This window comes from Phascolarctos cinereus, unplaced genomic scaffold, assembly GCF_003287225.1.
Source record: "Phascolarctos cinereus isolate Bilbo 61053 unplaced genomic scaffold, phaCin_HiC Scaffold_726;HRSCAF=1367, whole genome shotgun sequence".
Taxonomy (NCBI): Eukaryota; Metazoa; Chordata; class Mammalia; order Diprotodontia; family Phascolarctidae; genus Phascolarctos; species Phascolarctos cinereus.
In genome coordinates, this window is record NW_027556098.1 from 242,444,665 (window position 1) to 242,516,753 (window position 72,089).

Genomic DNA, 72,089 nt, shown 5'->3' on the forward strand with positions numbered 1-72,089 from the left:
TTAATGATCCAAACATTAGGATAAGGACTGATGTAATTTGTTGGCAGCTGCCTCCTTGATGAGACTTCAGGGAAACTGATGCAAAACACCCATCCCCAAATATCTCTCACTGGTTTGACACTATGCTTAAATTTCTTCCATTTAACTTCTATTCCAAAAAATTTGTTCGGACTCTTAGTTCTAGGGGTCTCTCATTTAAAAAGCAAATAACCCTGGTGGCAGGGAGAGGATGAGCCATGAATCCAAGCTCAATCATCACAGAATCACACAATCTTAGATGACCTCTGATGAGAGAGAATCCACTACTGCCTGAAAAAAACATATCCTAGTTTGGCATAGCTTTAATTATTAGGAAATCTTTCCTTATTTCAGGGCTAAATCTGCCTCTTCACAACTTCCAACTATTCTTATTCTGCCCTTTGAAGTAAAACAGAACAAGACGAATCTCTCCTATACATTCCATGCTTTTGAATACTTGAAAACAGCTATCATGTCCTACCTGAGACTTCCCCACACACCCCCATCCATTTCCTTTAAAGAATCCCCATATGTTCTGATATCAAGCCCCCTCATTATCTTGATTGTCCTCTTCTGGACATTCTCCAGCTTATTAATGACCTTCCTAAAATGTGATGCCCAGAACTGAACACAATACACCAGATTGCTATGTTTTGTTTTTGTTTTTGTGGGAAAATTTGTCAGATTAGATAACTGCCACCTTGGAAGGAAAATAGCAGGGCTCTGAGGGGATGAGACATAGGACAGGTAATTTTAATGATGGATGAAATGGGGGTAGAATAGTTTCAGAGTAGAGCCTAGTCTTGGTGTAAGGATCTGGAAAAGTAGGAACAGTATGAAGGTACTAGATGCCTGAGTAAGAGTGACAAGAAGAGGAAAGCATATAGAAAAGAAAAATTGAAAGGTTCTAGATAGATTTTGCCTATTTTATCATGTTTTCCTAAGGTCATTCCTGGGAAAATCATTATTTTATTCATTCAATCAATAAGCATTTATTAAGCACGTACTATGTGTCAGGCATAGTGTTAAGTACCAGGGTACAAAAAGAGACAAAAAACAGTCCCTTCCCTCAAGAAGCTGGCAATCTAGTGGAAGAACTCACAATCTATAAAAAGAGTCAGAATTACATAGCAAAAAGAATAAAATAGAGGGAGTGAAGAGATGTGGGTTCTAATTCCATTTCTGCCAGCTGTATAATCTTAGACAAGTAACCTTACATATCCGGTCGATTTCTATATCTATAAAATGAGAGGGTTGAATTAGATGTTTTCTAAGGTCTATTTCAACCCCAAGATCCTAAAAAGTTATGCTTCTTCCAAGTCAGAACTTCATTAGCTTACTGTTTTAATTAATATAGGAGGATTGGGGCTTTTCTCCAGGCTCCAAATAATGGCGTGATTATTTGGGTGAGGGTACTGCATTTCCTCATTGCAGTGGTCCTCCCAGCCCATTGGCCTTGACGTTCTCCATCAGCTTATCAATATTGTTTACATACCTGCTCCTTCTCCCCTATGGGACGTTAAACCACAGCTCCTGCTGACCTCAGGGGTCCTCCCAATGTGGGGAAAAATTCAATTCAGGAAGGGCAGGGGACAAGACTTTATCCAATAAGAGAAGTGCTTATATCTTCCATCTTTGAGAGGTGGATGCCTAGGCATCTCATTACTCAGTCAATCGATAAGCATTTATTGTTTATTATGTGCCAGGAAATATGATAAACTCTATGATAACAAAGAAAAAAGCAAACACCAGCCCCTACCCTCAAGGAATTTACAGTCTAATGAGTTAGAGAGTAACTGGAAATTGTATATGTAGCTCAATTAATGCCTACAGCCTATTTCCTAATGTTTGGTTGGGGATTAAATAATTGTCTGACTTTATGACACCCTCTTTTGGAGAGTGGGACAAGCTTATCAATAAATTGTAAATCCTTCCTCTTCAGCCCCCCACCAATACCTCATCTTGTGTAATTGAATTTGCCCTGGCACAAGAATTCTTAGTTATTGTACTGTAGTTTTAGGCCCTAAAATTTGAGATAACATGTCCAAGATTCCCTAAGACAGTTATCCTTCACAAAAGCCAATTTTTTTCCTTCCTGTTTGCTTTTTGCTGACTCCATTCACAAATAATGTTGAGCTAGGTCTGCCTGTTAATTGGTCAGGCAAAGGGGGTGAATAGATTCTAGTGGGACCTATCTGGGAGATGTTTCATGAGATATTTTCAAGTGATATTTTATGAGAAAACTAGTTCCTGATTTGGCCTGTCATGTAGGACTATGGGGGTTCATTAATCCCTATTTTAAAATTAACCTCATACATGCACAGACAACCTAGACATATAGGATTGCTTTTTCTGTTGGTGGTGAGGCTTTCTATGCTGCATTTCCTTGGAAAAGATGCCCTTAAGTCAAGAAAGCAAACGACTTCAAAAGGGAGTTACAAGAGATTTTCAGGAGTCAGAGCTCAATCCAGAATGGGTCTCCTCTAGTAGAGGGTCATTGTGTTTGGAAAATAAAAACATTTGCTTTGGGTAATAAATAAAAGAGACATCAAATCTAACAGTCCATGAATGTTCCCAGTCAGCAGTGAAAGACAGTGAGATCTTTTCTTTTCCTTTCCTAAGGCATAGTTAACTATAATCACCAATCGGGCAGCTCAAATCAAGAAACCATACATGCACCGACACACTCCATTAGCTCAGCAGAACCAAATTGTTTTCAGCTGGAATGAAAATCCAAAATGTGATATAAATAGATGAGTGGAAATTGATCAGTCTAGACACTTTAAAGAGACAGTGACCTTGGGCAAGTCCCTTAAATCTTTCCAGGGCTTAGTTTTCTTATCTGTAAAATGAGAGGGTTGGGTCAGATGATACCCGAGGCAAGCTCTGACATGCTATGATTACATACTACTGAATTGGGAACAAAACTTAAGAATCTCACAGAATTTTCCATTAGCTTCTGTGGGGTAGAAGCAAACCCAATAATCTAACCCCCTCCAATCCTGTCAGTTGGTTGTTGTCCTTCCTTCTCGAGGAGGACCAAAATGACTTCACTGGGTTAGAGTCAATTCACAGGGTGTCTGACTGTGACTGATCAGACTAATACGAGCTCAGAGTGCTCTACCACAGATTGGGCACGAATAGTCTGTGCGAACATTTGAGATGGACTCTTTTGCACACCTCGAGTTTCTTTTGAGCTACTTCAATTCTGCTTTGCTCATACAGCATAGCTCCTTCTTTGATGCAGGCATACCATGTTGGACTGTCCTTTGCCTGCATCTCCCATCATAAAATTGATTCCAAAGTTCTTCAGAGAGACCCTGAGAGTGTCCTTGTATCACTTCTTCTGACCATCATGTGAAAGCTTGCCCTGTGTGAGTTGTCCATAAAATAGTCTTTTAGGAAGGTGTACATTTGTCATTCAAACAATGTGGCCAGCCCATGGGAGTTGTACTCTCTATAGAAGAGTTCGAATGTTTGAAAGTTTAGTTACAGAAAGGATCTCAGTGTCCAGTACCTTATCCTGCCAGGTGATCTTCAGAATCTTCCTAAGACAGTTCAAATGGAAGCAATTCAGTTTCTTGGCATGACACAGGCATAAAACAGGTTGGCCCAACAGCTCTGTAGACCTTCAGTTTGAGAGTCAGTCTAATAGCTCTTCTCTCTGACACTTTCCTTTGGAGCCTTGCAAACACTGAGCTAGCTCTGGCAATGGGTGCATCAATCTCACTAGCAATGTGTACATCCCTGGAAAGTACAACTACCAAGGTAAGTGAACTTATATAACCATAGCATTCAAAACTTCTCCATTTGCTGTAACCAGTGGTTCCATGTACAGATGATGTGGTGCTGGCTAACTGTATTAGTATCAAACTATTAAAGTATTTTCAATTAACCATCCCATTATTTGTACAAATTGATTAGAAGAAAGCCAATGTATAGATTTCAAGTGGGAAGGAGAAAGAAAGCACTTGTATAGCTCTGGAACTATATGCTAGGAACTGTGCTAAGTATTTTACAAATACTATCTCATTTGATCCTCAAAATAACCTTACAAGGTCAGTACTGTTTTTTTATACTCATTTATGTTGAGGAAACTGAGGCAGAGGTTAAATGACTTGCCATTGACATAGCTAATAAGTGTTTGAGGCCAGATTTGAACTCAGGTCTTCCTGACTCTAGGCCCAGATCTCTAACCATTGCATGACTTATGTGACCCTAGATCTCAGGTGGTATTTTATCCATTACCAAGTGGCAGAAATAAAGAACCAAAACAATTACAGCTTATTAGGAATCTTTGGATCAATGAATCATCTAGAAAGGAATATGTCTTCAATAATCTATAGGAAAAATAAATTTTTTAAAGTGTATGTAGATGTTAAATTAAATTCAATAAGCATTTACCAAGTGCCTGGTATTTATAAGGCATTATACTAAATACTGAGGATATAAAGATAAAAATGACATTCCTTGACCTTAAGAAGCTCCTTTTCCCCTGGGGGAGGAATCATACATGTATATGCATAAGTATATTGTAATGTCAGACACCCCACTCTCATACATGGAACACTTAAAAAACCAGCCCATGTTCTAGATATTCCATGGGTCAGCCTCTATTTTAACCTTCAGCTCCTGCGCCTTTAACATCATATTTCCATTTTCCCTCCCATCAGCCAGAAGATATCATTGTTTCAGACAAAGATATTCAGTGAAATAACATAGTAAGAACAGCAATAGAAAGTTTTCTCCAATAAACCTGGGCCACAATCACTCACAAATCCACACACAGCTGGAGGATATGGGTGGAGTAGCACATCCCAGGGAATATGTGTAGCCAGGATATATGTATGGAAGGGCACACAACTAACGAAAGCCAAGGCACATGGGTGGAGGGCAAGGGTGTGCTGGAATGAGCTCAGACCAGAGTTAGTTGTTAAATTTCCAGTGTGCACATTTATTGTTTTGTTGCTTAAGAAAGACTTAAGAAAGTTGTGGGGAAAATGTTAATAATGCAGTTAAACCACAAAGTGTCATGCATGTATGTACATATAGACATATATGTAAGGAGAATATATTAATAGTGCAGTTAAGCTACAAAAATGTTATGCATGTATGTACCTCTACACACATATATGGAGAAAATATTAATAATGCAGTTGTTACAAGAGCGTTACGCATATATGTACCTATATATTTACATGTAAGGAGAAAATGTTAATAATGCAGTTAAGCTGCTAGAGTGTTATACATGCATGTACTTACACACATGTATGTAAGGAGAAAATATTAATAATGCAGTAAGCTACAAGAGTGCTATACATGTATGTACCTAACACATATATATAAGGAGAAAATGTTAATAGTGCAGTTAAGCTATAAGAGCGCTATGCATGTATGCACTTATACATATATATGTAAAGAGAAAATGTTAATAATGCAGTTAAACAAGAATGTTATACATATATGAACCTATACACATGTATGTAACATCCAGTTCTCCTCTCTGTCATATATATGACACCTATAACATATATATATATACATATATAACACCTTAAAGATATCTAGCCCAATTCCATCATTCTATAGATGAGGAAATTGAGGCCCAGGGATATTTAGTAATTTATCCAAAGTCACCTAGGTAGTAAGCATCAGGGATGGATCTTGAACCCAGGTCCTTTGGCTGGTATTCTTTCTAATGTACCACAGTGGCCAAAAAAAAAAAAAAAGGAAGGGTAAGTTTGAAAACAAGGAAATATTTTGCTTTTCTTTACAAAAAAGGTTAAACTAACAACACTGGACTTTTGTCTCCTAACTAGTTTACTTGCTTCCAGTCTCTTCCCTCTCCAGCTAACCCTTCAAGAAGGAATTAAAGTGATCCTTCTAATACACAAGCTTGATCACATCACTCACCTGCTGAAAGATCTTCTTCACTGGCTCCAATTCGTTCCTTAGTCTGACATTTAGGGGTCTCCCCAGTTTTGCAATAATAAACCATTCTAGTATTATTTCACATGACTTTACTTCATACACTCTATGTTTCAGTTCAAATAGACTACTGAGTGCTCCCCCCTCTTCTTTTGGCTTTTTATATACATCTCAGCTCACGTGTGTAGACCAGAGGTCCTTAACCTTTGTTGTGTCATGGATCCCTTTGGCAGTCTGGTAAAATCTATAGACCCCTTCTCAGAAGAATGGTTGCTTGAAAATTGTCATTGAAGGAGATTCTAAATTTTAGTTACAGGTTAGTAAAAATAAAGATGGTTCCATCTAACTTCATGGAACTCTGGAACCTATGTACCCCAAGTGGTCCCAGATTAAGAACCACTGTCATAGCTTAATCCAAATACCTGAAATTGACTCATTTAACAACTCTGATTATTGAACCCTTCTCTGCAGCTTCAAGACCAAATTGGGTTTACCTTTTACAGCTATGCACATCTGTTGTGGTTTAAGGTGAACCATAAACTCCTTAAAGGAGTGAATCTATGAATCTTTTCAGTAAGGACCTTCAGGAACAAGTTGATACCAACTTCTTGAAAACACTTTTATTCAGTGTAGAATCCATAGCAGTGACACTAATGTGCTGAATGTATCATGTCCCAAAACATTATATAGCCTTCATAATCAGATCCTTGATTACTTTAAAAAATGGAAAGGAAAAGAAAGGAGAGGAGAGGAGAGGAAAGGGAAAAGTTCTAACCGTCTATATAGTAAAAACTAAAATGAACAAAAATACTTTGTGTCCAGAAGATGATATGCATTTGGATGATTGAATCCATTGAAATAGCACATTAGCCCCTAGGCTTACATCCTTGGTAGTACCCTCAACTCTTCTCTCTCCCTCTCCTTACATATCTAGTCAGCCAACAAATGTTGCAGTATCTTTCTCTCCAACATTTTTCACAACTCATCCCTTCTCTCTAGTCACACAGTTTCCATCTTATATCAGGCCCTCATCACCTTTGGCTTGGACTATTGTAGTTATTAGCCTCTCTGCCTCAAGTAGCTCCCCATTGTAATCAATGGGCCATACACTTGCCAAAGAAATTTTCCTTAAGTGCCCACCTGACTATGTCTCTGCCCTGTTCAAATTAAGAGTCTTTTTATTCCCTTTGGGTTAATAGATAACTCCACAGTTAGATCTTTAAAATCCTTCCCAAATTGGCCTCAATCTACCTTTACAATCTTGTTATGCATTCCTTATTATCCTATACTCTATAATTTAGTCAAACTGGCATTCTTGCCATCCTTCACACCCCGTACCACATTTCCTGATTCCATGCCTTTGTCCTGGCCATACCCTGGGATGAACTCCTGTCTTCCTTCAGTTTCATGTTATCTCTTACTCCCTTCAAAATTCAATTCAAAAACTACCTCCTATTTGTTTTTTTTTTTTGAGAATCCACCCCCATGTTCTTTTTTTTTTTTAGTTTATTTTTTTATTTTTATTTTTCCATATGCTTTTGAGTTGAAAATTTTTTCTCCCTTTTTCTCCCCCCCCCAAGACGGCGAATAGGCTTTACATTTACATACCCATTAAACATGTTTTCACATTAGTGAATTTGTAAGTAAAAATTAAAACCAATATGAGGAACCATCAGAAAGATGAAACAAAACTCAACTGAAGGTAAAAATAAGTGAGAGCGATTCGACTTCCATAGTTCTTCCTTTGGATGTGGACAGCATTTTCCATCCCAAGGCCTCTGGAGATGTCTTAGATCCTCGTAATGCTGAGAAGGGTTCAGTTTAACATTCTTAGTCACTGCATAACGTGGCTGCTATTGTGTACAAAGTCCTCTTGGTTCTGCTCACTTCACTCAGCATCAGACCATATAAGTCTTTCCAGGTTTTTCTGAAGTCAGCCTGTTCATCATTTCTTATAGAACAATAGTATTCCATTACATTCATATACCACAACTTGCTCAGCCATTCTCCAATTAATGGGCATCCTCTCAATTTCCAATTCTTTGCCACCACAAAAAGAGCTGCTATGAATATTTTTGTACATGTGGGTCCTTTTCCCATTTGTTTGATCTCTTTGGGATATAGCCCTAGAAGTGCTATTGCTGGATCAAAGGGTATGCACATTTTTGTAGCCCTTTGGGCATAGTTCCAAATTGTTCTCCAAAATGGTTGGATCATTTCACAACTCCACCAACAATGTATTAGCGTTCCAATTTTCCCACATCCTCTCCAGCATTTATCATTTTCCTGTTTTCTCATGTTGGCCAATCTGATAGGTGTGATGTGGTACCTCAGAGTTGTTTTGAAACTACCTCCTATTTGAAACTGTCTACCCACCTAATGACCTCCTTTCCTAAATTCTTTAGTATTTCATTTTCCTTTATTCTGTACATATGTGTGTATTTTGGGGGCAGCTAAATGATGTAGTAGAGAGTGTGAAGGGCCTGGAGTCAGGAAGACTCAGCTTCTTGAGTTCAAATCCAGCCACAGACACTTGGTAGCTGTAGGACCCTGAGCAAGTCACTTAACCCTATTTACCTCAGTGTCCTCACCTATAAAATGAACTGGAGATGGAAATGGCAAATCACTCCAGTATTTTTGCCAAAAAACCACAAATGGAGTTACAAGGAGTTGGACATGACCGAAACAATTGAGCTACATGTGTATATTTATATGTTATCTCCCTGGGAGAAAAAAATACAAGCTGCTTAAGAACAAGAGTCTTTTTATTTTTGCCTTTCCATCCTCTGGGCCTACCACAATACTTGTATTAGTGGGTGCTGAATTATGTTTATTGACTGATTGATTTATTCATTCATTGGAATCAGAAGGAAGATGGCAGTCCACATTACATTTTGGAAACCCCACAGTGCTTTCAGTAATCCCAAGCTGTTCTCTGTCACAAAAATCTATCTTTCTAAAAACATATGTTCTCTTGAAGATACTGTGTGTTTGTGAGTCTCAGAACACCATTATCTCAAAGGAACAAGAGTTCCATATAACCTCCATGCCAACGAAAAGGTTGCAGTCTGCCTATAAGTAGGCAGCAATATATTTCCAGTAACTTAAGCTCATGAAATGGTCTAAGGAGCATCATCTTAAAAACCTATGATAAGAAAGGGAGATGGGCCGGTCATCTTTTAAGAATTAAGGACAACCTGCTCTGATATTCACAAAATTTAACAAACAAACCCTAGAGAAAATCTTCCACTAAGTTGGGTAGGTTCTTTGTAGAAGATCTAGTGGGAAATATGAATAAGAATTTCACAGGATAAGAAATAGGTTGATTATGATTTCTAAACAGTCTGTTGTTCTTTCCCCTCTGAAAATATAAGATTCTTAAGTCAAAGAACATTTTGCTTTCATCTTCATATCTAAGTCTACTACAGTGCCTGACACATAGTAGGTACTTAATACAATTGACTTGATTGATTGATTCCACAAGGGGTATCCAATGAGATTACCATGAATATTGAAGCAATTATAAGTTTTATTTATCACACTCTTAAGATCAAAATATATGTGTGTGTGCGTGTGTGTGTATATAAATATATATATATATGTAAAATCTCATTTGATCCTCCTCCTGTGAGGTAGGTATCAACACCAATTTTCAGTTGGGAAAATTAAGTATCAGACCAGGTAAGTGACATTAGGAAATTGTTGGATAATACAATTTCAGGATTGGAAGAAAATGATCTCCAAAGATAAACAACCCCACATATCTTGAGTGCACTTAGTTATTTGCAGGTTGTCTCCATTAGAATGTAAACTATTTGAGTTTTTTTAAAACTTGTGTCAAGAAGAGTCCCCAATACTCAATTATTGCAGAAATCCAAGATATTAGTGTTTACCATAAAATCACCTCCCTCCTGACATCAAACTCTCAGTTACTGACAGTCGATAAACTTTATCAAGCATTTACTGTATACCAGGCTGTACTAAATTCTTGGGATACAAAGAAAGACAAAAACATAGTCCCTACCCTCAAGGAGCTCCAATTGTGATGAGGGAGAGAACTTGCAAACAACTATATACAATATAAGTGGAAGGGAAGAATGGGAGGGAAGAGACTGGATGGAGAAAGGTGTAGGGAAGGCCTCTTCAAGGAGAATGGATTTCAAATGAGCCTTAAAAGAAGCCAGAAAGGTTAGGAGTCAGCTATGAGGAGGAAGAGCATTCCACAGCTCAACATTTTGCTTATCCAGCTTAACCAAATGCTGCCTCTTCTGTAATTGCCCACAATTTCTTTCAAAGAATTACTACTCAGATTTCCACAAGGATTTATTTACTTAGTACTAAGATAACATTTGTTTATACTAGTAAGGACTGCAACAGCGCATTCTTACTTGGGACCTTGGGCTATGAAAATGATCAGAAGGGGAAGTTGTACATCAAATAATGCCTCCTTTAAGTAAAAGAAGACCTTACCTGGCTGCTATGAATACGATAGACTCTACCATGACTAAAATGTGGCTAGTCTGCATATGTGTGGTAACTTCAAGGCTTCAGGAAGCAACACTTAAAATAAATGAAAACATCTTCCATCTGATTCATGGATAGCTTGAAATTTTACCATAAGAGATACATTTTTTTAGACTGAAGAATGTGCTTCCCCATTAAATTATAAATATGCTAGAAAAGAATGACCATAAATAGTAGCAATTTAAGGTTTACAAAATATATACATTTTCTTTTTTGATCCCACTAACAACCCTGTGAGTCAGATAATGTAAATATTGTTCCCATTTTGCAGATAGTAAAACTAAAACACAGAAAAGATAAGTAAATTGTCTAAAGACACACAGCTATTGAATGGCAAAGCCCATATTTTAACATAGGTCTTCTGACTTTAAGTTCATAATTAAGAATATCAAGGTAAAAAATGAAAAAAAAAGTAGGAACAATAGAAATATGTCTCAAAACATACTATGAAGTAGTATAGTAATATTTATATCATCAAAACTATTTGGTACTGATTTTAAAATGTACCTTCTTGATAGATACCTCTTTCTAAAAAGGTATTGAGGCTGACTAAATGGTACTTAACTGAGAATTTGGGGAACATAAAAACAGGGGCTTGAGCCAATGACATGAGAAGATCACCTCACCTCCTTAGAGGTATCCCTACAACTGAGGTGAAGAAAGCTACATTCTGGGCACTTGGCTCATCATGGTAAGGAAGCTATGGAATAAAGATCCTCTGATTTATATACCAGCTTCAAAAAAATTTTTGTAGTTGGACTAGATAATTTCTAAGTTTGATTCTATTTCTAAATAGATGATTCTATGATAGCACAAAGACCAAGGAAAGCATAAGGATGATATTTTGCAGTGGGAGGGAGGGTGGAAGGAATGGGAAGGCATACAGAGGGTGCCCTTAAGAAATGAAAAGGATTTAAAATGAACATGTGTCGGGATGGGGATACTCAAGAGAAATATCAAAATTTTGCATTGGACTGGTCCTGATATCAAAGTAATCATTTCTAATTATTTAAAACAACTTCACAAATATGGACCATATTTACTATGTTGGAATCTATTCAAATGTCCAACAAAGCTGCATATACAGTCCCCATTTAGGCCTAAGTTGTCACTCAAACTTCATCCTTCTGTTGACTTCAGAGTATGAGAAAATATGTAACTTTAAATGATTTTTACCTTTCTGAAATGCCCTGAATAATGCCTGGGGGTACAATATAAAGGAAGCACAGACTTCTATCACTATTCATAGATAAAAGACTAAACAACTGCTCCCTCTACAATCAAAATTATTTGAGAGAATCAACATTTTAAAACTGTCTGCTCACATATTTTCCACCTGGAGATGTCTTTTTAATCAGGCTAACAAGGTGGTAGTCTTGCACCTGACAAAATGCAAATGGAAGTTGAACAATTAGGTCAGCAGAAGTGGAATATTTTCTCTAGTATTGTAATTGGAAAATAAATCTTTGCTCTTATACACAGGATTAAAAAAGAGGTTTTTGGTTCTTCTAACCTACCTGACCTAATATATTGGTGAAAGGGGGGAAAGATTGTCTACTTCCAATAAATACTTGGGAAAATGGCAATCTCATGCATGAAGTCCCCTTATGAATAAGAATAAAATGATTTTACTACCCAAATGCCCAGTAAAGAGAAACTGTATTAAGTCAGGTTTTATGCATTAGGAGTTATTATTATTAAGTGAATCCAATTTCATTAGCCAACCACAACCTTTTCCACTATAAAGTGAGAAGATGAAGGTTTAATCTGAGCTCTCTCTCTCTCTCTCTCTCTCTCTCTCTCTCTCTCTCTGTCTCTCTCTGTCTCTCTCTGTCTCTCTCTGTCTCTCTCTTCTCTCTCTGTCTCTCTCTCTCTCTCTCTCTCTCTCTCTCTCTCTCTCTCTCTCTCTCTCTCTCTCTCTCTCTCTCTCTCTCTCTCTCTCTCTTTCCAATGACTAGGCCACAACACAATCTGACTATTTGGCAATGTAGCAACTTTTGCAAATCACCCCATCATCCATCTGGACACAAACTATAATCCAAATGGTGGTGATGAATCACAGCATATGGACCACTCTCTGATTTGCTCATTTTTCCTTTGCCTGCAGCACCCGTTGCTTCTTAAATGCCTATAGGTTACTTGTTTTTAATGTGAAAAGGATAACTGTATTGTATATGATTTATTAAAATCATACTTTTCTTGCATACTAAGAAAATACTTGATTTAGATGCTTGTGACTTCATAATTTCATGCTAAAATTTAAATGAAAAAATATATCTTTTGAAAGTAATTTGTGTATCCTTCCCCTCCAATCTAAAATAACAGCTTCTTCCAAGATCATTCTCAATATAACTATTATTAGTACAAGAAGCAGATAGGACACACTCAAGATGCTAGATCACTCTGAGATCACTGAATGTATAGGATGATATACAGTCCTTAGGATGATATATAATCTGGAGAACAGGGCCTCAGAACATAGGTTTCTCATGAGTGGGAAGGCAGGTGGTGAGGAGGAAGAGAAAGTTAGAGCTAAGAATTCTATAGGCTTTGTACTTCACCTGGAAGTATCTAAGGAAGATCTGGCAGTTTTTATGTTTTCTCCATTTGCTAAACATCTGTACATCTAGGACCTATCAATCAATAAATTCCACTGGAATATATGTAAATTGTGTATTAGATTTTACTAACACCTGTTAGTAGTAACTATCCATTTAGAGAGCATTTGTACTAAATGTTAAGGAATGAATAGGAGAGCCTGAATTATCTCTTCAAACTTTGGAAATAACTCTTTGGAGCTAGGAAAAGCTTTATAATATATTTATCACATAATATTATATATTATTTTTCTATGTGTTTCTGTCTTTCCCCTCTATTAGACTTCAAGTTAAATGATGCTAGGGACTATATCTTACCTACGCTGTGTATCTTCTCTCATACCTAGCATACTTTGCTGTACACCATAGAAATTCAATAAATGTTGAATTAGAATGTAGAGTGAATTTCACAAAAATTTGGTCATTTAATGCTCTTGACAACCTTGTGAGGTAGATAGGGTCGTTATTATTACCCTTATTTTACATATTAGGAAGTAGTAGGAGGTACATATGAGGAATACGAGGCTGAGAGAGGTTGAACGATTTTTACATGGTTACCTGGCTAGACGGTAACAGATCTAAGTCTCAAAACCTAGGGGGGTTTTGGCTTTTAGTTGTCTCTGCTATGCTATGTTGTCTCCATCCCCTGGATGCTGCAAAATGTTTCTCCTCATGTGAAATTCAGAGTTGTTAATTTTTATCTGAAACATACCATTAACCTGGTTCTCATGTTTGTCATATAGGAAAGAACTTTTACACCAACAGTAAGGGTATTGACTGAACAAATTGTGGTACATGACTATAATGGATTATTTCTATGCAGCATGAATATAGAGCAGCATAGTGAATGCTGAATTGATGCAAAGTGAAGTAAATAGAGCCAGGAAAACAATGTATACAATGCCCACAACGATATAAATGAAAATAACAACCACTACAATTAAATCAAATAACCACAAAACCATCAGAACTGAATGTTGTGGAAATATAAAGACCAATCTTAGCCCCAAAGAAGAGCTTTGAGAAGTCATCTCTCCCTGCTCTGTTGCAAATATCCACACATGTGGTATATTGTATATGATGTCAGATTGCTTCCATGCATTGATCAGTTATCGTAATTTTTTTTAATTCTCTACTTCTTTTTCTTTTTTTTAAAAATTCTTTGGTATAAGGGATGGCTTTCTGAGAAAGAGAGGGGAAGAATATATGGAGAAATCTAAAACATATAAAACCAAAACATATCAATGAAATATATTTTGAAAATAAGCTTGGTGGCAGTTGAGAATGTGAAGTCTCAGACAGGGGAATCAGTGGTGAATAATATATGCAGAAAATAGAAGGTCCAGATGCCTTAAGGGCATGAAGAATATATAAACCAAATAACTCACAGCTGGGGAGGGGAGGATGTTGTGTGGAACGAATGCAACTGTTCCAGAGGAGACGTGAATAACAAATCCATATGCCACTGCAAGTCAGCTCATGCGACATATCTGGGACATATATTACAGCTTATGAATCCCTTCTCTAAAAAGTAGGAGGATTTCTTTTTTGTTTCTAAGGCTCATGATCACAGATAGCAAGACTGAGTGTTTTTCCCAGCATCCTTGTCCTTTAAATTTCCTTCCCCTTGTATGAAAATGATGCTAAATATTTACCAATATTTATTTGATGGAAGGTCCATGTTCTTTTTCCAATATTTAAATGCATGTGGTTAAGATTCTGAGTAGTAGTTAAGATTCTCTACGTTTAGGTTTCATTATTTATGTAGATGCATGAAACTTTGAATAAAAAGCTAAAAGCCTGCTTCTGGATTCCAAGTGCACAGTGAGGTAGTTGAACTCACAGCAGCCTATGAACTTCCACGCTGATTGGTTTAGCCCACTGGAGGAGGTGGCTGATGTGTCATTCTTCTGCTCTAGGGATCCTTAAAATAAATTATACCGAACTGGAGGCACTATTTTGGGAAACGAGATAAGAAGAATATTCATAGATGCACTATACAGACCAGATGATTTTTAGGCAGGGAGGGTGCTGTATGTAAGAGACTATAGAGGTCATCAGGCCAAACTCCCTCATAAGGAAACAGGCCTAGCAAGGGGAAGTGGTTTTTGTTTCTTTTCATAGTGTCTTGACCCGAGGTTATTTGAGTTGTGAGCCATGGTTTTAAAACCAGGTCCTCTTGACTCTGAAGTTAATGTATATTCTCTTATCTCTGGTCTCCCTTAATTGATGAGCTAGAGTCACAGAATAATTTCATAATATATATATGATGGCAGGGATTGTCTTTGGTTTCTTTTTGTATCTAGCACTTAGCACAGTGCCTGACACATAGTAGGTGCTTAAAAATGTTTATTGATAGATTGATGATGACATATCATTTCACCAGGTTGACTCAGAATGGCATAGTAGGGAATGTAGGCTATGTATCTGAGAAAAACTCACTCCTATTTGGCCATGCAGGTGCTTATGTCTCTGCATTCCCCACCCAAATCATATCATTTTTCTCCCTCATGTCCCTTTTTCCTTTTTGAATTCAATACAATTCAATCTAATGAACATTCTCATGCTTTGATCTAGAGTACTCTTTTGTGCACTTTCTGTATTATGAATGCAAATATGCTATCCTATAATTTCTGGGTGAGGGAAAGTTGAAGATGGGCTGGTAAAAGGACAGGGTTTCTTAGTGACAATAGGAGTGAGTCTGAGAACTAGAATTGTAACTTCAAACTCTGTATATGTCTTTCATTTGTGAGGGGGGGTGACTGTTTTATTCTGTGGTTTCATTGGGTTTGTGGTGATTAGGGTCAGCTGTTTCTGGCTTTATAACAACTTCCCTGTTTCTGTTATTAGCCACACTTCCCTTATTCCCCATACTTTCCACTAAAGTAAAGAAAAAGATACAATAGTCAGTTCATGAAATCATAGGCCTTCAGAAATGGAAGTGAATCTTCAAACTCATCTAAACCCTCACACAAGGCTCATGAAAGTTAATTGACTTTACCAAAGTTACAAGGCCAACAAATGGAGGAGTTGGGACCCAATGCAAGTGCATAGTCTTTCCACAGCACCATGAAATGTGTATGAATGAATGTGAGGGCCCTGCTCAGGGCTCTGAGGTGACTGGCTATTCTGTTCAGAGACCAAGCATGATTTCCCACAGGATACAGACAAATTTCCTAGGTGAGAAAGGATAGGATAAGGGTATAGAAAGAGACTTTTCCGTCCCAAAACACTTTATTAAAATGAGCAAAAGCAGAGAATAAGGGAAGGGGGGAGCCAGCTTTTTACCCAGGGCTATTAAGCTTATCACATAGTTTCCTTTTCAAACCTCACCCAAGACACCATGATCTCAAATCATCTATCCCATCTTCCCTCATTTAAAATGATTTCAATTTCTTCAGTCTCCTGGCCTCACTATGAAGAAGAAAGCAACCTGATATGAATTTTATACTAAAGTATGAATACAAGTAACAGCAAGAATTTTTTTTCTTCCTAGGAAAATTTGTCTTAAAAAAAAATTTAAGGGAAAACACAAAAGAATTTATCTGTAGTAGTAGCATTTTAGAGAGAAGAGGGAATCACTGAGAGAATTATTCTTGGCCCTAGAATTTTTCCTGATAGCCTTTAAACTGTACCAAATAGACAAACACAATCCCTGTTGCTAAATTAATGCTTGTTAAATTAAATGAAGTTGAATCATCAACTTGCACCCTGTCTCACTTCCTCTTTCCCTGATCCTGACTCAAAGGCCTTCAGGAGAACTGGACCAGACCTCCAGGACACAGCAGAAGTAGAGTAAGACCCCACTTCCTGTCTCCATTTTGCTGTGGCTGCTTCAGGGTTCTGACACCTTGGGTGCATTTTAGGGAACAACATCCTTGCTTCTGCTCAGCATGATTATAGGAATACCTTTGTATCTGGAATGTTCCTAAATTTTTACATTCCAGTTTGAATCTAGGATAATAACAATTCCTGTGTGTGTGCCTGTTTTGTCATGGTCTCTGGCATTTACTAATCTAACAATCACGGAGTCTCGTGTTTTGTTTGACCAAGAAGAAGATGTACCATTAAAAGCAACATGACGGGCAGTCTTAGCAAAGGTGACAAAACTATCTCCTCAAAAGGCTGAAGTTGAAGATGTAAATATCGTTATCTTCACTACACCTTCCAGCATAATAGCTGACTCGGTTACCATCTTTATCAATATCGGTATCTTCTCATTGAAGAGATATAGAAAACAATATGGGGAAAATCTTGTGAGGAAAAGAACTATCATAATAAAAAGGAAAAAAAAATTCCTACATCAGAAATCAAACTGCTTCAGATAGAACGGAGAAATATCACAATCAGGAATTTGAAAAATTCATATATGCATAGAAAAATGAAGGATCATTTTGAGAAGAGCAGGGATGAAACCTATTTCCTTCCATAGAGAAGCAGTGGTCTACACTTGTAGAATGATTCACCCATGATCACAAATTGTTGATATGTTGGCTTATTTTGCTTAATTGTTTCTAATTGTTACCAGAGGGACTTCTATTGGTATGGAGAATAATGGGAAATGATGGTGATATAAAAAGTCAAATAAAATATTTTTAAGTTTTTTTTTAATTAAAAGGTTTTAACAGCTTGACTTTGAATGATGGAAAATAACATGCAGAATTGGACTAAATCAAGGAAAGCCAAATGAAAATTGAGCTAAAATCCTATCAATCCAAAGGAGAAGCCTACTGTTTTTTTTTTTATGGACTACTCAAATGGTCTGAACACTTTAGTTAATGTTGGAGTTACATATTTAGATGTCATATTATTTTTAAAAATCTCATTATAAGATTAAGTGAAAATTAAATGAAAAATTAAAATACCACTGGGGGTAGGGGGGAAGATTTTGGGAGCTCTAAGAGTAATTGATATTTTAGCCTTCATTCACCTTTTCCTGATTACACATTCCAGGAGTGTGTGCGCAGTTAATGAAGCCATGTTTCTTTTTTTTTTTTTTTGACAGAAAGAGAGACAGGAAGGAGAGAGGAGGGGGCATGATTTTAGAGGTATGGGAGACTTGTTGGTCTCATAAGAATTTAAAAAAAAATACCAGTAATCACAACTACCTTGCTGGAATGAATCTTCCCAATTAAAACACACACACACACACACACACACACACACACACACACACACACACACATGCATACACACACCCCTTATTGGCCTTATAAGCCTATATGGAGATGCCCTGTTTGATGATAACCCAACATATAAAAGTCAAAACTTATATGATAGATTGACTAGGGAGCCAACGGTAACATTATAAGAGTATTCCCTCAAAAGAGACAAGTTTACTAGTGATGTCAGGATTTACAACTTTAGAGAACACGTTTTTGTAAAGTCAGAATTGTTAAGTAGTCTTAAGCAGGTACGAATCAAAGACATTTTTTATCTTTTATTTCTTGATCAGACAAATGTTGATTAGGCTAACAATGAGTTAAAGCGGAAAGAATGCTTCACTTTGGATTCAAGGAATTTGGTTTGAGTTTTGGTTCTGTCACTGCAGGCTATGTGACCATGAGCAAATCACTTAACATCTCTAAGTCTCAGTTTCCTTGTCTGTAAAATGAGGAGGTTAGGGTCATTGATCAGTAGGTTCTCTTTCAACTCCAAAACTCCAATCCAAATATTATTGGCAGTCAATTAGCATTTATTAAGCACCTACCATGTAACTAGTATTGTGCTAAGCACTGGAGATACAAAGACTATCTCATCTGTAGTTATTAAGCCTCTTCCCTATAGAGGAGGGTTGTACCACTATCAGCCAGGTCTTTCATACTCTAATGGAATTCTTTAACTGAGCTGTTTTCAGGCCCACCTGCTAGTCTGCTGGCTACTAACTGAAGATTCTGTGACTAACAAGCCTTTCCATTTCAGCAGAAGACAGCAATTGCTTCAGCCTATGGCCATGAGCCAGTTTTCTTCAGCAGGCTCTACAAAAGAATGCAGATGCCCAATCTATGATTATATCAGCAATTTGAACCACTCTTTCCTCTGCTGGTTCCTTCAATTCAACTCTTACCAGACATTTTCAGAAACCCATTTTAATACTTTGTTTTTATCATATTCCCTCCGGCAGGGCAAGTATCTGCAAAGCTCTATTTCCTCAAACAGCAAAAGAACTAAACAAAACTTTGATAAGGAATTCCTTTCAACCTTCCCACATCGTGATGCTCTCTTCTGTGCATATCATAAGAGTGAGGCTGATTGGACAAAACTGAATAACTTCGTGATTTTGGCCCACTAGGATCTAGTTTAAAAAAAATTACAATCTGTTCTATATCTGGTCTCACCACCTCCGTAAGAGTAAACAAACTATTTTCATCATTAGTGACAATGGAGCTACCACATTTGGACATTTAAAATATCAGTCCTCAATGTGCTATATGAGGAAGTGGATCCTAGCTGGGAAGAATAGGTAGTTCAGACCAAGTATACACAGAGGATATCTATGCTAGAGGCAATACAACTTCAAGGACATTGAGGGATTGATTTTCAAGATATCTTAAAGATTGTTGTTGTTGATCCTTCATTTTCAGAGAGGACCAATGCCATCCAGGGATGTCTTGACTTGCTTGTGAATTGGATTTGAATGAGGCAGAGTTACACAAAGTCATCAGCCTCCCTCTGTCTTCCAGAGTCATCATAGTCCAGTGTCAAGACAAAAGTCAAGATGACTGGTGATAGCCCAGGATGTAGTGAATGACCTTGGAATCTTGGATGTCTGACCAAGCTCTAAGCACTCCACAGTGCCTGCTTCTGCTGTTCTCATGGTCATTGGAACAAACTGTTCTCATTTACGTATTCTACTGGGGAAATCTTCACATGCTTGGGGTAGACACCCCCCTAAATCACCAACAGGTTTGAGGCCTATCAGTTACCCTCAACTTGGTTTAGGGAAGGTATCAAAAAATTGGAGAAAATACATAGCTGGTATTACAAAGAAAAAAGTCATCAGGAAACTGAAAATTATTGACATATGCCTAATTTCTCATAACTCATAACCTTATGAGAATGGTCTATACATAAGCTGAGGATATATATCCTTAAGTAAAATACAAGAAGGTGATAGGCAGGCTTTTGCAGATGACATTCTAAAGCTGACAACATCTTTATCATCATAGATTTGACTGGAAAATGGAAAGAATAAGAAATCCCGTTGTGCTTGTTAATGTTAGCTATTATTAAAAAAAGCATTTGATTCAGGAGAGGTTTTTTTTTTCTTCTCCAATAAGGCATATCTCATGCATATGTTAAGATCATAAGTGATACCTTGAAAGAAGATAAATCATATAAAATGAAGTATAAAAGGAGATATCTTCACCAACAGTGTCTGCCATTGTCATGGAGGATACCATGTGCATATCACAAATGGAAGAGGGAATCTCTATAGATGGTAAGGTCCTTCAGATGCTACTGGTTGTAAATGATATTCTGCTGATTACATCAAAGGCTCCTAAATCAGATTTACAACTGCTCAGAATTCAGCCTAACAATCAACACAGCAAAAACTAAATGAAGATAGAATGCCAATTATCTAGATCATATCAATGCCTACTATCTATATTTTCATATAAATTTGCATGGACACCCTAGAGAGCTGGTCTTTCTGTATATAAATGTTGGAAAAGCACAAGAGCTAGACTAATGAACTTTGGCTATGAATTAAATAGGAGAAAGAAATTGGTTATATTATATTTAGGAAATTGTATAGAACTTTCAATGACTCCAAGCTTGTCTTTGAAGCAAAATTCATCTTTTTAAGACTACTGTTTCTTTTTAATGCTATATGAATCTAAACCATGGAATACAAAAATCTCTGAGGATAGTTCACCCAAAAAGTTATTGAAAGACATACAGGAGGCTTAAATAGGCCATAGTTTATCACCAATGACAACTTGTGAACAAGAAGCAGTGTAAAATATTTCATGAAAAGATATGTAAACGAACAGAAAAAAAAGATGGTGGGCTGGCCATATAGCAAGAATGAGAGAGCCATAGCTGCATATTATATTGGTACTCAAATAATATTAAAAATCATTCTGAGGGAAAGTCCTTGACAAATTGGATGTAACTTTTGTAGGAGACTGGTGAGAGAGCATGAAAAAAGAGTCATTCAGGATAAGAAGGCCCATATGGTTCTCCCTCCTCCACTCCCACTACTGACCTAGCTGTTCTCCTTTAAGATACAACTAAAATTCCACCTGCTATAGGAAGCCTTCCCCAACATCTCTTAGTCCCAGTGCTTTCTCTCTGTTAATTATTTTCTGTGTATACTTTGTATGTATTTGTTTGCATGTTATGGGCTACCTTAATTTGTAAGCTCCTTAAGGGCAGAGACTGTCTTTTTCCTCTTTTGTATCCCAAGAGTTTAGTACTGTGCCTGGCACATAGTAGGCACTTACTCAGTGTTTATGGAATTGAGTTGAATATGGTTATGATCTGCACTGTTCAAAACAGAACCCACATCTTTGAGTTCACAGATCCATTGTAGCAGTGGCATCAAATTCAAATAGAATAAGGCCACTACACCATATATAAGGATACCGTTAGCTGCATATTGCCTTAGAAAACCACATATTGGGCAGCTAGGTGGCACCATGGATATAGAGCACTGGCCCTGGAGTCAAGAGGACCTAAGTTCAAATCCAGCCTCAGACACTTGACACTTACTAGCTGTGTGACCCTGGGCAAGTCACTTAACTCCAATTGCCTCACCCAAAATAAAACAACAACAACAAAACACACATTCACGTCATGTTTTATTTTATTTTTGTTTTGATAAATATTTCCCAATTATATTTTAATCTGGTTTGAGCCTCACTTGGGAGCCATGTGTTTAAACTTCTGCAGTTAAAGGATTGAGATATACTTGAACTATCAAAATGCTTAAAAATAACAAAGACATATCCAGAATATGGAGGACTTTGACTAACAATTCATTTTTTCATAAATCTTTACAGAGAGCATAAAGTACTGTCCTCCTAACAATATTATAAATTAGGTAGCACAAGTATGGGGAAATTGAGGTAAGGTAACTTGGCTGCGGTAACCCCATTCATAAGTACTGGTATTCAAATCCAGGGCTTTTGATGCCAAATCCAGTGCTTCCCCCCCCCCCCCATATCTCTCTATCCTCTATTGTGTGGTTTGAATTTAAGCCAATAAGCAATAGGGAGCCACTGTAGGTCCTGATGCAAAGAGCGATAATAAAACAACAAAGCTCTATGCAACTTCTATTGAAAAAATAATAAGTGGGTATGGAATTGGTTTTTCTGGTGCTTGATGTCCTAGATTTATTATTTTTTGAGCTGTCTAAATGAACTACAAGTGTAAAACATCTTTCTGTATTAGTGTCTTTATCGGCAAAGACGGGATAATATCTTGTCTACTCTCACAAGGTGTGTGAATTAATATGTAGAGTATGCCTTGAGAAACATCATTGAGAAGTTCTGCGTGAGTGTGAAGGATTACGTGTGCTATTTTAGACTCTAAATGCATCTGAATGACTTATTTAATCCTTGATTATAGTAGGCTTTTCATTTGCATCAATTCTTTCATCTGTAGATCTTAAAGCACATGATAAACACTTCTTAAGCCTCCCCACAACCTTTTAACAGAGATGCTATTATCACTACTACTTAGAAATGAGCAAACTTTAATAGTTAAGTGAGTTGAAGGACGTATTATGTTTACTCTTGTAACCAGGGAAATAACTGATGATTGCTTGACCTTAATTTAGTAGGAAATATGCTGTGGAATGAAAATTAAGAAATCATTAGAAGAGTCCCCCTGAATTGGCTGAAATGTATTCAAGTAAACAGTGATTGAGTGCTTACTGTAAGCAAATCACTGTGCTAGGCACTGTGAAACACAGGGACAAGAGCAATATATAATCCCACCCTCAAGAACCATACTTTCAAATGGAAGGGGGAAAAAATTTCCTTTCTACTACTTTTTTTCACTCTCTAGATCTTTCACTCCCCAAAATTATTGCTCTCAAAAATTTTTGCTTCCAAAGTGCTTACAGGTGAAACTAAAAAGGTCAAGCAAAATATCTTTTCAGATAAGAATCAAACAAGACATGTCTTTGGTATTTTCATGAAAACAATGAACTCAAATAATGCTGTAGGCCTTTCCTTATTTTGATTTATCTCCATAAGCAAATAGTTTTTAATCTGATACAAATGAACTCCTTGCCCTTAAATAAAAAGTATAGGTCATTAACAAGCATGCTATAATTTCTTCCTCTGGAAAAATAATTTAGATAAAATCTAAGGGCTCATTCCTCACTCTACAACATCAGGTTCTTCACACTGAATATTCAGTGAATATGAGGAGTAAAATAAACCTGATTTAGAAGCATACAAATAGAATTGCCTAAGCAAACAGCTTTGGGAATTTAAGAAGAGAGCAACTGTCTTTTTTTTTTTCCATTCCATACATCACACTATTCATCCTTTCCATACCACTCTACAGGAAAATGTGTTCACATGGAAAATATGGTTCTCATTAGAGGATTTGGGGAAAAGGGAAAATTTAAGCAGGAATAATAAAAGAGATTGAATTATTTGTCCTTTCTACCTTGAAAAATTTATCTTCGGTTACCCTTATCCTAAAAATATGTAGCATTTCTACACTCTAGAGTACTTATTCCAATTCTCCTATTGGAAAGTTGGATCCCTAGAGGTCAGCTACTTGTGCCCTTCAAGGTCCTTGGGGTCACCCTCGAGGACAATGAAAGTCATCCATTTCATTAAATATACATTTTTCTGCCTGAAGGATTATACTGTTTTGCTAGGTAAATTATTCTTGGTTATAATCCTGGCTCCTTTGCCTTTCAGAATATCATATTCCAAGCCCTCTGATCCTTTAATGAGGGAGCTACTAAATCTTGTGTTATCCTAACTGTGGCTCCTCAGTGTTTTGATTATTTTTTTTTTCTAGCTGCTTATAGTATTTTCTTCTTAAACTAGGAGCTCTGGAATTTGGGTATAATACTTCTGGGAGTTTTCATTTTGAAATCTCTTTCAGGAAATGATTAGTGGTTTCTTTTGATTTCTACTTTGCCCTTGGGTTCTAAGTGAGCAATTTACCTCTAAAATGCCTTGAAATATGATGTCCAGGCCTCTTTTTTTTTTCATGGTTTTCAGGTAGTCTAATAATTCTTAAATTATCTCTCCTCAATCTAGTTTCCAGGTCATTTGTTTTTCCAACAAGATATTTCACATTTTCTTCTACTCTTTTTTCACTCTTTCAACTTTGTATTATTATTTCTTGATGTCTCATGGAGTCATTAGCTTCCACTTAACCAATTCTAATTTTTAAGGAGTTATTTTTTTCTGTATTTTTGTGTCTCTTTTACCAATCTGTTAATTATCTTTTCACAATTTCCTTGCCTTTTCATTTATTTTCCTAATTTTTCTTCTACCATTCATATTTGATTTTTTAAATTTCTTTTCTATTATTTTTTAAATTTATGGAATTAAACAAGTATTTCCATAATGTAGTATAATAAAAAGAGATAATCGCACATGAAACTGCAAATCTATTATGTACAATTGATATTCCTTTTAAATAAATAATAAAGTTATCATGTAATTTTTCCTCTTTTTTTTTCTTCCTTCCTTCCACTCTCCCCTACCCTAGAAATGGCTACCATTAGACACAAATATATGTAAAATTATTCTATAAATACTTCTATTTATCAGTTTTTTCTCTGGATGTAGATAACATCTTTCTTCATATGTCCTTTATAGTTCATTTGGGTATTTATAATAGTCAAAATGACTTAGTTGCTTAAAGTCATTCTTAAAACAAAATGCTATTATTGTAAACAATCTTCTCTTGGTTCTGCTCATTTTGCTTTTCATTATTTCATGCAAGTCTTTCCATGTTTTTTTTAAATCATTGAGCTTATTTTTTTATAGCACAGTAGTATTCCATCACAATCATATACTACAACTTGTTCAGCCACTCCTCAATTTATGGGCGTCCTTTCAATTTCCAGATCTTTGCCACCACAAAGAGAGCTGCCATAAACATTTTAGAACATGTAAGTTCTTTTCCTCTTTCCCTAATCATCTTTGGAAATAGAACTAGTAGTGGTATTGCCAGGTCAATGGGTATAGGGAGTCCAATAACTCTTTGGGCATAATTCCAGATTGCTCTCCAAAATGGCTGAATCAGTTCACAATTCCACCAACAATAAATCAGCATCCCAATTTTTCCAACATTTGTCACTTTCCCCTTCAATCATTTTAGCCAATCTGATAGGTATAGAATTATATCTCAAGATTGTTTTAATTTGCATTTTTCTAATGAATAATGATTTAGAACATTTTTTCACATGAGTATAAATTGTTTTGATTTCTTCAATGAAAAACTGCCTGTTCACATCCTTAGACCTTTATCAATTGGGAAATGACTCATATTCTTATAGATTTGACAAAATTCTTTATATATTGGAGATATGAAACCTTTATCCGAGATACTATTTGATATTTGAATTTTTTTCCTCTTTAAAAAAATCCCTTTCTTTAGCTCTTCTAAGAATTCTTGTTAGGTTTGGGTTCAGCTTGCATTTTTTTTTCTTTGAGGTTTTGCTTGCAGATGTTTTCAAGCCATTGCCTTCTTCTGAGTTTGTATGAACTTCCCCATCTTCTTTTCTTGATTTTAAACTTTATGCTATAATTGGGCTCTGCTCACCTCCAGGGGGATTAATAGCCTGGGCTTCTATAGCTCAATCTGGGGGCCTACTGGTTTTCAGTTCTTTTAAAGTGGGATGATCCAGGGAGAGTTCTGATCATTGTCCTCCTGGTCTGTGCTTTGGTCTTTACCCAGGTAGAGCCCCTGCTTAATCAGGATTACAACTGAGTAATGGGTGAACATGCTGCCAAATGGTGCCTGCCCAGTCCTGTGCTCAGTGCTAGCACAGGAGTTCCCTGTAATCTATTTTTGATCTGGTTTTCAGTCACCTTAGCACCTGTGGGTGCTGTTGCAGCAGCCATTGCTGCCTCTAAGCCCCAGAGCCAATGCTGCTTCCATCATGCCACACTTCTGGCCAGCCTCCATCCCAGTGTCCACATACCTCTCTTTCTGTTTTCCTAAGCTGTCCTGGACGATAAAAATGACTCACTGTAACTTTTTCTTGGTTATCCTCCTCAGAATTCAGTTTGGCATGCTTTTAAAAAGTGGTTTAAAAGGTTGGGTTAGGTAGAGCTCAGAAGAAATGTTCACTTCACTCCTGCATCTTGCCTCAATGCCCTCAGAGACTATGGATGTCTTAATGCTATCATTTTGAACCCACATTTGGGTATGTTCCCTCCAATATCAATAATCTAGTATCGGTTAATGTCAGAGATATCATTAATTAGCACCTTGCTGTCTCTTTCATATCATTGATCATTCATTGAAATCAATCAGCCTTTACAAAGGGATATTTACTGAGAAGATATAGAAAGAACAGAAGTACAGAAATATTCTTTGCCTCCCAATATAATGGCACCTTCTACTTTCTACCACCACAGTCCCTGAGGAGAGTGAAATCAAACTTATAACACATACCCACCACCAAGCTCACTCCCAGGTATAGCATAGCCAATGGACTAGTCCCTTGTTTTGTGACATGGAATCTCAGTTATTCAGCTAATATAACACTGGGCTAGAACACAGGTCTGCACTCCTCATTGGGTTCAGTTGCCATCAAACTTTTATATGGATTCTCATACCTGAACTTTGTATGTTTCACATGGCCTTTTACCAAAGGAAAGAAGACACCAACAGGAGGAAGCCCCATCTCAGACAGAGACTTGCTTAAGAAACCATATCCTCACCAGTAGGCCTGATGTAGGAAAGGGTACCCACCCCTCAGGCCCTCTGGAATTAAAAATATTTCCTTTATACCTTATGGCTAGCAGGAAGGGGGAAAAACCCCTCAATTTTATCTATTGAAATAATTTTTTATGTAGTCTCATTTCCTGCCTAGCATCCAATCTTTACCCTCTTTACAGAATAATATGCTAACACGAAAAAAAAATCACAGATACCTATGCATTCTGAAGTAGAGATTTGGGTCTCTCTACAATCATGCCTGGAAGCCTACTCATTCAGCCTCTACCTTGGGGATTATGTCTGGCAGGGTACCTTACACATGTTCCTAAGGACTGGACTCTCATTGTCCAGTTCCCTGTTATACCTGACTTACAAAACAGTATGTCTATAACTAAATAGGATTTGGTCAAGAGATTTATAAGGTTTTGATTCACTGTTGACTATCTCTATAGTTCATCTGGAAACACTAGCTCTGTTACTCAAAAGACTGCTTTAACAAGTTATGGATTAGACTAGTCAGACCTGTCAGTCACCTTCAGTTGTGTTTCTGTCTTAAATATTACCAAACAAAAATGAAGAACTAAAGCAATTAATCAGAATTATTCTGGTCAAATAAAAAGCCTGCTCTATGGTAGTGAGGGGATTTGGTCTTGAATTCCCTATGGAGTAGTAACAGCAAAGTCCTATTTTTCCCCCAGAGCAGTGAGGCCCCATCCTTTCCCTATATCCTGATTAGGTAACCCTTTCCCCTATATTCTTAGCCCTATATGCTGAGCCGACTATTACTTCCCCATATGCTGAGGAGACAACTACTTCCCCTATATGCTGAATAGGCAACCTCACCACTACCTGGCAGACCCCATCACCAGTGACCTTGTGGTCAAGGGACTTTCCCAATACTGCTAAAGCGAAAAGAGACTTCTCAGTGCCCAGTAGTAACTTGTGTGATGTCAAAGTCTCCATTTACATCTTATGAATATGGTAATGAAGGGACTGTCAAGAGTGAAAGTATGGCTATTTCAAGGCAGACTCCCAGAAGACCCAGCACAGCGCAGGCACAAGTCTTTTTTTGCTTGCATAGCACAAAGATTATGCCAAAGCAAATTTCCATAAGTTACCGCCCCTTCAGCGCTGATATAAGCAAGTCCCCATTTCCCTTCCATCCAACCAACCAGTATCCTGAACTGCTTGGTTCCGTTTGATTTTACAATAAAGCCCCGCTTGGAAGTTCTCTGGGGTTGGTATTCTTACGCACTTCGAACCAGCTCTGCCATTGCACCTACACATTCGCACTACTTCTCCACTTTGCCCCGTTCATGTAGACATAGTCAAAGGAAAGTAGAAAGATTATTACCACAGATAGAAAAGATAATGGGAGGGAAGTAGTCTGGAACAACTAATGATAAATGAGTCTTTGCTTCGTATATCCAGGATTTGTTTTTCCTTAGCCATTCTCAGGCCCTTGGACTTTAAATCTGTAAATACTTCCATTTTTATTAATCATAAATGTAATTATTATTATTACTGTTTTATTGCTATTACCACCTACCTAATCACATATCAAATGCACATCAATTAATCAATCATTAAGATCAGAGGACACCCAATTTAAGCTTGTAATAAATTAAAATAATTAATAGGACACAATATGCTATAAAAATGCTATCAAGATATTCTGGATATCAATTTGTGATTCTCCAGTTCTAAAGCTCTCTCTTTTTTCACCTCTGAATTGTGGTATAAATAAATGCCTCCAAGCCACTGAAGTCTCCTGAGCAGGTGAATAATGTGGTCTGATCTGATTTTTAAGGTTTTGGTGCTATTGATTTAGGAGTTGTGTGGAAGATGTATTGGTGAGAGATGAACCAGGGGAACCAGTTAGAAAGCTGTTGTATTGCAATACCTAGGGAATTAGTGATGAGGGCTTGCACTTGGGTGGTGACTGTGTGATGGGAGAAAATATGGAGTCAAGAAATGCTGTGGAGGTAGCATTAATAGAACTTGGCCATTCATTGGCTGTAACAATTAAAGGAGAGTAAAAGAGGATGACAGGGTTGCAAACCTGAGTGACTTGGCTCAAAATGCACAGAAAAAAAAGTATCCGGGCAAGTTTTGTTGCCAATAAATTTGTCTTTGTAAACATAATGCATTTACAATCATCCATATAGTGCCCAAGACTCAGACTCAGAATAATTTTGAAGTAGAAAAGGTTGCACTATCCAACCCCTTAATTTTGCAAATAAAATGCCTGAGGCTCAGGCAAGTTCAGTGAACTTCCTATGGTCACAGAACTAGTTAGTGACAGAGCCAGGTCTAAAATGTGGCTCTTCCAGACCAGCATACTTTCCATTAGATTGTCTCCCTTAAACAGCTCTCCAGAATAATGGAGCCAGACGGCCTACATTGCCCCATACTTCATACAGTGAGCTTCAGCTCCTTAAAATTTCCAATTCTGACTGGTATTTGTTGCTTTCAAAGAAGTCAGCACATTTAATTCATGTGAGGAAAAATAATAACATAGTCTAAGTCTTTGAAGGGTGTGGACATAGTGTTTTTGCATTTTTTTGTTGATCACAAACACTTGCTGCTGCTCATTAGGAAGCCTCATGTGAGTAACATGAATGAGGAAATGTTGCCTCGGGCCCTATTCGTCTCTGCATCTAAAGTCCAGGCAGAGTGACCAAGCATAAAGCATTGGAAAGCCAGCAAAGAAAAATGGCAGATCAAAACAATGTGATTCTTTTTACCTGCCCTCTGTTTCATATGCAAATCTGCCTTTGCAGTCTATTTGGGATTTCTTTTTGGCTGCAGCCAAATGTTTGAAGGGGAGCTCATATTGGAGCAGAGCCCATTCCTGCGCATTTGTTGTTCCATTCAGTATGCTCTGAAAATCTGCTTTTTTTTTTCCTCTGAGACGTCAATATTCCACGAACCTGGGCTGGAAAATGTTGTCACTGCCAACGAGGGTGAGTGTGTGTGTGTGTGTGTGTGTGTGTGTGTGTGTGACACACTTGCCTGAGCAACAGCAAAATTCTAGATATTGAATTAAAAATCACCTTAATTTGGGGGAGAAAAAGTGTTTCAATTTGGTGCAGGCCAAGGAAGCTTTGATGAGTAATTAATCTGTTCTCTGATCTCGAAGGAATGTTTGACTACTTCAGTTTCTCTGGCAAAGAAACAACCCTTTTTGCCATTCAGGCTCACACCTACCCTTAGGTAAGATGGTTGTATGGTTAGCTGTCCCTTAAAGAAATAGTCTGAAACACATGAGTGTAATGTTTTTGTTAATGTAGTAAAGTCAGGTGATGTCCACAAGAGATTTTCACTTAATATGCTATGCTCCTACAAAACAGAAGAATCTCATTAAAGGCTTACAGTTAGGAGACCTAATAGAAGTGGATAGAGAGTGAAGTCCTTTGGAAAGAAGTGGAGAAATTAAGAAATGAGTCCATAACCATACAGTTCTAATGCTCACATAGAACACAGGCATATAAAGCCCACTACCACCACTAGTAATGAGCAATGTAGTAAAATGGAATAAGGACTGAAACCTAGAGTAAGGCATCTGGGTTCTAGTCTCAGCTCTTCTACTGAGGTACAGTACTTAAGCAAATCATTTAATTCCTTCACTTAACTTCAGTTGTGTTATCTGCAAAATAGGGAAGTTAAACTATGTGTGGTATGATAAGAAAAAACCACCACCACCACTACCTGAATTCTGTCAGAAAATTGGATCCAAATCCTGAAACTGCTACTAACTAGCTCTGAGACCTTGGACAAGTCATTCTGGTCCTCATCCTTTAAATAAAAGGGTTGGTCTAGATGTCCTCCTAGGTTTCTGCCACCTCTAAATCTATGATTTATGAACTAGATGGTGATTTCCAAGTTTGCTTCCAGTTGTAATATTCTATGAGTTTCAGACAGCTAATAATGAGCTATTTTTGACACTTCAGGGTATCTGTGACTTTATCAGTCTTTTTTTTTTTTGACAATTGTACAGACTGCTATCCAGACATATTTTATCATCCTAGATTACTCTTATCTATGTTCTTCCATAAATCTTCCAACCAATGTACTGGGGGAGGCTTCTTCTAGGTCTCTTGACATGGTGTAGATACTAATGCATCACCAGGGCTGTCTAGCCAGCCCTCACTGTCCTTACATCATCTCTTCTAGTCATACATCTCTGATGATGTCCTTTACCCCATTTCTCCTGTCCAGTTTTCTCCTGATAGTTCTAGCAACCTATCCACACCTACCATTTGGTTCTTCAGTTCGTTTTAGGTAACTTGAAATGTTAATTCTTCAGACATAGTGATCTTCTGTAACTTGCGGTCAAAAGAGGAATATACATATACATATATATACATATACATATACATACATACATTCATTATGTGTGTATGTGTGTGTGTGTGTGTGTGTGTGTATATACATAAATAGCCTGTGTTTCAGGGAGTCATTCAGGCAGTTAGTTAATACTATATGTACCTTGTATCAGGTACTGTGCTAAGCACTAGGGCTACAAAGAAAGACAAAAGATAGTCCTTCCTCTCAAGGAACTCATAGCCTATTGGGGGAGATAATATGAAAAAAAAGCTATGTAAAAAACAAGCTGTATACAGCATAAATTGGAAATAATCAAAAGGGAAGGCACTAGAATTAAGAGGGATAGGAAAAGGCTTCCTCTGAACGATGGAATTTTAGCTGGGACTTGGAGGAAGCCAAGGAAGCCAGGAGGCAGAAATGAGAAGGGAGAGCATTCCAGTTATGGGAGATGGCCAGTGAAAAGATCTGAAGTCAGGAGCTGGACTGTCTTAATCACTAAATAGCGGGGCGGCTAATGTCACTGGTCATTGGAGGGAAGGGCTTGAAGGTCAATGGTGGGAGGGGGCAGGTAATGAAGGGCCTTGAACACCAAAGAGGGGATTTTATATTTGATCCTGGAGATGAAAAGATGCCACCAGAGTCTACTGAGTAGGAGTAAGGGAAGTGAAATGGTCATACTTGCACTTCAGGAAGATCACTTTGACAGCTGAGTAGAAGGTGGACTAGAGTGAGGAAAGACTGTGGCAAAGACACCAGTGAGGAGGCTATTTCAGTAGTCCAGGCACTTGGTGATGAGGGCCTGCACCAGGGTGGTGGCAGTGCCAGAGAAGAGAAGAGGGTCTATGTGAGAAAAAATGGGAAGGTAAAATCTATAGGTCTTGGCAACAGCTTGGAGGGGGAGTCTTGAGAGAGAATGAGAAATTGGGGGTGACAACTACATTTTGACGCTAGGTGACTGAGAGAATGGTGGTATGATCAATAGTTATAGGGAGTTGGGGGGGGAGAAAGATAAAGGGTTTAGGTTTCAATATTTTGACTTTAAGATGTCTACAGTACACCCAGTTTGAGATTTCCAATAGCTAGTTGGAAACATGAGGCTGGATGTTAGCAGAGAGATTAGATGAGAAGAATCATTAGAACAGAGAAGAAAATTGAATCTACGGAAGCTGATAAGCTTACCAAGTGAAACAGTGCAGAGGAAGAAGAGGGGTCAGGACAGAGCCCTTAGGGACACCCACATTATGAATATACAGCAAAGGAGACTGAAAAGGAGCACTCTTGTAGGTTACAGGACATCCAGGAGAAAGTAGTGTCATGAAAATGGAGAGAGAAAAGAGTATCAGGGACAGAGGGTGATTAACACTGTCAAAGGCTGCAGAGAAGTCAAGAAGAATAAGGACTGAGGAAAAGACTTTCAGTTTGGCCTTTAAGAAAGGGAGCAGCTTCAAATCGTGAAAAGCACCTTTCGGTTTCCCAAAGACACTCCACTCTACTCTCATCTTCTTATTCAATACAACTTCCAGTTTACCATCTATGAACAATGTCTGCCCAAAATACATGAACCAATGGACCAACTTAACAGATTGTTCATCCGACTGAACAGCACAGTCTAAAAAACAGGAATTCTTCAACCACTTTGAGTCATTACATTTCTCATCTGAGAAGTTCTACAGTGTCCCTGAACTTGAAACAACACAACATGATCCATAAACAACGAACATCTGGAGGACTTCACCTTCCGTGGCAAATCCCTCTTCCATTTGCATTCTGGACTACACCTACTTCCTGAGAGTAGTTTATACTTTGATGAACAGAAGATTCCTTGTTTTATGCCTCTCTTAGCATTAATTATTTGGGGGGGGGTGTCATTGAATAAAGTTGTCTTTGTTGTTACATCTTTCAAGGAATCTCCTTTTTGGAGATAAAGATTTAAGGTGATGTTTTGCTTTATTGAATCAAATGTTTGTTTGCTTTTTATAGTCATCAACGTATAAGCAGAATGGTGTTAATTTTATATTCTCTATGTCTCAGAATAACATTAGCAAAATTCTTCCTATTCCTGTCTTTTTTATTAAAGGTACCTTCTTTGCATGTGGAGATTATTCTCATAAAAATTTTTGGTAGTAATGGGGGAAGTAGGCATATAGATTTATAGCTGTTGATATTTTTTCAATTGGCTTTTTTATTTTGGTAATAAGATCCAAGATTTTTTTCCCAAACATTTAGCATCCTCCACCCTTCTATGTGATATTTTGAAAATCATCTCTCAATACCCATCTTCAATAATTGCTAAATAAATATTTCCTTGTTGCATAATTACAGAGATATTCAGGCCCTTTCCTATTCTCTTTGCCTTTTTTCCAGGTTCTGAGGGAAAAGTGTTTCTTCTTGCCAAGACCATGTTCCCCTTTGTCCTTGATCCTATCCGTATTTGTCTCCTTATAAAGCTTGACACCTTGATCATTCCCTCTCTTTCTCTTATCTTTATTCTCTCCTTACCCATTGACTTTTTTTTTGTTGTCTATAAAAATGCCTAGATCTTCATCTTTAAAAATATTTTCATTTAACTCTGTTATTCCTTTAAGCTATCATCCTGTCTCATCTCCCCCAAACAAACTCCTACAAAGAGTTGTCTACTCTCATTGTTTCAATTTTCGCATCTCTGAACCGTTCAGTTTGTCTCCTGACCTAACCACTCAGCTGAAACTGTTCTTTCCAAGATTACCTGTGTAACATCATCTACAAAATCTAATGTTGACCTCCCTGTGATGTTTGATCACACACTCTTCCTGGATACTTCCTCTTCTCTGGTGACTCTTCTCTCTCCAGATTCTCCTATCTGCCTTGAAACCCTGAAGCTAAGTCTTCTTTACTGTATCATCATCCATATCTAGCCTTTATTTGTGAGTGTAATCCAGGGCTCTGTCCTAGACCCTCTTCTCTTTCTTTTTTTTTTCCATATTTTTTCTTTGATGATCTCCCAAATCTATATATATTTCCTTCATTTCTCTCCAGAGCTTCAGTCCCGAATAACCAACTGTTGGCTAGGCATATACACTTAGATATGCCATAGTCATCTCAAACTATGGCAAAATCAAATTCATTATCTTTCTTACAAACTTCATGCTTTTCCTGAGTTTCACATTTCTGTCAAGCGCTTTCTTATAGTCACCCAGCATCACAACCTCAGACACTTCCTTGCCCCTTTACTCTCGCTCACCCCAAGCCCTATTTCTAACCTGTTGTCAAATCTTGATTCTCTCTCTACAACATCTTATTTATCCTTTCCTTCTCCCCATTTACATAGCGACGACCTTAGTTCAGGCACTTAGTACCTCTCACTTGAACTATTGCAATAGCCACTAAAAATCTTTTTGCTGTTGTTATTGTAAGTTTATTCATCTATGGACACAAATAGTTCAGTATACAAAAAAGAACATGAATGATGCTTGTATAAGAAACTCTGACCTGTTAGGTAGAGTACATATGTGTGTGTAAGTAGATATACATACATACATATGCATATGTGTATGTGTGTATATGTGTATGCACATACATATACTAAGAACATATACATATATAAGTGATACAAGTAACAAAATAGTCCATTTTGTTTGTTCTCTTGTATTTTCTCCTTTGCATTTAAAAATGTTTTATGTATACTCTATCATTCATCAACATCATCACCTCCACTTCAAGTAGTAACCCTCCCTTGTAACAACTATGCATGATCAAGGAAAACCAAGCAAGACATTGACTGTGCCTGAGAATGCCCAATCCCATTCAAGCATCTCTATATTGGTCCATCCTCTCTCTAATCTATCTACACAAAGTTACCAAATTAACATTCCTAAACCTCAGGTCTGAACTTGTCACTTCTCTGTTCAAGAAGCTTCAGGGGCTCCCTATTTTCTGTCGGATAAAATACAAACTCCTTTTTTTGGCATTTAAAGCCCTTCACAATCTTACTTAAACTGGCCTTTTTCAAGCTGATTTCAAATCACTCTGCATTTCGATCTGTCTTATGTTGTTCTGTTCCCTCACAATATCCAATCTACTGCATCCCTGCTTTTTGCCAAACTTTCCTGCCTGCAAAGAACTCTCATTTGAATGGAAGAGGCAGCAGAAGAAGACAAAGAAGGAGGAAGAGGAGAAGAGTATATGTGTATATAATTGTTATAAGGGATGACTCGGGAAGAAGGGGGGAAGGGACATATTAGTAAATGTACATGATGTAAAAAACAAGAAAAAATTATCTAACATATTTTAAATATAGATAGTTGACTGGGTAACCTTATATGTTTCATTTGTTTTTAATTTATGTAGTTTTTCTCCTTCTTTGGTGGGGGGAGGGTAGCATTAGATCAGTATTGCTTAATCAACCAAAGAAAATTGAGAACATTGATACCAGTAATTTGCATCACACCAAGGACCACATTATTGTTGTCATCATTATTGTTATTTTTTTTTTATTATATAGAGTTTCCAACTTTTCCTGATGAGTATCCGATTTTTATTTCCTTGAACTCCTCTAATTGTCAAAAAGGAGAGTTTGAGATACCGAGATTGATTGGCTTGAGAAAGGTAATAGTATATGATGACAAGTATGGTATGGTAAGAGTATACAGAACAACATAGACAGACTTTCTACTAGGTTGCTAATATTTCTTCTTTCATGCCAGATCATATCGATCAGATGGCATGTATAGCAACACCGCACCGGGGCATGAAAAAGAGCCAAAAGCTGTGGAAGTGCACACTCACACATTGACAATATTGCTCAAGTTTGGTTACCTAATTTGAAATATTGTTGCTCAGTTGTTTCAGTTGTGTCCAACTCTTCATGACCCCATTTGGGGTTTTCTTGGCAAAGATATTAGAGTGGTTTGCCATTTCCTTCTCCAGCTCATATTACAGATGAGGAACAGTTAAGTGACTTGCCCGAGGTCACAGAGCTAGTAAGTGTCTGAGGCCGGATTTGAACTCAGGCAGATGAGTACCCCTGACTCCAGGCCCAGCACTCTATGAGTTACACCATCTAGCTGCCCCAAATTTGGAATATAGTGTGATTGAAAGAACTTTCTGAAGACATGGAAGATTATTTATAGTTCCCTGCTGTCCAATAGAGTGGAACTTACATCTTTGGAATCCACTCTGATTAACTGTTGGACAGTAATATGATATCATACATAACAAACAGCAAACACTGACTCTTAGTATGTATCTATACAATATCATATAAGCAATTAATAAAATAAATTCTACACCCCCCAAAATCACTCACACCAGCTCTTTAGAGTCTTGTTAACCTAACAATCAGTTCATCTCATTTGTTTAAGAGAGATTTTGGCAATACATTGATGTAATCTTATTTTGTGATTTAGGGTTAGGAGTAAGGATGGTATCCAAGAAATATTTAATAATATTTGTTACTGGGGAAACAAAATGGCTCTAAGTTTCACTTCAGAAAAGCATTTTCCTCTCTACTACAAGTGTTCTGTCAGAGACCTTCTGAACATCTGTCCCCAGCCTTCCAATCATTCTTTTTTTATGGTGACCGAAGGGAAGTTTCCTCAGAGGGGTGTCTCCTTTATGATGGCCAATTGCTCATTTCTCCCAACTGCCGCTGTTTTCTCCTGTGCCTGCTAGATGTCTTCTAGGTCTCTGATACAATTGGGCTGACTCTACATGGGCAATCTAGGAATAATAACTGAAAGATAGAACAATTTCAACAAGCTACAGAAGATATGCAGAGGGGGAAAGGAATATGCGTTTTAATGCGTAGGAAACACAAAATGATTTAAAGGCATTGTATTTTTTTTAATAAGTAACTATCCCATGACATTTAGAAAATAAGGTATGGGAAAGACACACTCCATCATACCAGAGAACGGGAGATATAGCCCAGGTAAACATGAGTTAAATAAGCCCACAGCAGTGTCATATCATGGAGTGATTTTGCTGGTAAATGCAATTTCTTATCGCCTTCAGTATCCTTCCTTCCCCTTAAATATTCCTAGAAGCTGCTATCTTTCAGTCTAATGCTAGGGGCACTGAGATTAGGAAGAAGATCTGGCTAATACCTGGGTCCTCCCTTCTTTTAAAATTGCCTGGAAGCTGGGTTAAGTTCAGGGAGGGTCAAAGAACTCAATTCTGCCCAAAGGTAGCCCAACGTGGCTCTGGATGATACTATACCAATAAGGACCCTACAGTAATGTGACGCCTTAGATTGGCCCTGGGAGGAACCAAACCTCTTATCTTTTAGAAAGTCATAATTAGCACAACTGCATATGGGGCAAAATCAGTTGTGAAGCATGAAGAAGGAAGGACTGTAATGCAGTGACAGGGAAATGGATCAATTCCTCCTCCAAGAAGATCAGATATTGACCTCTCAGGAGTTCTCTGGAGACAGGGGTGGAGGAAAGAGGGTACTTTTATCCCCATTTGCAGATTGGAAAACCAAGTTACAGAATGGTTGAGTACTTTACCCATAGTCACACAGCAAGTAACTTTCTTAAGCAGTATTTGAACCCAGGGCTTCTTGACTCCATGTCAATCATACTGCCTCGGCCTAAATCACAATAAGGAAAAGGTAGTAAGTGCTAAAGAAAGGCTTTTCTCTCCTCCACACCCCACTGGGTGTGTTTCTAGCATCTTCCTGGAATTACAAGAAAGAATTAGACTCTCCCTATATTTTCCTGTTGGAACAGGAAGAAAAACATGTCCTGCAAATACCAAAATCACGTTATAAAAGTGAGCTAAGCAAAGAATTCATAATCCATAACATGAACAACAGAGGGCATTTAATGGTTAGTAGGATCCTGAAATGTGAAGGCTTATTGGTGGTATATTAGCAAGAAATGATGAGCAAAGGGAATGAAACAATAACAATAACCATAACATCGCACACACAGACAGATGCTTTGTATCCATAGACTTTCCCTGGACTTTTATCACCTGAATCTTCATTATTACCATTTTTGAAATTTGTTGAGCCCCTAATGTGTGCAAGATATACCAGAAGCACACAAGAGGAAAGGCAGTTTGCTTTGGGGGAAGAGGGATGATTAGGATTCTGACTTGGGAGTGGGAAGTCTCTCCTTGGATAAACCTGAGACCTTGGGCAAATCAATGCACTCCTCGCTATGCTTCAATTACTCTGTGGAATAGAGTGTGACTTTGAGTCAGCCCTTGGCAAAATGTTAAAGTGGGCACAGATTTGTTTTCAGAAGAAAAAAGGGCCTGAGCTTCTTTTCAGGACCCTCCAGGCCTTTCATGATCTGTTAGAGTGCTTCAGGCCCTCACACAGTCACCTGCCTGCTCAGTGCTATCCCAGAATGGCTCCTGCTGCCAAGATCTTCCCTAGGCCTATTCTCTCAAGTGGTGTCCCATGATATAAACCCATCCCTCCTCTTCTCCCTGGTTTTCTCCTATCCTCTCCCAATCCCATAGTCTTTGTTGTTGTACTAAGTTGACAATCTGACAACTGCTTTTTTTTTTTCCATGGTTTTAATGGCCGAATGAGTTACCCTTTCCAGACACAAAGATTCTCAGAATCACAAAATGCAGAGATTAAAAAGACTTTTAAAATCATTTAGCACCACACTTTTGTATTAAAGATGAAGAAATAGAGGTTGACATTAAAAAAAAAAGAACCTTACCAACTGTCACAGAACGAATAGGTAGCAGAATCTGACCTAGAACCCAGTTCTTCTGACTCAAGTCCAGTGTTTGTTTTTGTTTTGGGGTTTTTTTTTTTTGCTATATGCTTACATATAGTCATGCCTATGTTTGACCTGAGGAGCATCAGGAAAGGGTGAACCTTCCTTGCGCCACTCTCCCTTCTATTGCCATTCATTCTACTGCTGTGGAGTCTTAATTAAGTTACACTACATACTGCTCCAGCAACGGGGAACTTAAGTCAAAGCTGTGTGCCTGAGTAGTAGAGGGGTGGGGAACCTTCAGCCTCAAGGCCACATGTGGCCTTCTAGGTCCTTGGGTGCAGCCTTTTGACTGAGTTTAAGTTTTACAGAACAAATCCTTTTATTAAGGGGGTTTGTTCTGTGAAGTTAAACTCTAGTGGGTGCTAAGAAGAGGGCACAAAGAAGTCTTCCTTCCCAAGATCTTCTTGGCCACCAGTAAGAAGGTCTCTAATTCTACTCCTGGAAATCTACTGAGCAGTCAAGAAGTCAACAATGGAATCACTACTCATTCATAGTATCATCCCTACTACACCCTAGCTGTGCTTTGGGCTGTTTGGGAAGGGCAATGGATAGACAGAATACTCCCATACCAAACCTCTTTGCCCAGATGTCTGTGGGTGGGGAGATTAAGCTAGTCTCTGTGTCCGACATTGGGTTATCCCCTTCCTTCTACCTCTTACCATTGGTTTATATATATCCATATGTGTCAAAGGAATCCTTTAGAAATTACTTTAGCTAGGAAATGAGTTCAAGGAAATTTCCATGTATATACATGAATATAATATAAGTATTTAGTAACAAGAGATAAGTCATCATATAATTGGTGCACTAATGACACTTTTCAGAGACCAGAACTTAAAGATGGCCTGAATGTGAAATATGAAAGGATGATGACTCCCAGAGATCCAATCTTCTCTGCAGGCCCAATTTTGCCTCTTGTATTGTTTGGAATTATAATGTTTAGGCCCTTCATATTTACCTTGGCACATTTTATGCACAATTGACTCAGTAGACTCAAACACCTTTCCCCACCCATCCACCCCACCCCTGCCCTATTAGGCGATGCCAATTCTGAATATTTCCAGGCGTTTCTGAATGAGAGAACAATTCAATTCCTCAAAGAATTTATTATAGAATTTTCCCATTACCCATCCACTGGCTAAAAATGGAAAGGTAGTACTGTATTTTTCAGAGACATTTCATATCCAGAATTGAAGGATATTTTGCCAAAAATTTTCCCTTATAACAGTTCTAAAAGTCTCTGTATTTGAAGGTAAATGTATCTCACGTGTTTCTGATTCAAGCCCATTTTATTCATTAAAAATGTTTTAGAAGGTATTTTTTTATCACCAATAAACTTTATGAATTGTAAAAGCATTTTTTTCCTAGAAAGAAACCACTTTGACCAATAATACCACTCAATATTGGTTATACATGTATGTATATATATTGTTGTTTAGTTGTTTTTCAACTGTGTCCAACTCTTTATGACTCCTTTGGGGGTTTTCTTTGGCAAAGATACTAGAGTGCTTTGCCATTTCCTTCTCCAGCTCATTTTACAGATCAGGAAACTGAGGCAAATAAGGTTAAGTCACTTGCTCTGGATCACATATCTAGTAAGTATCTAAGGTCACATTTGAACTCAGGCCTTCCTCACTCCAAGCCAGCATTTCATCACCTAGATATCCTCTGTGCACTTGTATATATGTGTATGTCTTGTCTGTCTGTATGTGCATGGATATGTATGTGGGTACACATACACATATACACACACACATATTTATACACATGTGTATAATTATCTTCTTGTATAGTTTAAACATTTTTAGCTTTAAAATTTGAGCATAATATAAATTATTCATATTTTCTGCATAATAAAGAATTAAATATTTTTCTCATAATAAATTGATAAGGGCTGTAGTTTTGCCAGCTACAGGACAGAGTTTAGCTTCATGTTTTACATTCTTTGTTTTCCCAGGATTTTTTGTTGCGGTGGTTTAATATTTTATTTTCCCTCAATTGCATGTAAAAACAAATTTTAATTTTTTTTAGCTTTTTAAAGCTTTGAGTTCCAAATTCTTTCACTTCTTCCTTCCCCACCCTCTTCACTGAGAAGGCAAGCAATTCAATATAGGTTATACGTGTGTAATCATGCAAAATTAGTCATATTTTGAAGGAAAACACAACCCCCCAAAAAAAACCTCAAAAAAATAAAGCAAAAAATTATGCTTCAATCCTTCTTCAGACACCATCAGTTCTTTCTTTGGGGATGGATAATATTATTACTGAGAATAAGTCATTCACATCTGATTATCTTACAATATTGCTGTTACTTTGTAGACAGTACATTTCATTTTGCATAAGCTCATGTAAGTGTTTCCAGGTTTTTCTGAGAGCATCCTGCTCATCATTTCTTACAGCATAATAGTATTCCATCACAATCACATAGCACAATTTGTTCAGCCATTCCCCAAGTGATGGGCATCCCTTCAATTTCCAATTCTTTGCCATCAGAAAAGAATGGCTATAAAAATTTTTGAACATATAGGTCCTTTTAATTTTGGTTTTTTTATATCTTTTTGGATACAGACCTAGTAATGATATTGCTAGGTTAAAGGGTATGTATGGTTTTATAGCCCTTTGGGCATAGTTTCAAATTGCTCTAAAGAATGGTTGAATCAGTTCACAACTCCACCAAGTATGCATTAATGTCTCATTTTTCCCACATCTCCTCCAAAATTTGTTATTTTCCTTTTCTGTCCTATTAGCCAATCTAATAGGCATGAGGTAGTACCTCAGAATTGTTTTAATTTGCATTTCTCCAACCAAAAGTGATTTAGGGTATTTTTGTTCATATGGCTATGGATAGTTTTAGTTACTTCATCTGAAAACTGTTCATATCTTTTGATCATTTATCAATTGGAGAATGGCTCTTATTTTTAAAAATTTGACTCAGTTCCCTATATATTTGAGAAATGAGGCCTTTATCAGAGAAACTTGCTTCAAAATTTTTTTCACAGTTAGGATTGCTTAACGTATTTCCCTCCATTCTATTCCCCTACCCAGTTTATTCTATTCTCTCTCTCCTTTCACCCTGTCCTTCCTCAAAAGTGTTCTGCTTCTGACTACCCCTCCCCCAATCCACCCTCCCTTCTTTCTCACACCCCACTTCTCTTATCCCCTTACCCTCCTACTTTCCTGTAGGGTGACATAGAGTTCCATTTCCAATTAAGTGTTTATGCTATTTCCTCTTTGAACCAATTCTGATGAGAGTAAGTTTCACTCACTACCCCTCACATCTTCCACTTCACTGTAAAAGCCTTTTCTTGCCTCTTTTATGTGAGATAATTTACCCCCATTCTATCCCTCCCTTTCCCTTTCTCCTAGTGCATTCCTCTTTCTCACCCTTTAATTTTATTTTTTTTTACTATCATCTCTTCATATTCAACTCACACCTATCCTTCCAATTGCCCTAATAATAAGAAAGTTTTCATGAGTTAGAAGTATCATAGTCCCGTGTAGGAATATAAACAGTTTAATCTTATTAAGTCCCTTACGCTCTCCCTTCCCTGTTTACCTTTTTATGCTTCTCTTGAGTCCCATATTTGCAAGTCAGATTTTATATTCAGCTCTGGTCTTTCCATCAAGAATGTTTGAAAGTCCTCTATTTCATTGAATGCTCATTTTTCCCCTAAAGGGTTATACTCAGTCTTGCTGGGTAGGTGATTTTTGGCTGTAATCCCAGCTCCACCACCCTGCAGAATATCATGTTTCAAGCCCTCTGATTCTTCAATGAAGGAGCTGCCAAATCTTGTGTTATGCTGGCTGTGGCTCCATGGTATTTGAATTGTTTCTTTCTGGCTGCCTGAAATATTCTCTCCCTAGCCCAGGAGCTCTGGAACCTAGCTACAATATTCATGGGAGTTTTTATTCCAGCATCCCCTCAGGAGGTAATTAGTGGATTCCCTTGATTTCTACTTTACCCTTCATCTCTAGAATATCATGCCAGTTTTCCTTGATACTCTCTTGAAAGATGATGTCTAGGTTCTTTCCCTGATCATGGCTTTCAGGTAGTCCAACAATTTTTGAATCATCTCTCTTGGATCTATTCTCCAGGTCAGTTATTTTTCCAATGAGATATTTCACATTGTCTTCTACCTTTTCATTCTTTTGGTTTTGTTTTTATCACTTCTTGATTTTTCATAAAGTCATTAGCTTTCATCTGCTCAATTCTAATCTTTAAGGAATTATTTTCTTCAGTGAGCTCCTGCACCTCCCCTTCCACCTAGTCAATTCTATTTTTTAAGGATTTTTTTTAAATTTTTTTTTATTCAGAGGCGGAGCCAAGATGGCAGAGTGAAAGTAGTGACTTGCTTGAGCTCTCCTCCAAACCCCTCCAAATACTCATAAAAAATGGCTCTAAACAAATTCTGAAGCAGCAGAACCCACAAAAAGACAGAGTGAAACAAATTTCCAGCCCAAGACAACCTGGATGATTGATCAGAAAGGTGTATCATGCCGGGCTGGGAGCACAGCACAGCGCAGTGTGGGTGCACAGGCCGCAGCATGGGCGCGCAGGCTGCAGCAAACCTGGAGGAGGCCTCAGAGGACTGAATCTCGGGCAGCTGTGGAGGTTTCTAGACTCCTCAATCCACCAATGCCAAAGACAAATTAGAAGGTCAGTGGGAAAAGTCTGTTTCTGTCGGTGCCTTGAGAAAGGAAGACAGGGTTTCAGCTCCACTCCCCAAGAGCTGGCCCTCTGGGGGGGGCGGCTGCTTCCCGAGCTTCCCACCCGCAGACTGAGGGGGAATCCAGTGGCTGATCAGAGAGGGATTGCAGGGATCTCTTTGCCAGTGCTGAGGCAGGAATCTCTTGCTTTGCCCGTGTTTGGATCTGGGCCACAGTTCTGGGCAGCGGTGCTGGGGTGAGGAGGAGCACTGGCTTGGTGGAGCTTGTAGTGGTTGTGGAGAGGAGCCCCTCCTCACAGTTACAGGACAGAAAGGAGTACTTGTAGTCGCAGGCCAGGAAAGGAGTAAACACCTCACCCCTTATCATACCACCTTGGAAGAACTGAAAATTTACAGGTCCCTACAAGTATCTCTGAAAACAGCTGTACAAACCCCGAAGCTTGGGACAGTACATTCTCCACATTGGAAGCAGATTCGTACCTTAACAAAGAGTTTAAAACTCAAGTAATTGGCGGGATCATGAGCAAGCAGCAAAAAGAGTCAGACTATATTATCTTACTTTGGTGAAAAAGAAGACCAAAATATACAACCAGAAGAAGACAACAAAGTCAAAGCCCCTACATCCAAAGCCTCCAAGAAAAATATGAATTGGTCCCAGGCCATGGAAGAGCTCAAAAACGATTTTGAGAAGCAAGTTAGAGAAGTAGAGGAAAAACTGAGAGTGATGCTAAAGGAGACCCAAAAAAATACTGAAGAAAATAACACCTTAAAAAATAGCCTAACCCAAATGGCAAAAGAGGTCCAAAAAGCCAATGAGGAGAAAAATGCCCTAAAAAGCAAAATTGGCCAATGGAAAAGGAAGTCCAAAAGCTTACTGAAGAAAATACTTCCTTAAAAATTAGAATAGAGCAATTGGAAGATAGTGACTTTATGAGAAATCAGACACAGTAGAACAAATCCAAAAGAATGAAAAATTAAAAACAATGTGAAATATCTCATTGGAAAAACAACTGACCTGGAAAATAGATCCAGGAGAGAGAATTTAAAAATTATTGGACTATCTGAAAGCCATGATCAAAAAAGAGCCTAGACATCATCTTTCAAGAAATTATCAAGGAAAACTGCCCTGATATATAGTATAACCAGAGGGCAAAATAGAAATTGAAAGAATCCATGGATCTCCTCCTGAAAGAGATCCCCAAAGGAAAACTCCTAGGAATATTGTAGCCAAATTCCAGAGTTCCCAGGTCAAGGAGAAAATATTACAAGCTGCCAGAAGGAAACAGTTCAAGTACTGTGGAACACAATCAGGATAACACAAGATTTAGCAGCTTCTACATTAAAGGACCACAGGGCATGGAATATAATATTCCGGAGGGCAAAGGAGATAGGATTACAACCAAGAATCACCTACCCAGCAAAACTGAGTATAATCCTTCAGGGGAAAAAATGGTCATTCAGTGAAATAGAGGACTTTCAAGCATTCTTGATGAAAAGATCAGAGCTGAATAGAAAATTTGGCTTTCAAATACAGGACTCAAGTGGAACATGAAGAGGTAAACAGGAAAGAGAAATCATAAGAGACTTATTAAGATTGAACTGTTTACATTCCTGCATGGAAAGATGATATTTATAACTCATGAGACCTTTGTCAGTATCAGGGTAGTTGGAGGAAAAAAATTATATGTATGTATATGTAGATAGATAGATAGAGGGCACAGGGTGAGCTGAAGATTAAGGGGTCATATCTGGAGAATAAAATTAAGGGATGAGAGAGGATTATACTGGAGAAGAAGAAAGGGAGAGGTAGAATGGGGTAAATTATCTCACAAAAAAAAAACAGAAAAGTCTCTTACAGTGGAAGGGGAAACAGGGGAAGGTGAGAGGGAATGAGTGAATCTTATTCTCATAGGATTTGGCTTAAGGAGGGAATAACATACACATTCAATTGGGTATGGAAATCTGTCTTACCCTACAGGAAAATAGGGGGAAAGGGGACAACAGAGCATGGGGATGATAGAAAGGAGGGCAGATTGGGAAAGGGGTTAATCAGAAGTAAATATTTCTGAAGAGAGACAAGGTCAAAAGAAAGAATCCAATAAATGGGAGGGCAGGATAAGATTAAGGGAAATAGAGTTAGCTTTTCACAACATGTCCACTATGGATGTGTTTTGCATAACTGCACATGTACAACTTATATTGAGTTGTTTGCCTTTTCAATGAGGGTGGGTGGGGAGGGAGGAAGAGAGAAAATTTGAAACCTAAAGTTTTAAAAAAATATGTTTAAAAAAATGTTTTCACATGCTACTGGGAAATAAATACAGGAAATGGGGTACAGAAGTCTATCCTGCCCTACTGGAAAATAGAAGGGGAAGGGGATAAGAGAAGGGGAGAGAGGTAGAAGAGAGGACAGAGTAGGGGAAGGGATATTCAGAATGCATGCCATCTTGGGGTGGGGGGGGGGATGAGATGCGTTGAAAATTTGGAACTCAAAAACTTGTGGAAGGGAATGTTGAAAACTAAAAATAAATAAATTTATATTAAACACACACAAAAAAATTTTGTGTCTCCTTTTCCATTTGGCTGATTCTGCTTTTCAAGGTATTCTTCTCTTCATCGGTTTTTTGTACCTCTCTTACCATTTAGGCCATTCTGTTTTTTAAGGTGTTATTTTCTTCAGTATTTTTTGTGTCTCCTTTACCAAATTGTTGACTCTTTTTTCATGTTTTTTTTGCATCTCTGTCATTTCTCTTCCCAATTTTTCCTCTACCTCTCTTACTTGATTTTCAAAATTTTTTTGAACGCTTCCATAGCCTGAGACCAATTTATACTTTTCTTGGAGGCTTTGATTTTGTTATCTTCTTCTAAGTGTGTGTTTTTACCTTTCTTGTCATCATAGTAACTTTTTATGGTCAGAATTTTTTTCTGTTGTTTGCTCATTTTTCAAGCATATTTCTTTACTTTTAACTCTTTGTTAAAGTGGGGCTCTGCGTCCACAGTGGAAGGCACACTGTCCTAAGCTTCAAGGGTTTTGTGCAGCTATTTTCAGAGATACTTCTAGGAATCCAAAGTTTTCAGTTCTTCCAAGGCAGTATGATCCAAGGAGAGGTGTGTTTACTACTCTCCTGACCACAGGAGTGAGTGGCCACAAGCACTCTTTTCTGCCCTGGAACTATGATGAGGGTCCCTGTTCTCCTGTGGCTATAAGCTCTGGTGTATTCGTACTCCTCCTCATCCTGGGATTGCCACCTAGAACTGCAACCCAGATCTGAGTATGGGCAAAGCAACAGAGTCTTGCCCCAGTGCCAGCAAAGAGACCCCTGTAATCTCCTTCTGATCAGTTGTTTGACCCCTTTACCATCCATGGGCAGAGAGCTCCAGCAACAGCTGCTGCTACTGCTGATTCAGTGGCTCCTAAGGTCTGCTCCTGGTTTGCTGGGGCCAGGGCTGGTGTGGCTTGCACTGGATTGTGCTCCACTCTCACCCTGGTGCAATAGACCTTTGCTACTGACCTTCTAAGTTGTCTTTGGCTAGAAAATTATTTCACCCCATCCTTTTGTGAGTTCTGCCATTCCAGGAATTATTTTATGGCATTATTTAAAGGTATTTTGGGGGGCTTGGGGGAGAGCTCAGGTGAATTGCTCACTGACTTTTCTCCACCATCTTAGCTACACTCTTGCTTTCCCAGGATTTTAAACAAAACTATATTGTGCAAGTTATATAATAAAATTATCGTAAACTTTCCTTTGGATTCCATTCATGGATTTTTTTATTCTATCATACCTAACACCTAAATTATTCAAGCTTAAAAGTTCATAAAGGCTTGCCTTCTCTTTTTTTCTGTGTGACTTGGGACAAGTCATTGCCTTCTCTGACCTTCCTCTATAACATGTTGATACAGGGAAAAGAGTGCTGGGCTTGGAAGCAGGAGGATTGGGTCTGAATCCAATGGATAGGTCATTGAACCTCTCTGAGGTTTACTTTCCTCATCTATGCTGTTTATCCTTCATTTTCAAGGAGGACCAATGACATCACAGAGTGATGACTTGTGTGTGAATTGGTTTCAGTGAGGCAGAGTTGTACAAAGTTGTCAGTCTCACTCTCTCTTCTGGTCATCAAAAGCCAGTGCCAAGACACAAGTTAAGATAAATGGCAATGGCCCAGGATGTAGTGGATGACCTTGGTGTTTTTGATGTCTGACTAAGCTCTAAGCACTTCACAGCTCCTGTTTCAGCTCCCTTCATGGCTATTGGAACAAATTGTTCTCATCTGCCCATTCCACTGGAGGAAATCTTCATGTTCTTGGAGTAGACACCCCCTAACTCATTGATAGGCTTCATACCTGTCAGTTATCCTCAACCTGGTTTAGCCTATCTGCAAAAACAGTTTACTGGGGTGTGGCCACTTGTACATGCTACAGCTTCTTGGAGCCACAGGTGAGAGTTAGGTGACAGGTGGACACTAAAAGCAGATGAGCAGTCCTGAAAAGGACTCAGCAAGCCCTCACACTAATAGTGCCAGTCCTTCTTGAATACCCCATACACTCTATAAAACTGAGATCACAATAGCTCCTATTCCAGTTATTGTGAAGATAAAATGATATAATGAATTAATAGTGCTCCCAAAATCTTAATGTACCAGAAACATTTTTGTTTCCCACCAGAAGGAGTAAAAGCAGGGATTGTGGTGATGGTAGTAAGAGTGGTGGTACTTGTGATAAGAGGAGAAGAAGAAAGAGGAGGAGATGGAAGAGGAGGAGGAGGAATAAGATGAAGAGAAGGAAGAGGAGGAAGAGGATAAGAAGTAAAAGGAAGAAAAGGGAAAAAGAAGGAAGAGGAGGAGAAAGAGAAGAAAAGGAGGACAAGAAGGAGGAGAAGAGAAGGAAGAGGAGAAGGAGTGATGGTGGAAGTGACATAAAGAGCCAGAAAATTCTCTGTGATCCTGAACTTCAGTTTCATAATCTGTAAAATGAGAATATTAACACTTCCACTCTCTCATAGGTTTCTTTCAGAGAAAGTTATTTTAAAAATCCTCAACTGTTAAAGATGTCTCAGCTATGAAGTAAACCCACAGAAGGTTGGGATCCTGGCTCCTTTTGCTGAACCATTCACATATACAGTGCCACCTGAACCTCAGCAGATATCTGTCTCTGGAACCCCAGGAAGATCTTCCTCTGAGGAGAGCATGGGTGAGCATTGAATATACCCATCAGTGTACATTGGTCAGACGGCTTCCCTGTCATTCTCTTTACTCTGTTGCTCTTAGAGCACTGTGGGAGAGCTAGCCCCCAATTGCAGGCCCACCATTAAAAGTGGGGGCAAATGGAGGGAAGAAAAAGGAAGGGTTTTCTCCTTTCTGGCCTAGAAAGTCTTCCCAGGCATAGGACCAGAATCAAGTTCACCGAAGACTTCCTGACCAAGCCACAGCAAATTGACTTAAATATGCCTTAAACTTTAGAAGGTGTCCTGCACACAAGACCTGGAGAATAATAAAACTAGAACTGAGTCCAACCCATTTACTTTACAAATGTTAAGACAGAGGTCCAAGGAAGTTAAGTGAGTAACTTAGAGTCACGCAATTAACAAGGGGAAGAACTAAGATTCCAGTTCCCATGGCCCTGATTTCAGCATCTTTTCCACTTTCCCATGATGCCTCATATTAGAGCAATGTGACCTCATTTCAGTTAAGTCTAATGGGATTTATATATGTAAATATGATGAACTGGAGGAAGTGGGAAAGATGCCAGTATATTTACATTTTCCCTTTGCATTGTGTGACTCCCAGGAGTGAGGAAAGTACCTTGGAAGCCCTAAAGCCCTTAGAAGTATCAACATTCATTATTATCATTATAGTTCTTTGATCCAAAGAAAGCATCTCCATAGTGGGATAAAAAAGAAGTTGGTGGAGTTCATGAGTGGCAATCAGCCAGTGTCTGTGGCTTGTTCATACTCTTGTAGCTTTATTTGCATCGCCAAAGGAGAGAATATGAAACTCTCCAGAGTCCTTTAGTGGTCATCTCCTGATCCCAATCAATATTCTAGAGCAGTGAACAGTTTTTTAAAAAAATAGAGAGAGAGCACCAGCCCTGGAGTCAGGAGAACCTGAGTTCAAATCTGGCCTCAGATACTTGCTAGTTGTGTGACCCTGGGCAAGTCACTTAACCCCAATTGCAAAAAAGGAAAAAGAAAAAGAAAGCCTAACCCTTGAGCAAACTTTCTTTTCACCAAGACTTTTGTGGGTTTCTTTTCTAGAGAGCCAAACTTTGAGAAATGGAGGTCCACATTCTATTCAACAGAGTGGTGAAACTATCTTCATAATGACAGTTAAGGTGTGCTGCAACCACCTCTCAAGCTGCTAATGAAATTTTCACTATAAGCATTGAACCCTGGAAATCAGCAAATGCTACAAATCAGGTCTTGAGTTATTGATTGTCTAAACTTAAGAAAGTGATGGAGAAAAATTTAGTAATGCAGATGAAACTTTTAAGTGTATCTTGCTTTTTCTGAGGGCCAGGCATCAAACAGTGGCTAGCACACCACTGCTTACAATATTGTCTGGTTTCCAAACACACAAGGTCACAGATTTATTATCTTTGGGCAGCTCATAGAATTTCAACTTGTTCTCCCTGTAAGTTTTTCTTTTAATGTTGACTCATTCATAACCTATGAACCACTATGGCTAACATGCAGAGGGACGCAGTAGTGACTTATAAATCACCTGATTTCTCAAATGACCAAGGTACCCCAAATCTCTCATCTAGCTCCACTTCTAGAAACCCTGCTATGACTCTGCTGCCAGGAAAGCCTTTGGGAAACAATTTGGAACTTTTGGAAAATATGTAGGTTCAGAAGTGGGGGAAGAAAAGAAGTAATAAAAAGCAGGTATAACTGAGAGGAACCAATCTGGGGCATGATGGATCTGCTATGATGGATCTGCTAAAGGGTTTCCCTCCACTCCCCACACAATACAAGGTATTGTACCTCATATTACCTGGACTTTTTCACTTCAATTTGATACAATACCTGAAAAGTCATGCACTGAATTGTTTTAAATTAAGAGGCACCTTTTTAAACTTGAAACACTTATTAGCTTTACTGAATGTTAGAGTTAGAAGGGTTCTAGATGATCATTTCTTCCAACCCCTTCATTTTACAGCTGAGGAAACTGAGGCCCAGAAAGGTTTTGTGATTTGACCAAGATCCCATAGCAAGTTAGTAGCTTCCTTTATTGTCCTCATGAACTAGGTGCTAGGTTCAGCTGTTCCTCTCATTCTGAAAGACTACAAGTGCTACCAATGCTGCTCTCTCAAGATTCTTTCAGAATCCTAGGGCAAAGCAGCATCTCCCTGCCTTAGTTGGATCCTGCCTAGAGGGGTGGAGGCAGCTTGGCATTGGAGAGAGAGCAGTAGATTCAGAGTCAGGGACACCTGAGGTCACATCCTACTTCAGTTATTCTCTAGTGGTGCCACCTTTTCCAAGTCCTGTAATTTCTACCTTTATTATATCATATATATATTTACATTTAATGTGTATCTTATATCACATATATCATATTTTATCATATACTGTATATTGTACAATATATTTATGTTATATATTATATAACATGTTTAAGTTATCTATAACATATGTTTTATTTACACAGACACATACACACATATGTATAAATATATATCTCACGCCTTTTCTCTGAGAAGTTACAGTCCTGGAGCAGACCCTTGTCTTCACAATCTCATGCTGGATTTTTGCAATAGCCAAGCTTTTTTACCTGCCTCAAGTCCTTCCTCACTCTGCTCCATTCTCAATTCAACTGCCAAAGCTGTTTTCCTAAGTTACGAGTCTGATCATGTCAATAATCACCAGCACCTCCCTGTGTTACTTCCAAGATTCAATATAAAACCCTCTGTTTGGCCTCACATCTTGGCCCCTTCCTACCTTTCCAAAATCCTTATCCTTTACTCCTCTCCATATACTCTGTGATTGAAACAATGCCTTTTCACCAGCCCTCCCCCAGGCCCAAAATGCTCTCCTTACTCATCTCTACCTGGTGGATTCCTTGTCTTCCTTCAAGGCTTAGCTCAGATCCCATATTCTGCAAGAACCTCAGTTTCCCTCTCTCCTTCCTGTAATGTTAGTGTCTTCCCTTTGATATTACCTCCAATTTGCCTCGTATCTTTCTTGTTCAGACATAGCTGTTTGCAAGATTTCTCTCCCATTGGAATGGGAGGTCCTTAAGGATACAGACAGCTTTTGCCTTTTTTAAATCCCCAGTAGATCACAGTGAAGGCTTTTTGACTCAAGCCTCTCACAGTCAGTTTCTTCATTTATAAAATGGGGAAAATAGCAGTGCCTACTTCACAGAGTAATCCTAAGGATCAAATCAGATAACATTAAAATACTTTGCAAACCTTAAAGTGTTACATCAATTTTAGCTATTATTTTTAAATGAATCCTGGAGTTGAATTGCTGGGAGTAGGGAGGCCAAGTCCATAAAAAGGCACCAAGAAGGCATTCACTTGACTGGAATGGATAAATAAAAGGGCAAAGAAAGATAAACTCATACACTCAGTATAAAGAAAAGCAGTCAGATGCAGCACTTCAAGATCCAGAATGAGTAGCCAGTTATGCAGAGTTGGTATTTCATGTCAGAGATTATAGAGAGGACCGTGAAGAGGAAGATGACTTGATCATAGTGCACTCAAGAAGCATGATTTTTCTGGAGTCAGATCTTTATCTGATTTGAGGGCAATAAGCCTGATCAAGATGCATGAATGCATAGATTACCTGTGGGGAGAAAGCTATCAAAACACATCCAAATGTGAATGGGAAACTCCAGGTCTTCTTCCCTTCCCCCTTCCCCTTTGGAAGGAGAAGTGAATGTAAAATGATGAATTATCTGTCTTGGTGACAGCTATAGTTGTACACTGTGCTAGCATAGACCTTCTAAGGCATCTTGTCCCAATCCCCCATTTCCCAACATTGTGCCTATGCATGCAAAGGGAAATGAAGAATGGAGGTCATTATGTAGATGATTCGAGGGGAAAAAAGATACTCTCTTTAAAAAAAATTAGCAGAAAAATTTGTGGGAAGAGAATGAAGAGAGAGGGAAAACAGAAGCAAGGTATTGTCCTCGGTGTTGGGGATACCAGGAAGGATACACAGAGATCTTACTCTCAAAGACTTTATAATTTAATTTAATAAGGGGACAAAGGGCATAAATTACTACAACTCAAAGGGAGAACATACTATGAGGAAAAGGACCAAGGAGAGAGAGAAATTTTGAGGAGAAAGAAATAACCTCATGGAGGATCTAGATCCTGAGCTTAGCCTCGAAGGAAGGAACATATAGTGGTAAAAGGTACTGGGAAAATTCATTCCAGGCATGAGTGATAATCACATGACCAAAGACAAGGACATAGAAGACATCAGGGCAAGCAAGTTATCCATATTAGCTAGAATGTACAATACATAAAGGCCACTAGAATAAGATATGATAGAAAGTAGAGTGGAGTCAGATTATGGGTAGATGTGAGTGCCATTTGGAGATTAGTACTAATAATGATAGCATTTATATAGTGCTCTAAGGTTTACAAAGCATTTTATAAATATCATCTCATTTTATCCTCATAACAATCCAGGAGAAGTTGGTATTATTATTATTATTATTATTATTATTCCCATTTTTGCAGATGAGGAAACTGAGGCAGACAGGGGTCTTCCCCAGGGTCACTCACTAAATGTCTGAGGCCAGATTTGATCTCAAGTCTTCTTGACTTCAACTCTATCTCTTTAGCTACTATACACCTCACTTGCTAGACTAAAGAGCCCACTAGGTTTCTGAGTAAAGGACTAAAGTTCATAGCCAATCATCTTTCTGAAAGACATCTGTGGTTGGGAAAAAAAATTCCTATTGATTATTTCTGGATGCAGAAAACTGTTTCAAAGTGACTTGAGAAAAATGTCATTGTCCATATCCTGCTTCTCAGTAGCACAAACAGACCTGTACAGGCTTTTCTGGTTTAGAAGCACAAAGAATGTTGACAGAACACACCACCCCATGATTCATGTGTCAGAGAAACATTTAAATCATCCTTCAGGAGAAGAATTTCCACGTTTACACCTTCCCACAAGCTATTTACATAAGTTCTACTGCTATCCCCATGGTTACTAAAATGTTTTCTTTAAGCCCCTAATACCTCCAACTTCAACTGCCTTATATTGAGTCATGTATTGAAGAACCTGGATCTCAGCACCCTGGGCCAACAACAAGTTGAATAGTGCATTTTCACCCCACGAGTATGGTTTTGATTACCTAATACTCACCTTCTCCTCATTGGGAACCAATTCAAAGCAATATTTAATTCACCTTCAGCTTATTTCAAGTCATTTACATATTTTACATGTATGTATACTTGGGTGTTATTCAACTCTTGCCTTTAGCAAAATTATTAAACTTCAGATAAGCAGTGGGTTCCCTCCCCCCCCCGAAAAATTGTTGTATATGGAAGAAAGGAAAGATCAAAGGAGGCTATGGCTAGAGATACAGTGCTGGAGACCCAGCTAGATGTTCTTTTCCTCCAGTCCCTACTGCTTAGGCTATGTTTAGTTATGTCAGAAAAAAAACAACACTCAATTGTATGTTAGGCACTTGATTTGTAAGATAAGAGGGATGAGTATTTTTAGTCTACCTGTCCTATCAGTTCAGAAGTACACAGAGGGGGAAAATAAGTCTGGATACTTGGCCTCTTGTTAACCTAAGCTGATACATATCTACTTCAAAGTACAATGTCTTCTTCTCAGGTACACAGTCACAATATCTCTTAATCAGGTACCCAGTGGAACTGGCCAAGATGAGTGGGTTGTGTTTACTGTACAGCTTGCTCAGCTGGGCTCTAGTTACAAAAACCTTAGCATCCTGACAATTGAAGAGGCCCACTGAGTCTGTTGTCACATGTGCCAACAAAGAGAAACATCCTAGAAGTGGGTAACAAAGGAAATATGAGAAAATTCAAAGGAGAAAGGAACTGAAGGGGCAGTGTATGTGGGCTGGAAGACCATCATCTTTCAGTAGGAAGCAGAGTGTGTGGGAATACTGCCCTACTGCAGGGGAAGGCGAATGAACAAGGCAGTATTTTTTCTTCTTCGTATTACAGCTGGTTGATCTGCTAACTCCTCAGCATCTGTCTCTTTCCTCTTAGTAGGATCATGCATAAAAAGGCAGGATAAATCCCACTTTTGGCTAACTAATTAATTAAACCTAAGTAACAGCTGTGTGTGTGTGTGTGTGTTTTCTTAACAAATTTAAGGGGCTCTTGATCTGGTAGAAATAGGTCTCTCCTATTCATTGGTGCTACTATTTTCCCTTTTTTATATCCCCAGTGCTTAACACTGTGCCTGAGTAATAATTAGTGCCTAATAAATGGTTGTTGATTGACTACAGAGGACATACAAAAGGATGTATTGGAGAAAACGAGGGATGCTGTTGTCTATTGGTCCATGGGCATATATACATGCCAAAGAGGTACCTAAAACAGGAGTGGGGAACCTACAGCCTCGAGGCCACATGTGGCCCTCAAGGTCCTCAAGTGCAGCCCTTAGACTGAAGCCAGGCCTCAAGGGTACAGTTTCTGTGAAGTTTGGATTTAGTCTAAGGGCCACACTCTAGGACCTTGAGAGCCACATGTGGCCTCAAGGCTCAGGTTCCCCACCCCTGACCTAGAAGTTGGAGCAATTCTGGTATAGCTAAGAGCAGAAACTTGTATATCTACATATGGTTGAAAAGCAGGGAATCTGTGAGGGATGCCCGGCTCTATCAGTGTTGAAGGTAGAGAGTGGAAAAATTAAAAAGCATGTGACAACCCTCTACCTTGTCTCTGTCTCCCCTAAATCTAGGGTAGTGCTATCTAGGAGCTTTGGTTCCCTTCCCCACCATTCTGAGCTCTGTAGAGGGTTAAGGGTTGCAAAATTAACTTCCTGCGTTTCCCTGAGCTTTTACTAACTGCTGGATTCCTCAGTGCTGATGTGATTGTTGCGTGAGATCCAGGCTCAGAAAACATGGAGTCCAAGGGAGGAGAAGCAGAATGGCAAAGGGATTAGTAGGTTGTAGTTGAATCCAGAAAGACCTGAGTTCAAATCTAACATCTGACACTTATTTGTGTCGCCCTGGGTAAGTCACTTAACCTTTGACTGCGTCAGTTTTCTCAGTTTGGATTAGAGAGTCCCTACAGTCCCTTCCAGCTTTAAATCATGATCCTTTGGTAAGTTGGATTTATGAAGAGATTTCCATTAGTTCTTCCCTATAGTTCAGATATATCCAGGTAGAGACAAGATTCTGCTAAAGAATGCTTTGCACTTTGGTGGAGGTACAGATTTATGGAGTTAGCAGTGCACTTTAGCTGGGCTACTACTTAAGACACTTAGCTTAGAGAGTGGAATAGCGGTTAAAATCTTTCACAAATCGATGGACTAGAATTGAAGGAAAAAAGATTTTCAATTTGAATGTCCTAGAAAATTAAAAACAAAACAAAACAAAACAAAACCACTTAGAGTATCAGTGAGCTGCTTTGCCAAATTTACATTCTCTCATTCATATCACTATAGCTCAGTGTTGAGAAAACTCATACAGTTGGCGGAGGTCTGAGTCCCATCCGTGACTGCAAATAGAGAATTTCCTTTATTCTCTTCAGAGTGGTTACGTAGCTTCTATGTCCTCTCCACATTTCTGGAGCACCCACACACATCTGGAGCATTGCCCAGTATCTGGGACTTGGCTGAGTGTAATAAAAAAGGGTGAGAAGTATCAAAGATCAAGAAAAGGGGGAAAAGGGACTGGTTCCAAGTGAGGGAGAGTGGGGGAAAGGACAGGGAAGAGGAAATGGGGAGGATGAGAAACCAGGAAGGACAGAGAATACAGTGAATGAGAGAACCCCTGAAAAAACTGAAGAAAATTAAGATTATAAAGGAAGCTGTGCTTATCAGGGCTATCTTGGCTCATGCAGAGAGCAGTAGAAGATTGAAAATCTGGTTGGAGTCTAATTGAATAAATATGCAATTTTCTCTCAATTATGTTGCATGAGAAAATTATGCAAGTGTATATATGCCAGCTAGATACTATATATCCCTACACTAACATGCAAACACATGTCTATCTAACCCTATTATGTGCCTGTGATATGTGGCTGCGCAATTTTCTAATTTGGTAATTATTTAATGAAGATCTCCATTCAAATTGCTTTTCTTTGAATTTCTTCCTATGTTCTCCTCTGTGGAGTGAAAAGTGAGAGGAAGCTTCCAAAAAAGGAAATGTATTAAAGTCTGAAATGAAACCTTGATGAGACTGTCACCCTTTAGATCTTTAAGGGATCCCTTGCAAAGGATGAATAATAGTTACCATAATTGCTTGCTGAAGGATTAGTTTACTTTTCATAATTATAAGTTCATACAAGAAAATGTTTATGGACTTGCTCTGACAAGCCTTAGGTGAAGATGCTTTAAGAGGAGTGGGAGGAGACAAAGCTGTCCAGAAGGAAGCATTGTCCCTATTCCATAGTGTGCGATGAGAAACCTGCCTTGGCATCTACGTTGTTCATTCCTTTTATGGTTAAAAAAATGGAGGTGATTTGCATAGCTGATATGCACCCAAATTCCCATTTGGCTAAATCAAACTTGCACATGAGCACACACCCACTTGTCACATTGACAAGACAGGAATGCCTTATTCAGATACAAAGGCTGTGTCTGCAACTACAAAGTGAAGCAAATAACTAGGATGATTATCTCTATTAAGCAAGAAGAATATGGCCTCAATTACCGAGATATTTTAGCTATTTTAGACCCTATTTATCTGGGTAATTGCCTCAGTTCTATACCTCACTGTATAGTTATCATATGTGGAACATAATTTTATAGCATATTCCCAAAGTCCACATAGCACACAATAGGAGTGTGATTTGGAAGTTCGCAATATGGAGAAAATTCTTTGTGGGGGAGAAGAGAGAGAGTGAGTCTAGATCTGTGATTTCTTATGGCTTAGAGAACACCTGGTGTTTAAATTCCCTCCACAAATATAGATTGGCAAATAGTTTTAGAGAGTTGCCTAAGAAACTGGGAAATTAAAAGAAATTATCTATGGTCACACACATAATATGTGTCAGAGATAGGACTTGAACCCAAGTCTACCTGGATCCAAGGCCTGTCATCTAGCCACTTTGCCAGGCTAACTCTACTTGGAAGCCCACGTTTTAAAAATGAATTCTACCTTGTATAATAAAGAGGCAATGCTCTCTGCCTTCACAACACTGTGTATTTTAAAATTATGAGCTATGCTGCCTAATTCTTTTCCCTACTCCATCCATTTCATGGGGAAAATCTGACAACAATTTTTGGTGCAAAAGTGACTTTCCAAAGAAAAGCTATATCAACCCAATGCCAGATAGATACCAGCTTGAGGGAGATGAACCATTCTTCCCTTCCCTATAACCAAGAGGGCATTTGACAACTGGTTTTCATTCTATCCCAAATGGCTTTAATGAAATGTGTGATGTAGCGAGGGAGCACTGGTTCTGAAGTCAGAAGACAGAAGTTAAAATATGACCTTAGGCAAAGCATTGAAATTTGTTGGGTCTCAGTTTTCTAAAATATAAAATAAGGGGACTGGATTAAATGACTTCCATAGTTCCTTCCTGCTTCAGGTCTGACTTTATCCGTATATTTTTCTAGAATATACGCATTAAGGTCCTATTTACAAAAAGCACTAAATCATATCATAAAAGTTGTTTGGGGCATGGGGGGGAGGGATAAAATTTGTTTGGGGTCTTTTGACTTAATATTTATGGTACTCATAAGGACCTAGGAATTCAACTCAAACCAGGCAAAGAAATATAAAGGTTTGACTCAGGATTAACCTCTAGCCTGAATCATTGGCTTCTGATTCACTGTGAGGATCCTTACATTATTGTTTCTCCTTCAGGAGAGACCAATATAAGGCTAATTAATAGAGAACATGTGATTAAAACTTGATTTCATACTTTTAAATCTGCAGTTTCCATAGGCTCCAAATCATAAATAAATCATAAGTTAAAAACTGTGATGTCATTGTGAGCGGAAAGCTCTCTCCACCAATGCAGACTGGTAACTCCTCCGTAAGTATAGTCTTAGAGAATTCCATGGAACACTGAGACATTATATGACTATAACCCTGTGGTCATATATTCAGTATGTGTCAGTCTTGAACCCTGACCACAATTCCTGATTTCAAAGTTAGCTCTGTCTCTATTGCAACACCACAGTAGCACCGTTTTGGAAAAGAGGGCTAAGAAGGTACAACTCTAATTGGGAAATGCCGAGTTATCACATTCTGTCCCATGATCTCTACACCATTTGTCCATCAATAAACTCACTTCAAGTTCCTACGAAATTTCCCTAAAGATTCAGGGGCAATTAAGGCCTTTTGTTCACAGAGTCCTCCAACTTGTATTTATTTATGTAAATAAGCAAAAGACAAATGCCAAACTCTTGTTTCTTTACCATGTTTTCACTTTTGTTATTTGTTCAATTTAGTTTCTCCTTCATCCCCCTCACACACACCCTAAAAAATTTGAGATCTCACTTGCACACACACAAGAAACATTCACATGACTATATATCTTTTTGACCACGGAAATCTCTCGTTGTTGCAATTCACTGAGTCACACTTGGGAAAGTATGAAAGTAGAAATTGAGAACTTACACACTAGTTATTAGATCATTTCACCACACCATGAAGAACCCCAAACAATAATGTATTGTAATCTACCTGAATCTGTTCTATGGTAAGGGTTTCTTTCTACTTTCTCATCTGTTTGCTTATCCTAGGCCCATGCAGGGCCTAGAACCCTTCTAGACTACTTAACTATTCACCCAATTTGGATGAGATAGATATTACCAAATCTAGTCATTCCAGTGAAATGGAGGACCACTAGGATTTATCAAACACTGGTTCTCCATCCTCCACATCCCTCACCTCTATCCTACATTTTTCCCTGATTTAGTGATATGACTTATCTAAGGACCTCTGGGTCTTGCCAGACACCCAAAAGTTGCACCCTTAGGATTTCTGGACTATTCTATCAACCTGCAGTTCTACTTTCTTTTATGTGTTACTGCTTCGAATTAGAAGATGAATTCCTTGAAATCAGAGACTGTTCTTACTTTTTCTGTTTGTATCACCAAAACTTAAGACAATGCTTGGTACATAATAAGTCCTCAATGATTTTTAAAGTCTATCCATCCATCTATCCAGTCAGTCAGTCAATCATCTAATTCCAAGCAATAAGTAAATCAAGGGTCCTCTGAGTTTATGGACACATTCCTCTTATTGATGTAAAAGTAAAACATCTAAAACTTTATTTGTACATGGTTGACACCCACTTATTAAGAGGAGAAAAAATGTAATGGAAACCCAATTTTTCCAGCAAAAGTAAACAAACATCTCTGAAATATTTGGAGCCTATGGAAATTATGGAAATTGCAATTTAAGTATGAAACCAAGTTTTAATCACATGTCCTCTATTAATGAGCCACATCTTTCCTAGAGGAGACACAATAATCTAAGAATCCTCACAGTGTTTCACCCTCATGTGAACCAGAAGCCAATGATTCATGCTAGAGGTTAATTCTGAGTCAAAACATTATGTTGCTTTGCCTGGTTTGAACTGAATTCCTAGGTACTTATTAGCACCATAAATATTAAGTCAAAAGACCCAAACATAAAAGAATTATGCTAAATATGAGTGTTTTTTTTTCTATGAAGCCATGCCAATTCAATTTATCAAAAAGTTATTAAGTATATATTATTCGTATGGAACTATGGTAGGCACTGGGGAATGCAAAGATAAACTGAGAAACATGTCTTGCTTTCTATTGGGATGATAGACCGTTTACACAGATAAATAAGTAGGCTAGAACATGATGAGGAGTACAGCATTAACAAATCAGAAAATAAGAAAAGGCTTCCTATAGGAGGTGGCACAGAGTGGAGTTTTTAAGGAAGCAAAGAATTCTAAGAGTTTGAGATAAATCTGAGAAGGATTAAGAGTTATGTTTCATGCTAGGCACAATGTTAGACTCTATCAAAGTTGGGGCTTAATTATGGGGGAAAAACTCTATATCTAGAAATTAGGAAAGAGGTAGAGAACTATTTCATGCCTAAACAAATTCGTGGAAATAAATTCTGTGAAGGCTGAATGCTGAACCATTTTAAAGTCTGAAACAAGGAATTGTTCCAAACAAATTGAGTTGAACTCAAATTGAGGGAGAATATAAATCTTTGGAAAGTTGTGGGAAAGACAGAAGAACCCATGGAAACTCTTGGTATGCAAGGCAGGAGGAGAGCTATTCACTACATCTTGCTCATTCCTTTTTCATTGAACATTTTAACATTCTAACATTCAAATGCCCCCTTCCCCCCGCCCCTGAACTTCACTGAAAATTCAAGATTGGTTTATAGTGATCTATATAGAGAGAATCTGTTCAACCAAGGCTTATTAAAATCTAATTTTTATTTTATAGCCACAACTTGCAGTTTCATTCAGGTAACCATGGCAAAAAATACTCCAGAGAGATCCTCCTTCCAGAGTGGCTCCTGTTAAAATAGTAACCCTTTACTTGGTCGTGAGATATCTAGCAGAACTTAAAAAAGAAAAAAGTCTGTTAAAAAGCCATTTCCTAATGGCCTTTTCCTGGCCCAGTAATTCTGGACCAGGAAACAACAGCTTCGCTATTGGAGATAAAAGTTAAGTAGGGAGATTTTGGGGTTTTTTTTGTTTGTTTGTTTTTGTTTGTTTTGTTTTGTTTTGTTTTTTGAAGGGGGAAGATAGAATGGGGTGGAGACTCTAGAACTATGATTTCATTGGTATAGGGGACTCCTTCGGTCAATTCAGTTGGTGGCACCTCTGCTGACGACTTAAAGTCTTACAGCATAAGTTCTTAAACTTGTTGTTTTCTTTCTTTCTTTCTTTTTTCTTTTTTTCTTTCTTTCTTTCTTTCTTTCTTTCTTTCTTTCTTTCTCTTTTTCTTTTTCTTTCTTTCTTTCTTTCTCTTTTTCTTTTTCTTTCTTTCTTCTTTCTTTCTTCTTTTCTTTTTCTTTCTTCTTTCTTTCTTGTTTCTTTCTTTCTTTCTCTCTCTCTCTCTCTCTCTCTCTCTCTCTCTCTTTCTTTCTTTCTTTCTTTTTTGGATGGGCTTGTTTTCTTTTGTTTGGTCGTGGTTAGCAATCTGATGAAGCCACTGGGCCATTTCTCAGGGTAAATTTTTAAATTCATAATTTAAGAAATGTTCCATTTAAGGTAAGAGTTAAAAAAAATAAAGACGTCCTTTTTTCCCCCATGACCACAGGATAAGAACCCTTGCCTTAAAGAGTTGTCTGGGGACAATGATAGGTTAAGTGATTTGCCCATGATCACATGGCTGGAATGTGTGGGGTTGGTCATGTGGTAGAGGTAAGGAATAGAAGGTAGATAGCCAAGTGTTCTACTGGCAACCTTATGATATCAGGAGAAGTCAAGGAAAAGGTCTAGAAAGGATACAAACAAGCATTTACTAAGTGCCTGCTATATGGCGGGTACTGTAGTGCTCACAAATATTATTATCTCATTTGATCCTCACAACAACCCTAGGCGGGTGCTATTACTATCCCCATTTTACAGTTGAAGAAACTGAGACAGACAGAAGTTGAGTGACTTACCCAGGGTCACATGGCTAGTGTCCGAGATAGGATTTGAACTCATGTCTTCCTGACTCCAGGACCAGCTCTCTATGCACTGCCCAGAATGTTGGGTGCCAACAACTATGACACACTTACAGAGGACATGGACAAGAGTCTGCCGGGATGGGAATGCATGTGTGAATTGGGATCTGTGTATCATTAGAGGAAACAGCCAAACCAGTAGGAACACAGATCCATTTGAGGATATGGATAAGTCAAAGGGAGTCAGTCTGGAGTTCCCCTCTTCTGGAGGGGAAGGTTTAGAAACAGAGGATTAGGATTTTGCCTCAGATCCTTACTGTAATGGAAAACCACTATTAAACTATTACGTGTGGGTTTCAGCAATGCTGAATCAACCAGAAAACAAGGTAGCTCTGAGGTTTAGAGTGAACAGTTTGGTGAAAGGAGGGTTGTGTTAGTCAGAGATGAGAGGAATGGGGCTTGAATTAGGGGAACAGCTAAGGAGGGAGAAGAAGGGAGAGTCTAGGGAAACCGTCAGGTCAAAGCTGCAGAACTGAACAGAAGAGTAGGACAAGGAGGCAGCTAGGTGACACAGGAGATACAGCACTGTCTCCGGAATCAAATCGGATCTCAGACACTTGATCACTTGTTACTTACTAGCTGTGTGATTCTGGACAAGTCATTTAACCCCAACTCCCCCCTCCAAAAAAAAAGAGACTACTACAAAGTAAAGGCCAGCTCCAAGTGAAATATAACCTGTATTTCATGCTTCTGGTGGATGGGGATAAGAAAATTGTATTCAGGAAAGAACTGTGCGGGGATGATGGTCACTTCTGTCTTCCATGTGTTTTTGTTGAATTGAAAATGAGACAGCCTTATTCTAGCATCACAGTTTTAGACCTGGAAAAAATCTTAGAGTCAAACTTTTGAATCGTTTTACATGGAAGGAAACTGAGGCCTAGAATTTGAACTCAGGCCCTTAGCCTCAAACTCCAAAACTCTTTCTACTGTTTTACCTAAGCTGGTTTTCCAGTATGCATTGTTAGGTCAAACTCTTTTGATTGGCTTTGTTGTTGTTCAGTCAGGTGCGACTTTTCACAACCCTATTTGAGGTTGTCTTGGCAAAGATACTAGAGCAGGTTGCCATGTCCTTTTCCAGCTCATTTTACAGATGAATGAACTGAGGCAGAGTTAAGTGACTTGCCCAGGGTCACACAGCTAGTAATTGTCTAAGGCCAGGTTTGAACTCAGGAAGATAAGTCTTTCTGACTCTAGGCCCAGTGCTCTATCCACTGTGTCACCTAGCTGCTTTAATTGACTACTCATTTTTTAATACAACCTAACTATCAGAATAGTAGATAGAGTATATAGTTTGTGGGATCTGAGAACAGATCTGAGTTCTAATCCTGCATTTGAAACTTCTTAGCTGTATGTCCATGGTAAGTCACAAATTCCCTAAGGATCTTTTTCTTCATTTGTGAAATGGAGTTAACAACATGTGAATTATGGTTTTATATTGAATCATCTTTTTAAGTCGTGCTGTGTACATGGAAATATCATTTTTTTTGTCTTTAAGTTCAAAATAAATAAATTTTTAAAAAATATATGAATTATCTACATCATAGGTTTTAATGAGTCTAAAAAGATATATTGGATTTAAAAGCACTTTTTAAAAAATTAAGTGTTGTTATTATATAGAATATAATCTCTGAGATCAGAGACTGTTACATTTTTGTATCCCGGAGACATAGCATACACTTAATAAGTGTTTGAATTAAACTGAACATGCCTTCGAAGTAGAGACTAGACACCTGAAAACCTTGAAGTTAAAGGGCAGAAAAATATAAATGAAAGAAAACTCAAAATATTAAAAATAATTTTAAAAGTTTTTAAGTAAGATTACATAATGATATATAGTATTCTCTCTTCTACTCCTAAAAATATTAGGAATTATTTTCTTCCTTTCATAGTAGTAAGATGTCCATATAAAAATATGCTTTATCAATTATATTATATAGATAGATGCATATGTATGTATATGCATATACTTATATACTTCTGAGTGGTGTGTGGCTTCCAGAGCTACAAACAAAAAAGGAAATATACCTTCTTTAAGGAGAATTATTGTACTAAAATGGAACCTGTGCATTTTGCATATATTGTAAGGTCCTTGAGCAGGGGTGGGGAACCTGTGGCCTTCTAGGTACTTGGGTGCAGCCCTTTGATTGAATCCAAACTTCACAGAACTAATTCCCGTAACAAAAGGATTTGTTCTGTAAAACTTGGACTCAGTCTAAAGGCCATACTTGAGGATCTAGAAAGCCTCAGGTTCCCTATCCTTGTTCTTGAGTATAAAAATTGTCTTTTGCCTCTTTTATTGTATCCTGGTGCTTAGAACAGTGCTCAGAACATAACAGACACTTAATAATTTCTTGGATCGATTGACTAAAGTGAAAAGTATCAGGGATTAATTAATAATGCAGTCTCTGTTTTGGTAGTATACACAATGTCATCTGAAGGTAAGAAGTTAAGAAGTCATAAAGGTGCGAATTAACAAATAATAAGTGTTGACCACTTTTTTCCCCCTAAATCACAATTAGAAAGGCAAAGAAAACGGATGAAGGAAGGGGTGTATTGGAACCAGCTTAGACAGGTAAGCTGATTATTCAGTTTTCATTGTGAGCACTTACATCTCAGAATCCTGCAAATGCTATCAGGGCCTCATTTATTATTTCATTGGTCGTCTAGACTTAAGAAAATGATGGAGAAAATATTAATAACATAGATTAATCTTTAAAGTACATAATGTGTATTTCACACACACCTAAAGAATGATTTAATAAACATTTACCAGCACCCTCCTGAATGAAGGACTAAAATTAGAAGATAGAATCATTTATGGCTTGTAATGCCATTCCTGTTCTTTAGGTCAGTCAATAATTATTTATTAAGCCCCTACTATGTGCCAGGCGAATTATATACATGTTGAATTACATGCAATTTTGCATTTAGAGGTTACCATTCAGCAGATCTGACATCAGCTGTGAACGGACTCTGAGGATACCGAAACTTCCCATAAAATGAGCATATCTCAAACCCCCACTGTATTGAAATTTAAAATAGGATCACTGGAAGTGAGTGTGCAGGGCTGTGAATACTATCTATTTAAGTGTATGCAATGTCTTCCACTTAATGGGATAGGCTTCACCAAGACGTTTCCCAGGGAGCCAAATTAAATCTAATGATAGTTAATAGTGAGGACTCTTGCTTAATTGGGACAGTCATGCCTACTTAATTGAGATGCCTCTGGGTGATTAAGTGGTATTTGAATCAGGAGACCCAGAACTTGTGGTGATCAGAAATAGATGGTATTCAGTAGCTCTTTTAAGGATTCTGTTAGTGCTGGTTCAGCAGAGGAAATTTGGAGTAAGCAAATACTTCTGCACAAGTGAACGGCCCTTCTTTGTGAGGAAAATGGCTTCTCCCTTTAAGGAGAGCACTATTTTGTGCCCATTTGCAAAACGGCACCTTTCTTTCCAGAGAGAAGGCTATGCTTTTGAAGATCAGGGCCACTGTTATGATTATTTATGTTTCTATGTGGTTCTTCTTTATTAGACTATTTATTATATCCCACGGTGTTGGGAAAGTTTCTAATGAAAAGTTACTCCCACTGCCCTCTTAGGATCTGGTGATACACCCAAGTACAGAAAAGAAACAGGAAATGAAGTTTAAGAAAAAGGAACACACACACACTCACTCACATAAACAGACACAGCCAAACAAAAATATAGATGGAGCCATTAGCAAGACGGAAGAAAAACATTGACAAGGTCCTACCCTGCTATTTGAAAGAGCAGCTGGTGGCGCAGTGTATACTGTGCCAGGCCTGGATTCAGGAAGACCTATCTTCCTAGGTTCAACTCTGGCCTCAAACAATTACTACATGTGTGACCCTGGGCAAGTCACTAAACCCTGTTTGCCTCAGTTTCCCCATCTGTAAAATGTGCTGGAGAAGGAAATTGGCAAAACCACTCCAATATATTTGCCAAGAAAACCCCAAATGGGATCATGAAGAGTTAGGCATGACTGAACAGCAGCAACCCTGCTATGCTCCCCACTTCCTTTAAAAAGTCAGTTGCTGGAATTTAAAACCTCTCTGTGGCCAGCAGTGGAGAATTGGATGAGTCTTTGATTTCCAAAGATTTGAGCGAGAGGTCCAAGGGGGCAGAGATGTCTTTCTAGCTTACATTCTTTAATCAAACTGGGACTGCAATTTGGAGAAGAAGGAAAAAAAGCACAGGGTTATTCATTAATACAACATAATATCTCTTCAAAGGAGCTATATTAAAATATATTTTTCCTTGTAGTTAACAATTAGGATTTTAGATAGGAACTAGGTAGTTAACAATTGTTAAGAATGATTTATATCATGAGAAACTTTAGGGAATCATAGGATCACAGATTTGAAATAGAAAGACCTTGGACATCATCACATCCAGCCCCATAATTTCTACAAATGGGGAAAAGGACATTTAGGTGGTTAAGTTCAGAATGAGATTTGAACCCAGAGCCTTTGACTCCACATGCAGTACTCTTTCAAGAATGCACCACTCTGCTACACCCCCCAAGAATGTATGTGAAAGCTCCTAAAAATTCCTTTCTGCTGAAACACATTAGAGAGACAGAGGGAGACAGAGACTGAGACAGAGAGAGAGAGAGAGAGGAAAGAGAGAGTGAGAGAGAAAAGAGAAAGACACAGAGAGAGACAGAGAGAGGAAACAGAGACAGAGGGAGAGACAGAGAGACAGAGACAGACAGAGAGAGACAGAGATGACAGAGTCAGAAAGAGAGAGAGAGAGAAAGAGAAAGGGGGAAGAGAGAGAGAGAGAGAGAAAGACAAACAGGAGAGAGAGAGGCAGAAAGAGACAGAGAGAGAAAGGAAAGAGAGACAGAGGGGGAAAGTGAGAGACAGAGAGAGAGAGAGAGAGACAGAGAGAGACAGAGAGAGACAGAGAGACAGAGAGAGGCAGAGAGAGAAAGGAAAGAGAGATCATTTAAAACCACGAATTGTAGAGTTTTAAGAGTTCATTTGAAACCCTTTCACCTCATTGCGGCAGTAGACTGGTCCTAGAAAATAAGGATTTCATGGTTGGGGGATGGGGGAGGTAGAAAACTACAGACTGTCAATTTGTCCTTAATCCAAACAATCTTAAGTCACAAAGCACATTATCAGTGCAGGAGGTAACCGCATGTTCATGCTGGATACTTTAATTTTATTTTTTACAGCCGGGTGGGGCTTTGGGTTAATTAGTTTAGTGAACTTTAAGGCTTGAGTTCGGCGATAAGTGTTCAATGCTTTAGAGTTAGGCTCAGAAATACTATAAAGCAGAGTTAGGCTCAGAAATACTATAAAGCAGAGGTGTCAAACGCGCAGTCGCAGCACTCCTGAGTGCAGCCTGAACCAGATTAAAATGTAATTGGGAAATATTTAGCAAAATAAATAAAAACGCAATAAAGCATAGATAATGACTTAGGAAACCATTAATTCAATATGCAGCTTGTGGGGATCCTTCTGTATGGCTTTTAGTGGCCCCTATTTCTTCTTTAGTTTGACCCTGCTCTAAGGAACCCTTTTCCTCGAGGAGGAGGAGAGCCCTGGGACTCCTCCCCCTTCCTCTCACAGCCTCTCTTTCATTCTGTTATTAAGATAGGCTGTTTTAAATTTATTGAAGCAACATATAACCTCTCCTGCTTTCTTACTTCACCATGGTATTAAAGCTGATGAGAGCTGTTCAGAATAATGAAGAAGTAAAGGTAAGATCTCAGGACCCCTGGGAGCAAGCTGGCAGAGAAAGGAAGAGGTATGCTCTAAAAGAGGGCATTATCTGACTGCCTGTCCCAGGGGCCTTGCTCCCTCCCATGTTTGCTTCTCTGAGTCCTGAATAGTGATGGGAGGGATCCACACCAAAGCACCTCTGGGCACAATACATTGGACATACGTAGAAGATTGCCTTTTCTTAGGGCTTGAATGACTTGTAGTGGGTTTGGTCATTTGGTTTTTGCTATTACAGTCATTGACAAATGAGATTATGAATGCATACAACATGTAAAATCTACACGTATGTAACATTTAACACATATGAACATGTGTGTTAATATGTATGTATGTATTATTGTGTTGTATCTGTAGGTGTTTATGCATGTATATGTATGTATGAGTATGTGTATATGTATGTGTGTATGTCTGTATATGTGTGTGTGTTAATGTGTGTATATGTGTGTATATACATGTAGGTATACGTGTGTATGTGTGTGGGGAGAAAGAATGAGGAGGAGGAGGAGGAGAAGGATGATTGATGATGATGATGGCTTATAAAATGTGCTCAATAACCTTGGAGCACTGCTAACACAATTGTGATAACTATTCACATTTAAATAGCTCTTTATGGTTTTAAAATGCTTTTTCTTGGGAATGGCTGAACAAAGTTGTAGTATATCAATGTAATGGAATACTACTGTAAAAAAATGATAAGCAGACAGACTTCAGAAAAACCTGGAAAGACCTATATGAACTGATGCTGAGTGAAATGAGCAGAACCAGGAGAACATTGTACACAATAACAGCCACATTGTACAATGACTGACTTTGGTAGACTTAGTTCTTCTCAGCAATGCAAGAATCTAAGACAACTTCAAAAGACTCACAATGGAAATTGCTATCCACAAACAGAAAAAGAACTTTGGAGTCTGAATGCAGATGGAAGCATAATATTTGCTCTCCTTTTCTTTTGTTGTTTTCTTTTGTTTCTTCTTTCTCATAATTCCTCCCATTAGTTCTAATTCTTCTTTACATCATGATTAATATGAAAATATGCTTAATATGAATGTATAAGTAGAGCTTATACAGATTGCATACTGTCTTGGGAAGGAGGGAGGGGAGGGAGGGAGAGAAAATTTAAAACTCAAAATCTTATGGAAGTGAATGTTGAAAACTAAAAACAAATAAATAGATTATTAAAAATAAAACCTTGAAAAAATAAAATGATTTTTCTCATAATAACCTCATCAGAAATTATGAATATGACCAATTTAGAGAAGCATGGAAAGACAGTCTGATGCAAAGAGAGGTAAGCAGGACCAAGTAAACAGAATATGCAATGACTTGTTTAGTCATACCTGACTCTTAGTGACCCCTGTGGATTCTAGCACACCAATACTGTCCACGAGATTTTTTTTGGCAAAGATACTGGAGTAGTTCGCCATTTCCTTCACAAGTGGAGTAAGACAGAGATTAAGTGACTTGCCCAGAGTCACACAACTGCTAAGTGTCTGAGACCTTCCTGACTGCACGCCCAGCACTTCATCCACTGAGCCACCAGCTGCCTCTACACAATGACTACAATAATGCAAATAGAAAAAGCAAACGCAAAACAATCAAATGTGGATGTTGCAAAATTGCAAAGAGCAACCATGGCTTCAAAGAAGAGAAATGAGAAGATAGCCTGACCCTTCCCACTTTGTAGAGGTGGGAGGTTGACTAGTATATTGCATAGATTTTCAGATTTTTTTTCTGATGTACTGATTGGTTTTGCTGATATTTTTCCTTATCTTTCTTTCTTTTTTTTTTAAATATTGTTTATTAAATGGACAGTCTGTCTGGGAAGGAAGAGGGAAATAAATATTGGGAGAAATTCTGGTGTTGAAAAAAACAAAACATTAATAACTTTTTAAAGAGAGATCTGATAATAAAACTGGAGAAGGGAGTCCCAAGTCTGCCATGACCTTCAAGCATATCATCCAAATGCTTAGGTCCTCAATTTTCTCATTTAAAAGAAGAAAGGGATGGCCAAGATCAAGGCTGGAGGTCCCTAGATAAATTTCAAGGGGTCCATGAACTTGGATAAGGACTTTTCTGAGAAGGCAAATATACTTTGGGATTGCTAAACAAGCTATTTCCTTCTCATTGAAACTATATTATCTGAATGACTCGCTATAAAAGTGGAGATTGGGGGGAGGTGACACATAGTAAACACTTATAAAATACTTTTTGATTGATTGATTTACTAGAGACAACTCAAAAGACTGATATAGCCCAGAAATTTTTATTTCACTATCTAGAGGCTAGATTTGGGGATAATTCTGCTTAGGTACATAAAATCTTCTTCCTTTCTCCTCAACACACCCTCTCCCCCAGGCAGTTTCTGAATGGGAATATTGGCCCCCTCCTCTGGTAATGTTGATGAGCACATGTCTACCTCTGCTATGAGCAACTGAATGAATAAAGCAATTATTAGTTTATTAAGCTGATTACCAGGTGTTAGATACTATGTTAAGTGATGGGAATACAAACCCCAAATTAAGAGGGTCCCTTGCCCTTAAATAACTTACAGTCTAGTGGTGGGAAACAACACATAGAGGGTAGTGGTGGCCAGAGAAGGACAAAGTTATAGCAATGAGGACAAGGAGTCATAGGGCATTTGATTTTTAATGTGTCTTTTCCAGATTGATTCTATTATTATTATCTATTATCATTCCCAGAGCAGGAAGTGAGAAATGGGCCTGAGAATGGTGTGTGAAGAGGTATCTGCATAAGTGTGATAGGAAGATGTGGATGGTGTAGCAGAAGTAGAAGCTGGTTGGTGTGATGGGTAGCTGGAGCTGGCTATGTATGGTAAGTTTTCATCAATCAGCACAGGCCAGAGAAGATGCCAGAGGTCCAGTTGGGAAGGAGCTCTCTGTGAAGGAGCTTTTGCTATTGTCCTAACTACTCCTGAGCTGGAAAATTCCCCTCTCAGGGAGTCCTCTCAGTTGACTGATCATGTCTGTGATCATGTGTTCCTGAAAAACCTTAATCATTGCTCCAGCTCCATTTCTTGGGCTCAGATCTGCTCTAGGATTTCCAGTCCTCTGACTTACATTGAGAAAACTGCAGAGGAGTACAAATAACAGAGTATATGTGCTTCCACCCCAAGGTCACCAATAACAGTGCCTGAGGAAAGACTTTTGACACCAGGTCTCCCCATTCCAACCTAAAACAAAGATCTGTTCTGCTGTGCTCCAATATAAACTCTGGACAAGAAATGAAATGGACTGAGGAAGTCTCTTACTTTTATAAACCAATACAAAGGGGATAGGTCCTCCAATAAGTTTTTTTTCCCTTACCCATAATCCTGGCCAATTGTCTTGGGGGCAGCCTTAGTCTTAGGAAACAAGTTAGAAGTTGTTCCCCATCTTCTCAACAAAATATCAATGGACATACCTACATTCTGCAAGGATAGGTGCCTGTCAGATGCCCCCAAACAAAGACTCATGCCTTGTACTATACCAAATCCTGGGGAATGAATGAAAATGAGTTACAGATCTGGAAAGCTGGAGGTAACAGAGAGGAAGTACAGAATGAGGGTTATATGATATGACAGGGTAGCATCCAAAGAATGGCCAGGGAGCAAAGTAAAACATGACTAGAGCTGGTCTAGCTTAATATAGTGGAGCATAGGGGAGGTATTCACCAATCAGGTAAATATTGAGTCCCTAGGTTGCCAGTTCCAGAGATGAAAGAGTTAAGTCTTCCAGTGCATTTTCTCTAGTCTAGCTAACAAGGCAGGGCAGCTGTGGAGGAGATGATAGGGGAATAAAGTAAGTCAACTACAAAGAAGAATCACTTCTGCCCTCAAATAGCTTACATTCTAATGGTGAAGACAACACATACCTGCAGAATAGATCTG